The sequence below is a fragment of the Coffea eugenioides genome, chromosome 2, assembly GCF_003713205.1.
Source record: "Coffea eugenioides isolate CCC68of chromosome 2, Ceug_1.0, whole genome shotgun sequence".
NCBI lineage: Eukaryota > Viridiplantae > Streptophyta > Magnoliopsida > Gentianales > Rubiaceae > Coffea > Coffea eugenioides.
Genome location: NC_040036.1, coordinates 7,131,328 through 7,202,289, shown reverse-complemented (window position 1 = coordinate 7,202,289; position 70,962 = coordinate 7,131,328). Strand labels below are relative to the sequence as shown.

General features: G+C 37.2%; 9 protein-coding genes and 2 pseudogenes across 9 annotated transcripts; 4 read left to right on the top strand and 7 right to left on the bottom strand.

Annotated features, from left to right (window-relative positions):
• Positions 1 to 2,619: 2,619 nt before the first annotated feature.
• Positions 2,620 to 5,903, bottom strand: LOC113763652 (7-deoxyloganetic acid glucosyltransferase-like). The gene is made up of 2 exons (XM_027307533.1): positions 5,378 to 5,903; positions 2,620 to 3,835 (listed from the first exon to the last, which is right to left on the bottom strand). The coding sequence occupies exons 1-2, from the start codon at positions 5,901 to 5,903 to the stop codon at positions 2,880 to 2,882; spliced, it is 1,482 nt and encodes a 493-aa protein (XP_027163334.1). The 3' UTR covers positions 2,620 to 2,879.
• A 6,426-nt stretch (positions 5,904 to 12,329) lies between these two features.
• Positions 12,330 to 13,293, bottom strand: LOC113755492 (annotated as a pseudogene).
• Positions 13,294 to 15,768: 2,475 nt separating this feature from the next.
• LOC113756194 (7-deoxyloganetic acid glucosyltransferase-like) lies at positions 15,769 to 17,417 on the bottom strand. Its single transcript, XM_027299962.1, has 2 exons — positions 16,895 to 17,417; positions 15,769 to 16,703 (listed from the first exon to the last, which is right to left on the bottom strand). Exons 1-2 carry the CDS (start codon positions 17,415 to 17,417, stop codon positions 15,769 to 15,771), a joined length of 1,458 nt encoding a protein of 485 aa, XP_027155763.1.
• A 919-nt stretch (positions 17,418 to 18,336) lies between these two features.
• Positions 18,337 to 19,034, top strand: LOC113760823 (17.4 kDa class I heat shock protein-like). The gene has a single exon (XM_027303557.1). The coding sequence runs from the start codon at positions 18,435 to 18,437 to the stop codon at positions 18,915 to 18,917; it is 483 nt and encodes a 160-aa protein (XP_027159358.1). The 5' UTR covers positions 18,337 to 18,434; the 3' UTR covers positions 18,918 to 19,034.
• A 90-nt stretch (positions 19,035 to 19,124) lies between these two features.
• Positions 19,125 to 21,201, top strand: LOC113760824 (18.2 kDa class I heat shock protein-like). Its single transcript, XM_027303558.1, has one exon. The coding sequence runs from the start codon at positions 20,499 to 20,501 to the stop codon at positions 20,970 to 20,972; it is 474 nt and encodes a 157-aa protein (XP_027159359.1). The 5' UTR covers positions 19,125 to 20,498; the 3' UTR covers positions 20,973 to 21,201.
• An 889-nt stretch (positions 21,202 to 22,090) lies between these two features.
• LOC113762782 lies at positions 22,091 to 22,786 on the top strand (annotated as a pseudogene).
• A 943-nt stretch (positions 22,787 to 23,729) lies between these two features.
• Positions 23,730 to 24,690, bottom strand: LOC113762635 (18.1 kDa class I heat shock protein-like). The gene has a single exon (XM_027306176.1). The coding sequence runs from the start codon at positions 24,641 to 24,643 to the stop codon at positions 24,047 to 24,049; it is 597 nt and encodes a 198-aa protein (XP_027161977.1). The 5' UTR covers positions 24,644 to 24,690; the 3' UTR covers positions 23,730 to 24,046.
• A 1,145-nt stretch (positions 24,691 to 25,835) lies between these two features.
• On the bottom strand, positions 25,836 to 28,766 carry LOC113762919. Its single transcript, XM_027306555.1, is given in 4 exon segments — positions 25,836 to 26,725; positions 27,136 to 27,145; positions 27,791 to 28,150; positions 28,289 to 28,766. Coding segments are annotated over 4 exon segments (1,335 nt in total). The 5' UTR covers positions 28,568 to 28,766; the 3' UTR covers positions 25,836 to 26,039.
• A 5,745-nt stretch (positions 28,767 to 34,511) lies between these two features.
• LOC113762113 lies at positions 34,512 to 38,402 on the bottom strand. Its single transcript, XM_027305393.1, has 2 exons — positions 37,392 to 38,402; positions 34,512 to 35,099 (listed from the first exon to the last, which is right to left on the bottom strand). The coding sequence occupies exons 1-2, from the start codon at positions 37,853 to 37,855 to the stop codon at positions 34,868 to 34,870; spliced, it is 696 nt and encodes a 231-aa protein (XP_027161194.1). The 5' UTR covers positions 37,856 to 38,402; the 3' UTR covers positions 34,512 to 34,867.
• Positions 38,403 to 43,730: 5,328 nt separating this feature from the next.
• On the bottom strand, positions 43,731 to 46,555 carry LOC113762449 (transcription factor MYB1-like). Its single transcript, XM_027305904.1, has 2 exons — positions 46,205 to 46,555; positions 43,731 to 44,921 (listed from the first exon to the last, which is right to left on the bottom strand). The coding sequence occupies exons 1-2, from the start codon at positions 46,533 to 46,535 to the stop codon at positions 43,993 to 43,995; spliced, it is 1,260 nt and encodes a 419-aa protein (XP_027161705.1). The 5' UTR covers positions 46,536 to 46,555; the 3' UTR covers positions 43,731 to 43,992.
• A 19,218-nt stretch (positions 46,556 to 65,773) lies between these two features.
• Positions 65,774 to 67,197, top strand: LOC113760608 (L-type lectin-domain containing receptor kinase VIII.1-like). The gene has a single exon (XM_027303257.1). The coding sequence runs from the start codon at positions 65,960 to 65,962 to the stop codon at positions 67,004 to 67,006; it is 1,047 nt and encodes a 348-aa protein (XP_027159058.1). The 5' UTR covers positions 65,774 to 65,959; the 3' UTR covers positions 67,007 to 67,197.
• Positions 67,198 to 70,962: the final 3,765 nt, after the last annotated feature.

Genomic DNA, 70,962 nt, shown 5'->3' with positions numbered 1-70,962 from the left:
GTGCTTGGAGGGGGGCTTCCCTAGGATTCGAACCCTGGTCCTTTGGGGTAAGGGTCTTGGGGTTGAAGTCCTGGTACCACTTGACCCTTACCCCAAAGGACCAGGGTTCGAATCCTAGGGAAGCCCCCCTCCAAGCACCTGTTGTTGAGGCGGACAAATATACAATTGGTCTCCACAGATATCATCATTAATTTTAGAGCATTGACATATGTGATCGAGAGTAATTCCCGACCACTTTATAACTTGGTCTGCATTCATAACGAAAACGTATATATTCAATACCCCTGTCCTTTCAAAAGTTGCAAGTAAGAATCCTGGAGAGGCCCCCTCCAAGTAGGGATGGCAATGGGGGCGGGTGCCCGCGGGTGCCCGGGCCCGCGGGGGGCTCTCGGGGCGCCCGCGGGTGCCCGCCCCGCGGGGGGCTCTCGGGCGGGGGGTGGGGCGGGGGCGGGGGGAATTTTTCGCCCCGCTTAGAAACGGGGCGAGGGGCGGGGGAGTATACCCCCGCCCCATCCCCCGCCCCGCCCCCCGCAAAACAAAAAAAAGTATATATATAATTATATATAACATGTAAGTTAATTAGTTATAAACTTATGATAATGATATTATTAGTTAGATGTATTATATAATGTATATTAGTTTATGTAATATAATTGATATTATCAATTATATGAATAATTCTACATGTCTACTAATAGAATTTATTAATTAGTTATACTAAATTTACTAATACATTTATACTAAATTTCTAATTACACTTAATAGAATAACACTTTTTTCTCAAAAAAGAGCACAAACACAATAATGAATTAGTGATTGCATTTGTACTAAAAATGAAAACTTGACTATTTTAGTTATATTTATTTCATCATATTGGATTGTATTCAAATAACTTATGTTTGATTGTTTTTATGAGTTTCAATTGTAAAATTACAATGAATAATAATTTGGTGATGTGTTGATATTTTAGTACTTGATTATTTATTAAAATTTAATTATAATAAAATTATATAATAAAATTTTATTAACCCCGCGGGGGCACCCGCGGGGGAAGCGGGGCAAGGCGGGGCGGGGGGAGCAGGAGGCGGGGGACGGGGCGGGGGACGGGGGGAACTAATAGGCAACGGGGCGGGGGACGGGGGAGGGGTCCCCCGCCCCAACCCCGCCCCGTTGCCATCCCTACCTCCAAGCACCCGTTGCTGAGGCGGACAAATACACAATTGGCCTCCACAGATATCATCATTAATTTTACAGCATTGACATATGTGATCGAGAGTAATTCCCGACCACTTTATAACTTGGCCTGCATTCATAACGAAAACGTATATATTCAATACCTCTGTCCTTTCAAAAGTTGCAAGTATAATCTTAGAAAACAGGAATCGTAACATAAGATCAGCCTCAGCATTGAAACCAATGTGACACTTTTGCGATCTAAAATATTCGCTATGTTTTTATTGGAAAACTGCTCAATTTGGTCCCTCACATTTTTTGAGAAAAGAAAAAAAAAATCTTTTTTTAGTTTATCACATTCAAAATCGGCCAAAATAATCACTCAAATATAAAAATCTTGCGGGTTTGGTATTAGAACTCATTTTAATTTGCTTTGTTTTCGGACAAAAAACCGCACACCTACCTCATGTGCCCATAATTGCAAGGGCAAAATGGAAATAAAATTTGTTTTCCCTTACCTAAAGAAAGGAAAAAAAGACCACTCCCTCCCCTCAAATTTTCAGCTACCAAATCCCAATTCCCAACAACAAAACTTTAGCAAATGCACATTAACAAAAGGTGATGAAGAAAAAGACATAGGAATCAAATTAGAAAAGGGTACCAATGATCGAGAAGCACTGGTGGATCATCAGACATGATAACTTTACAAAGATGACTGAGAAAGAAGGAAAGTAGAGCTTAAATCCATCTGATTACGGTGAGTGATTCCACCACTTTGATACCGTTTTGATAATAAAGGGACGATTGTGTAAAAGATTGTCTAAATAACATAATATTGTAATTTATTGCATATAATAGAATATTATAATGCTATATGTGTTATTTGTGAACTTGTTGAAAGTTTTGTTACTCGGAATTGGGATTTGGTGGTTGAGAATTAGAAATAGAGTTTGGTGTTTGAAAATTAGGGGAGAGGAGAGGAAGAGAGGTATTTCTTTTAGAAAGAGAAATGAATTTTGTTCCCATTTCACCCTTGAAATTATAGGCACACGAGATGGCGCAAGTATTTTGGTCAGAAAACTGCACAAAAATGAGCTCTGGAATCAAATGGACAAAACTTTTATAGCTGAGGAACTAGTTTGACTAATTTTGAATGTGAGTGACAAAAATTTTCTTCGAACGCGCAAGGGAGCAATTTGACAATTTTCCCTTTTAATAAAGAACTTTGATCTCTTTGACTTCTATCAGAAAAATATATGTTTCTTGAGTTGAGCTGAATATATATGTGTAATAAAGGATATTGCATGCTAACAAATGTTCTTTTTAGTTTTCATTTCTTTGAGTTTTTCAATACAAGTTATGTTTTCATAGAATAAGACATGTATAAAAATAAAATGAGAGAGAGAGAGAGAGAGAAAACAAGAGAAGGCATTTTATTGATACACGCAGCAACACAATTATTTGTTACCAGGACAGGACTCAGGAGGGGGCACGAGAAAACAATAACACCAAGAGAAAACAAAAAAGGAAAATGATCCCACGATTTCAAGAGCTTGATATCCTAACCTACACTACGAAATTTTTTTTTTTTTTTTTTTTTTGGGTGGTTACAGGGAGGGGGAACCAGAAAGCAAAAGAACAATGGTACATCATTAGTCCAAAACAAAAGCACCAAGAGAAAGATAAGTGGTAAACGTTGTACGTAGTCACCAAAGTGGCTTTTTCAGGCTCATCAGCTTGATATCCTCAATTAGACGGTTCAAAGCATTGTACGAAGATCCCCCATTGCTCACACTTGCTTTAGCCAATCTAGCCATATGATCGACCTTTTTCGAGAATTCATCCTTCCTCTCCTCCATAAGATCCCTAACCATCATCTCAACAATATCCCTATCACAAGTATCTTTCATGTCCAACCCCAGCTTCCAAACTTCCCCCACATACCTACTATTGATCTGTTGGTCAGCAAAGTATGGGCAACAAATCATAGGCACTCCCTCAACTATACTTTCCAAAGTCGAGTTCCAGCCGCTGTGAGTTAAGAAGCCACCAACCGCAGGATGGGCTAAAACCTCTTCTTGCGGAGCCCAACTCACGATGCACCCTCTCTCTGTAGTAGCTCGACACAATTTCAAAGGAATCCCAGCATCATTTTCCTCGTCTAACCCGGTAATGGACCCTGGCCTTTGAACCCACAGGAATCGCACTCCACTGTTGGCCAAACCGTGCCAGATCTCCAGGAGCTGCTTTTTTCCCATGAGGGCAAGACTCCCAATGCTGACATAGATAACAGATTTTGCAGGTTGGTTGTCAAGCCAAGAAATGCAGCTGTTGTTTTCTTTCCACAGGCTATTTGTGGAGCTGCGATCATTTTTTGACCCTCTTTCTGAAGCAAGCCTAGTCTCTTTGTGGGTGTGGAGGGGTCCGATGGTGTAGACGCTTGGAACAAGAGTTTTGAGTTGAGAAAGTATTGGACCCTCGAGATCTTCAAATGAATTGAAAATCAGGCCCTGGCATCTCTTCATTTGTCGCTCCTCCTTTAACACGCGCTGGATTATTGGGTCATTTTGGTCAGGTATGCGAAAAAAGCTTGGAAGATCTCGACGCCTCAAGAAACCTTCCATTCCTGGAATGCTGGTTACCGGTGCATCCAAGTCATCATCTGTTTAAAGTGATTGCGACAGTCAAAACTCAAAAACTGCGTGCGAGGGTTATGATTTTTTATATGAACAACCTTCCATTGAAGATATGCATGGCTTTTAACGGTGAAATTGATCGTAGGTTTCATGCACTGATTAATCCGTAGTCCATGTGATGCATTTTAGGCTCAATCTTTCAACAAACTTGCATGTAATACAAGATTATTACGTCTCTGACTGTACAAGGAACCTTCCTACTTGAACTAAGCATACACAACGAAAAAAGGTTTAGCTTTATAATACTTGATTTCGCAGCCAAAAACTTCCAATGTACGGTCTACATGTTACTGAGGGGGGAAAGAAATAGTAGTAGACCTTTTCCTATCTACAACTGTAGCCTAAATATACAAGTACGAAGAGGTTTCGAATCATAAGTAGATCTTTTTCCGTGCATATATGCAAACTGTGTTAAACTCTTAATCTTTTGTTGAGTCAAATTAATAGTTCAATAATGCAACTTTTTTCTAATTAACAGCCAGTTTACATGTGGTTATCCTCTTAATGTAGAATCCTAAACTAATCTGAACTGATAAAACTTTACTAATAGGCTTTTATTTAAGAAATTGATCATTCAAGAAGCATCACAGTTTTTAGCATAACTATTATATATCTTTCTAGAGCGTTACTTGATTATGTAAGACACGTGTTTCAGAGCTTAAAGCTAATCATAATGGTTGAAATATCAAAGACCAAACGCAAATCTTGAGGCAAACTGATTAAAACATGTTGCGGGTTGCACAAATATGAGTATCTTGATATTTCGTTTAGCAATAATTTTGGTGACGTTTGCTTATAGGGGAAGAGAAAAAGGTCTTATAAGAAGTGTTTTCATTGCAACAGTTAGCAGTTGCAGCAGTTTCTCTTGCAAACAATTTGAATTGCATGCAATATAATATAATCAAGTCTTTTGGTATAAAATCTTCTTTTCCTTAATTTAAGTGTTTTGGATGTTTACCCTTTTAAGTTTTCCTGAAATAGAATTGCTCTTAGCCAAACAAGCAAAAAAAATACTATACGAAAAGAATTTCAAGATTCTGATGCCTTATAATATATACATAACGAAGAAGTTCTAATTGTAGTTATAGATGTAGTTAAAAAGAAGCAGCTTCATAATTCGGAAGAATCTAAACATAGTTACATAGTTTAGTGATAAAAGGAAGACAATATCATTAATTTGAAAGAAGATTTAAGCGTCGCAGATTTCAATCAAATGTTTTGCCAGAGAATGAACAACCCCATTATGCCGTCTAACAGCCAAATATCTTCGCTGCACCGGAAGGATGCCGGAGGCCAGGAGCCATTCTCATCAACAAAATTGACGTAATGACTTTTCGTTAACAGTCAAATTCGTAAACATGCGGAAGCATTTTGACAATATGATTTTTTGGATAGCAAGTCTGGTGTTGAATTTTAAGACTACTGATCTCCAAAAATCGATTGTTAGGATAGCATGCAACACATTATACTCTTCTGGTAATACATAGCATGGAGAATAAACAACTGACCTTTAAAAGGAAAATCTCCAGCTTGAATAAGCCTGTTTGCAGATAAGATTGACCAGAGACCACAAGGACTGATGGTATCAAAATACATGAGTGCAACTCCAAATTCTGCAGCAATATCAACTGCAAATCCGAAAGCCCCATCTGCTATAATACAAGTCAAGGGATTTTGAGCATCATCAGAAAGAAGCACGCTAGACCTTACAATCTCCCTGAAGAGTGGTAAGCTCACAGCTTCCATGGAATCCAACAACTCCCCTATCTGTTCTCCGGTCAGCGTCTTATCTTCCGGGAGGCCATCGGGTACCGTCTCAAACCGGAAATGGCCAGCATAACGGTTAAAACGGCTAGAAACGTCGGTGCAACTCAGCAAGCGACGCTGGATGTGGTCGGTGTTAAGGAAGGTGACTTGAAGATGACTGGAGCAGAAAAGCTCGGCCAGTTTCAGCATGCAATTTACGGGACCTTGAAGGGGCAAAGGGAAAAGCAGTACATGAGGAGCACTTGACGGCTTTTGATGACTATCCATGGCAAGTAACGCTGTCTCCCACTGCCTCCTTATACTAAATTGTTTTTTCGATTGGATTGGGTCCTAACCTTTTGGAACACTCAATTGGCTGTTGCAATAAAACCAATTTGTTTGGATATCTAGATTTTGAAGTGCATCTAACTAGTCACGATGGAAGTACAATTTACGACATGCATAGGCCGTCTTTTTATACCGGCAAGGTGGGATTGCGGGCCATGCAATTTTTAATTTTTTAGGAAGGCTCCAAACAATTGAAGCTTTTTGGGGGGCCTAGAGATGTAGACGATGGGCTCTTTTGGATTTGTACGTGCATATTTAGAAATCTTACCACTTCCCTCGTAAGGTTACCTGTTCAACTTTGAACTTATCCGTTTATACGACACCACTTTTATTACCACACTTCCACCAAATTACTTATAACACTCTAGTAATTTGGTGTGAGTACTGTATAAAGGTGTTTGTACGTTAAAAGTAGAACGACTAGTAGCATTAGGAATAGGGTTTGTCTAATAAGTGTACAATGAGTATTCGTTAAAATATATTTCAGGTGTCAAATTTATAAAAAAATAAGACAAATTAGAAAAATTATATAAATGCGAGATAAAGTAACAATTATTACAATATATATATATATATATATATAATAGATTACGTGGAATGTAGGTATGTTAACGAGCGTTGAGTAGGCATCCGTCAAAAAAATCCTTGGAAATACAAGAACATAGCTCATAGCTCAGGAATGCCGAATTTGGAGCTTAACGACTTTTTGATCTTAAGTATTATTTCATTCATCATCATCATCATCATCATTATCATCACTGGTTTTGTTTTGTTCCTTTGTATGATGAGTGTTGTGTTAGTATCAATGAGATACAATCGAACAACTTGCATTAGGATAGTTTTCAGTTAACTCTTAATTACTAGTGTCTCATCTCACACACAAAAATGCTGTCAGAATCACAACTCACAAGTTGCTCAATTTAATTAGTACTTAATTACTGACCATATTGTACGAACTTTTCCAGTTGGACGGCGCAACTACTTTTGTTAGCGTTTAATTAAAATAGTTGGGGACTTATTTTGGCAAGGTTGCGGAGAAGGCATTAAATGTGTGTTTGTTTATGGTTTTATCTTAAGGTGTGGATATGGTTTCCAATCAGGTTGGTGATATAATAGCCGTCGAATGTGTATGATAACACTATAACACGGGGACAGGAAGTTAATAACAAGTGGCGATTCTCTTTTATTTTAACTCTTGAGATGGTGAATTCTTGGGATAGGTCAATGTCATAATACTATTTAGCTGGAAGAGAAGTTAGATCATTACTCATAGTCTATTCGACGATGTTCTCAATATCGGAGGTGGCAAGTGGCCTCCCGGCCCTCCCCAACTTGATCTACACCCGTCTCTAGTCCACTTGAAGCCACGAGGAAAAGAGCTGCGAATAAACCACAATCATGCTTGCACAATTTCAATGAGTTTTGAATACCTTCAAGACTTCAACCATTATTTCTACACCAAAGATATGTGTAAATTAACAGCTTCTAGATATAATTGCATAATTCTATTAAAACCCCCCCAATTAAGTCCAATTAACAACCTCAATTGGTTGAGCAGTGCAGAATAACCCTAAAAAGATGTTGTATGGTTGAGAAACGGGCTAAGATGGCCATGGCTTTGTGTTACTTATATAAGGTTCTGTCTATCAAATATTCATTAAGTGCTCGTTAAAATGTACTTCAACGTTAAATTTTTTAAAAATTAAGATCAATTTAAATGTATATATATATATATATACACACGCACAGGATAGGTTATGTAAAATTTAGATAGGTATATCACTTAGTTAGCACACAGTGAATCCCATTAGAAAAGCCCTTACTCGTGCATGAGTAATTATTAATGTACATGTGTAAAGTTCAGTCTAGTTTGAATCCTAAAATAGCGTGGTCCTGAATCCATCACACCATGTTGGACATGTTCATCGAACGGGGACGTGGAAGACCACATGGTTGATAAGGAAATATGCGCAATAGTTCTTTGTTTTGTTCCGTTGCTACGTGGGCAAATATTTCTTTGGATTCTGCATCCATAGATATGATTCCCGTTTTTGATCATTAATTACTCCAGCATATCTACAGATTTGATTCTACGTGGTTGTAGTTGTAGTTGAGAAGCCAAGGAAATATGAACCTTCACATCTGTTGTGACTTCACGAAATCGAGCCATTACTTTCTTTTCAATTTTCATTCGTGACTTTTACTAGGTCTCATTGTTTTCATTTGACGAAACCAGCATGTGATCCAAATGGTATCCAGTTTTCTCGCTTTTAATAATTGTCAAACTGGTGCATAATTGGGGATGAGATTAGTTTTTAACAAGTTGATTGTGACTGACTCAGGGACATTGTCCAAGTACTTTTAATTCTAACCTTACTTTATAGTCATGCCAAAATCTTCATAGAATCTACAGAAATTTTGTGCAGATATCCTCCGATTCTCGTCCAGTCTTTCTAACACCAAATTCAAGAAAACAAAATTATTTGTCTGCCACAGGGTGGTCGGAACCTGGATCAGCATTCAATGTATAATACAGCTACTGTTCTTCTACAGATGGAAGCGCAAATACCAACTCCCCACTTTTCAAGTGATCATAACAGCTTGATTACATCCTACAGATGGAAAAATGGCGCAACATACACTTTGTATTTTTTTTTTATTTTTTTTTAAAAAAATACATCTCTTGATTGTGTTTTGACATCAGCCAGTCTTTGCTTCCACTTTAGAGATCACAAATATTTTGGTTTTAGTTGACTGCATCTAAAGTTGTTCCAGCTTTTATCGGCAGCTTTTTAGCTGGTACGCAAATTGAAAAGTCTGCCAACTGAATTTAAACAATATTTTAAGGACAATAATTTTTATCAATTTAACTTGTCATTAGTTGTAATTTTTAGTAAACATACAAGTGAATTTTTAAAGCATAAATAATATTTGTGCTCTTAAATAGTCCTCCCACGTTCCACCCTTCTTCACATGATAAAGTATTAGAGTGAAGTGCCATAAGCTATTTTTGGATTGCAAATATCACTTATCCTTTTAAAATTTGATGGGTTAGAGCTTTCAGACAATGTTTTGAAAATCGGACACTTGTCGGTTTGATCGGTTGAACTGCGAATCAGCCATACCTTCGATTCGATTAAATTAAAAAACTAAAGAATTAATTGAATCGATCAAGAATCTGTTGAACCGATAAAAATCGGGAGGTTTAATCAGTTTTTATTAAGTTTCTATTTTCTAAAATATGTATTGTAGTTTTATTCAAAATTCGTAATACTAAAATGAATAAAAAATTATTAAATCTTTGAACCGGATTCGAATCGGTTGAACCGAAAGATTTTCCGGTTGGCTCTCTAGTTTGGGTTTAAAAACATTGCTTTTAGGTTAAACCACTATCTTTTTTTTTTTTTTTTCCTAAGACAGATTAAACTGTCATGTTAGTACAACTTATTGTAGTATACTTCTTTTTCCCTTTTATTCATGTGGGTAGCATATGTCTGACTGAATGTTGATCTTGAAGATTAAATTGAGAAAAATCATCTCTTTCAGCTTTTTCTGTCAAGGCATGTGTTTTCTTTTGCTTTTCTAGAAGTCAATGGTAATTTCATCCGCCAACGCACACCCAAAAAAAAAAAAAGAACCCACAAAATAAAATCGTTAATGATACTAGGTATTTTCTGTTCCCATGCGTAAAAGGTATTACCACGAAAATCCCAAAAATGAAACATGTTTCACAGTGATTCTTGTTTCATATGAAAACGGACGGAAACTATTTTTTACTTTGACTTCAATCTTGAGTTTTGTCTTTCATTTTCGTTCTAGATGTCAATAGCTCACTTCAGTCACGAAACACAGACAGCCGATTTGGTCAGCAACAGGATAAAGGATAGCAGATTCGGTAGATTTGGTCGTGTTTCCGTTTTGCAAAAAACTATAATAGGGTTCATTACATGACAGATGACACCATCGAGAAGATTTGGCACAAAGTCACAAATTAGCCAGCTGCAATTTACCAAAAGACCTAAATTGAAACAGAATTTCCAGGTGGAAGAAAATTTAATTAGACAAAGTCATGCACTACTCAGATTATTAAGACATAAAAGTGGAGACATATGTAGTTTTTTCTTTAAAAAGGAAAAAATAAAAAAGAGGAACAGTACTATATAAAATAAAAAGAGACAAAGTTATAGTTTAGGAATAATTTCGAAAACCTCTTTTGACATTTTTTATGATATTACTTAGCATCTTTGAAATTTCAAAAACATCACTGACCTTCATTGTAAGTGAAATGTGACCAAAAATCACTTTTTACAGGCCACGAATTGGCTAAATTAACCACTCCTATAACAAATTTTCACTCAAACTATTTTGGATGCAAAATAGCCATTTTGCGCCATATCTCAATATAGGGCGCGGTTCTAACAAGGCTAACGCAATGCATTATAAGGCATTCTTCTTTTCAGGTATCTATAATGCTCTTCTTCTCTGGAACAATAGGAAGAGCTTCAGCCGAAAGAATGAAATCTCTTTCATCTAGTTGTGGTTTCTTGCAAGGAGTAAAATTTGCCATATTGGATTGCTTTGCATCATTTTAGGTTGATTTTTTTTTTTTTTTGGTGGGTGAAACTAAATCGTCTTTCGAGGAAAATAAACCAATGGTGAATGCCAATGAAGCTACTGCCTGACACTGAAATTTGATGAAACTCAACTGTATTTTGCTGTTAATGTTATTTATTCTTAATCAAATGTGGACAATAGAACTATGCTAAATATGTACTTCGTTATTGCAACGATCTTCTAGCTATTGCTATGGTCTTCTACATGACTTCTACTTCTTCCTTTGTTATTACACTTACATGCCTACACTTGCATGCTATATATCTAAGCTTGTATTAATATTTAATCTGAAACAAAATTTATAATTGGGGTAACAAAAGGGCAATGATGGAATAAAATTTTCAATCTCTTTCATTGAAAATCTTGAGGAAATAATAAAAGAGGAGAGGTGAAAAATTAAAATTGTTTAAAAAAGAAACATATAGAAAAACGCTTTTTAAAAAATAAAGAAAGAAAGAAATAGATAGAAAACTGTTTCATATAAACACTGCGCGATGTATCCGGAAATCTCAGGGATCACTTCAAGAAGGAATATTTTGATTCAATTCATTTACTTTACTTATTTATCATTCAAAAGTTGCTTGGCGTACGAATCGGGGAAAGATCAATTTTTTTTTCAATTAATTTGAATGTATCTAGAGAGCTTTTTTCTTGCTTTATTAAATAATTACGTTGAATTTTTCCAGAGAATTGATCATGATACAAGAATAGAACGATAGATTGATGTGATGGTGGATTCCTTGGAGTTTCAACCACTGGAAAAATAATTGTTTTGCGATTGCCGTCCATATAGTTAAGGGCCTTAAGGCGATGCACGCATCTCATTTAACACCCCCCCAAAACACCCCAAAAAAAAAAGAAAAAGATACAATGCATGAAATTATTTTTCTACCATCGATCTTTGTGGCCTATGGTTTTTAATCAGTGAATTGGTCTTGGGATCTCAATTCCCTTGTCAGCCTCTTTTAATTTCTGCAGTCTACACCAGTTAAAGCATTATCTTACACATCAAGGAATATGGCTGCTTTTTCTAAATATGCATCACTGTTAGATATCCATGATCTTTGTGTGTTCTTTTGGATAAGCATCCTTCTTGTCTCTCCAGTGTTTTGCTTTTGGATAAAATCTCCGATGACTGACATGTATGGTGCTTGCAACTAGCTCAAATGTACAGTATATACTATATGGTGCTTTGTTTTACAAAATTATATATAATACTAAGACAAAAGAAATTCTACGCCTGGCTAAGGAATTGAAACAGAATATAAACAGGCACAACATCGCATATATTCTATTCTAGATAAACAGCCTAAAAACCAATTGGTTGAATGCAGGTCGGTACTTGTTGGCAAGCGCCTAATCGATTAGAATGAAAAATACCCTCTTGTTTACGACCATACGATTCATTACACAATCTTGCTAACCAGTAGCGTGCACCATCCTCTTAAAGATGTCAACTCAAGAGTGGATTTTGCAACTTAGTTTAAAGATGACATGCTCATAGGCTAGCTTTCGAAATGTTTTTATTTTTGTCCCATATTCATCTTCTCGAAGCATAGGAAATAAAGAAGAAGAAACTCCAGACTCGTCCAAGTCCACCTTCATAGGCTGAATCTCTGTATTATTTGCAAAACGGTTAGGCGCAAGCATTATCATAATAATGATCCATCTCTGCAGTACCTTGTTCAAGATTGGCTTGTTTCGTGTCAAACTTTAGTCCTGACATCATATTTCAGCAATGCTAAAAATAGTTTATGCCTTCAACTGCATCAATCTGATGTCCTCAATCAGATTGCCCAAGTCATCGTCTGAAGATCCGCCTTCGCTCATACCCTCGCTCATACTTGATTTGGCCATTTTTGCCATTTCATTTGCTGTTAGCAAGAATTCATCCTTTCTCAACTCCATAACATCTCGGACCATCTTCTCAACAATGATCCGATCACACGTATCTTTCACGTCCAATCCAAGTTTCCAAACCTCTGATAGATACCTACTGTTAACTTGTTGGTCAACACAGTACGGCCACCCTATCATTTGGAACTCCCTCCACAACACTCTCCAGCGTTGTTGAGTTCCAACCGCTGTGAGTCAAAAACCCACCAATTCCAGCATGGCCCAAAAACCTCTTCCTTAGGAGCCCAACCCACAATATAACTTCTTTCCTCGGTTGCTTTAACCAATTCCTCAGGAATCTCATCCCCCTCGGCCTCTACTACTGATACAGCTATAGACCCCGGTATCTGAATCCACAACAACCTCGCCCCACTGTTGACTAAATTATACCGAGTCTCCATCAGCTGATCCTTGGTCATGGTCGCAAGACTTCCTATGCTGACATGAATCACAGACTTGAACGGTTATTTCATGTAAAAACAACCAGCGGACCAAAGGTTAACATCTCCCTGAAAATTGGCTGGCTCACAACTTTCAAAGACTCCAGTAACTTAAAAATTTGATCACCCGTACGAGGACTATCTTCGGGAAGGCCATCCGGGATTGTATGAAACCTGAAATTGGGATAACGCTCGAACCGTGATTCAACATCCCTGCAACTTCTCAGTCGGTCCTGGCTGTGGTCAGTGTTGACGAAGGTAACATGCAAGTCACCAAGGCACAACAGTTCAGCTAGCTTGAGCGTACAATTCACAGGACCCTGAAGTGGTAAAGGGAATAGTAGTGCATGGGGAGTGGAGAATTGTATCTGGTGATCCATCTCTACGCTTCGTTGTTTTCTGGCCCTGTGAAGTTGGTGATAATAGTGTCCTCGGCTTAGTTGGCTTCAGTTGGTACGATATCTAGTTGCCAGTTGCCATCAATTGGATATAAACAGTGGGAAATGTACAAGCAGAATTCTTAGTTTAACTGATGCTTTTTACTAGTAGACGAAAATTAATTTATGTGATAAGGTGAGATTAGAGTAAGAGATGGATGAGATTAGGTGGGTAATAGGCAAATTGACTTAGTCGATGCAGATGGAACATCTTGCGTTCGATAGACATGAAAAGATCTTCTAATTAGTGTTGTTACCGTTGTATTGGATTTAGTGCTGGAGCAATAGGTTGGTGAGTCGCTGATCTCATTTTGTACCTCTACCATATCTCCATAAACAAATCCTTGCACAGAACGGGAGAGGCAGAGGTGGACAAATCTCTCTTTCCAGTTCTTGTGTCCTTCTATTTTCATTGTGAAATAACGTTAGGGATGGAAGCTTTGTCTAAAATATCATAATGTGCGATCCAACATTTAATGGTGAGGAAGAACACTTTATTTTGTCGACTTTCTTGTCAATAGGATACAGATATCTACTCGTATAAAGTAACAATTATGTCAAAATCCTTCTTGTTACATGAAACAAACGTAATTAAGTACTGGTTCTTTGACAAAAGATTTTGAAAAGCAATCTCCAGCAGCTCTGTCTCGTTCACAATTGGTAGTCCATCAACTACCAACATGGCACCGAGCGAGGTACACGATGGTTGCTCCTTGGACATGATAGGCGGAGATGCAAATAATTGATATTTGATAGCAATATCACCTGTCCAAAAATTGGACAATGGTTTACAATTAATTGAAGATCTGTTCTTCTTGTTGCGTTTTTGGGCATTAATTGTGCAAAATATTACTCCAATAACAAAATGGCTTAGATGGAACCAGCTAGCTGTTTGGTTGGGAATACAAATAAGTATAATTTAATAGGCTATAAATATAGCTTAATGACTATCAAAGTCTATACCAGCCAAGTTGGTGAGAGTGATCCAATTATTGAATTTGATACCAAAAAGGAAATAGAAAAGGCAGCTATCATGCCAAACTCCACCTATCATTGAAGTTCCCCTCTTTTTCTTCCTTCCTTTCCTGTTCTTTTTTCCTCCCTTTTCTCCACTCTCTTCACCAATCCTATTTACTTTCTCTTTTCACTTTCCCCTTCTTCCATAGTAGCAAATTGCGACAGTGCTGGTGGATTCATCGTTGGTCGGTATGGTAGCTTGCATGAAGCTCTTTTCCATTCCTTTGTGATTTTGACAACACTCTTTTGTAAATATAAAATCATTAAAATCGTAGAAGAGCTTTGACAAGGACACAGCGCAGTTTGCAAGCAAAAATTAACAAGTAAATTTGGGGTCTTCGATAACATTTTTATTTTTCAGCAACTTTTTTTCTCATAAAATTTATTGCTTATATCATAAACACGTTTTATTATCATCTTTTCATTTTTTTCAATTACCTTTTTTTTTTTATTTCATTTACATCCCATCATAAAAAATTGTTTTAATACAATTATTTCGCAATACGGTCTTGATTTGGTTGGAGGAGCAGCGGAGCTGCCATGCTTGGTAGTGGTGTTTGAGGGTTGAAGCAAAGGATGGGAGACAGAAAAAGGTCAAAAAAAAAAAAAAAAGAAAGATGATGAAACACAATGAATTACAATATAGACGTTTCGCGGATATTATCCATGCAGTGAGTCAATTATCCAGCCTAAAAATCCCTCAGCATTTAATTGTTTATCATCTTTTACGACAATTGAACCTAAACATGGATGGCTGTGGCAAATTTGGGTGTAATGGTACACTTTAGATCTCAACTAAGGACATCATCGATCCAAATGTTGGAGTAGAAGTCTATGTAAAGGTTTATTTAGCAAAATAAATCTTCCTCCAACAAGACGGATACTCACAAATTTAGGACCCAGTGTGATTTTAACCCTTTCCTCCAAAATTCAGAGGGGAAATAAAGAAGGGGAAAAGGAAGACACGAGGTCCACGTAATCCATTATATGGTCAAAGTGATTGACAATAACATTTGATTGAAATCACTGATACAGACAAATTGGGCATTTTCCCCCTTAGAAATAAATAACAGAGACAACGAAGACATGCGCCAATTAAACGCTACGACGCATCATTAACAAGTGCCTTAGATCTTCTTTGAGCAGCGTCACATTGACTAGCAACAAGGGATGAAATATCTTCGTTTCTCCTCAACATAACATCAAGTTGCATACTCAACCCCCAAAACTCTATTCCTAAAATCTCTAATCTCTTAATGGCAAGAACGAAATTATCAATCTCCAATATAAACCATAAGGCAGTTTTGGTTTAGAAAACCACAATTATTGGTGACAACATTTTAATTTTCGGGAAAATAAGAAGAAATTAAACAAGAAAAACACATCAAAGCCATGTCCTTTTCATATAATAGTAGATTTAATAAACTCAACGAGGCTGTCCAAGTTATCATACGAAGTACCACCTTGAGTAACAGCCTTTCTTGCCAATTTTGCCATGGCATCTGCCCTTCTCAAGAATTCATCCTTCCTCACGTGCATGAGTTCTGCCACCATTTTCTGGATGATGACTCTGTCGCATGTATCTTTCATGTCCAATCCAATCTTCCAAATTTCACTCACGAACCTGCTATTGATCGTTTGGTCGGCAAAATATGGCCAACATAACATTGGCACACCGACCGCCATACTCTCCAGAGTCGAATTCCAACCACCATGGGTCAAAAATCCTCCAACAGAAGGATGATTCAGGACTTCTAGCTGCGGGGCCCAACCCACCATATAACCCCTTGCTTTTGTAGCCGTTTCTAGCTCGGCTGGAATCTTACCTCCGCCGCCTTCTCCCATAATGGAATCAGGTCTGACGACCCACAAGAACCTCTGCCCACTATTCACCAGTCCGTACCAAAATTCCAGGAGTTGCTCTCTTCTCACAACCGTAATGCTCCCGAAGCTGACGTAAATTACCGATTTTGGAGGCTGTGAATCAAGCCAGTCCAAGCAGCTCCTGTCTTCTTCCCATATACTGGCCGAAGAAATTAAAGTTTCAGTCTCTGTTGCTTTTGCTCCCAGCCTGGCCGTTAGGTGGAAATGATTTGGTCCGATTGTGTATAATCTAGGCATGTGTTTACGAATGTGAGATAATATTGGTCCCTCTAAGTCTTCAAATGTGTTCAGTATCACCGCCTGGGCTCGCGGGGTTTGCTGAGTCTCCGTTTTGATTATTTGGAAAGTAGTGTCGTCCAGATCGTTGACACGATAAAAACCAGGCAGGTCCCGACGCCGAAGAATATTTTCCATTCCTGGGACGCTTTTGACTGCCAGGTCCATTCCATGTCCTGCATATTTGGGTGTGCCGTCAACCTCTTGGGTGTGATAATAAGGGGTATACAGACACCAAATTAATTTATGCTAAAACTTGCTGCACCTGATAAATCTGTCAATATAGATATATCAACGACAATAGACTCAATGAATGACACACTTTGATGTAAAAATCGACGCGTGATCAAATTTTGTACTCCACTACCTTTAAGGGGTATTTCTCCAGCTTCAATGACTTGAGGTATACAAAAGCAGGCCCAAAATGAGCAGGCGCTAACGGTGCGAAAATAGATGAGGGCAATTCCGTTCTCTTCAGCAAAATCACCGGCAAAACTCAAGACTCCATCAGCTATGATGCAAGTAACAGGCCTTCGGATACCAGAAGAAGCAAAGCAACTTTTCTCGATCATCATCCGCTTAAATAGCGGCCCTGTCACCATTTTTATAGCCGGCATGATATCCACAAATCCCTTACCTGCTCTGGGGTGGTCATCTGGAAGCCCATCGGATATGGGTTGGAAAGAAAAGCCAGGATAGCGAGCAAAACGCGACGACACGTTAGTGTGCTTGAGGAGGCGATTATGGCAAAAGTCGGAGACAATGTAAGTTACGTCTAATCCAGCGAGACAAAGAAGTTCCGCCAGCCTGAGCATGGAGTTGACATGGCCCTGGATTGGCAAGGGAAATATGAGAACATGAGGTGGTAAGTTTGCTTTTTGGGAACCCATTTGCAACTTCAGTTTCTCTTAGCACAGATGATCCTAGTCGTTGAACGGTTAAACAACTCATACTCAGATGATTTTGATCATAAAACGATCGAAGTCAACCCTCCTTGATTATGCTAATAAAATACTAGGAGATCTCATTGGTCGGTTGGTGGATCAGAGGCCTCTCGAGAGGTGTGATGTCATGAAGTCTCTTATCAGTAAGTTATTGCCATTAACAACTACGTCCTGTTTTTCCAATTTATTTATTTATTTTTTGGGAAGAAACTATCAACCAGTCATCATCGGTGTTTTTTTATTTGGAGAAATGAACAAGTGACATGCCCCGGTGGTTTCTCATTTCTGGGCATAAGAGTTGATACTGTCGAAATTTAACACTAATACATGTTGATTTTAACCGCCGCTATACAATAGAATAGTATATTCAAAGTAACAACTACGTCCAGTTTTTGCAGCTTCAAGTCGTGGCAGTAGTTGCTCACAATAACTAGTCCTCTCCTCTTTTAGGAGCCTCAGTACACTAGGATCTGAAAGGATACTTCAGGCAGGCATAATTGATTTGATTTTACTACTAAATAAGTGGATCCACGATGCTTCACAGCTTATGTCGGGCTTATGCTGCTTCCATCGACAATCCAGTGGGCCTCTTCTAATTAAGTGGTCGCCGCTCGACGATAAACCATAAGCCCAAAAATTTTTGAGATACACAATCAACAGATATCTCCGGAGACACGTGGACCGCTCGAGTGGACACCGCTCTGGTGGAGTGTGAAACCAAAATCTCGAAGCTCGTGGAAGTTTGTGGAAAGTGACGAGACTTTTTCCATTTTTTTGGTGCGATAAGAATATTCTAGACAATACCGGATATATATAACCGTCATCATCTGCCCCTTGTATATGTAGCTCTTGTTCGTGCCTTCCACCCTCAGACAGAATTAGTCATTGCCTTAGAGAATTCCGTAAATCCACTCAAGTCCTCAAACCAAATAGTCCAGAGCACAATTCTCTTGCAAAATTCTGATGGCTTTGGTTCCGAGCATCTTCGGCGGCCGGCGAAGCAATATCTTCGATCCTTTCTCTCTCGACATATGGGATCCGTTTGAGGGCTTTCCGTTCTCGAGGACTCTAGCCAACTTCCCCAGCGGCACTGATCGTGAACCGGCTGTTTTTACTAACGCCAGGGTTGACTGGAGGGAGACCCCAGAAGCCCACATCGTTCAGGCTGATCTTCCTGGGCTTAAGAAAGAGGAGGTCAAAGTCGAGGTGGAAGATGGTAGAATCCTGAAGATCAGCGGAGAGAGGAGCAGGGAGCAGGAGGAGAAGACTGACACTTGGCATCGTGTGGAAAGGAGCAGCGGCAAGTTTATCCGAAGCTTCAGGATGCCGGAGAATGCAAAGACAGAGGAAATTAAGGCGAGCATGGAGAATGGCGTGCTGACCGTTACTGTGCCTAAAGTGGAGGAGAAGAAGCCTGAAGTTAAGGCCATCAACATTTCTGGTTAAAAACTTTGATGCATATGTACATCGGCATGGCACCGTGAGTTGTTTTCATGTGGATACTACTGTATCTTTTATCATAAGAAAAAATCAGATAAACGTCAACTAAATTTAACAAGTGAATTTTAACCCTCTATACAAATTAATTAACACAAAAAATTTAAGATACAAATTTAGAATGAGAACAATTCACAAATTAATAATCATCAAAAGATTTTCTAAATCACAAAATTAAAATAGGTGTAACTGTTGGAATAATTAATAATTATGAATTAAAATATAAAAGAAATGTAAAGAAAAATTTAGACTTGAAAAAGGTGAAGCTTCGTGAAGAATGGATATTTGAAACGAGTTGAACCAATTTGGGAATGAATGGATAGTTGCTTTGCTTGATTTTTAGATCGTTGGTTTAGGTGCTGGCTTTTGATTAATACCTCAACAAGCATGTATGAATAGAATGATTGAATTTCCTTTTATTTGTCAATTGTTTCCAATTTGTATAGTATTTTCCTTACCTTTACTAATGTATGTATATGCGCTAAATGCATTGAAGTTATAACAATAATATTTTAATAGAAGGAAACTAGGACGAGTTATTATAGGATGCGTTTTAAAAAGAGAAATTAAAGAAGACAAATATGTTAAACTTGTTGGAGGAGAAATTAAAGATTTTCAATTGTTTGACTTAATATACAAATTCACTTCTTTATTTGGCAGGTGTACCATATATGAGAAAAAAATATACATCAGAAAAGGGGAAAAAAACTCGGCTCCAACCCAAAAGTCCAGCATGCCTTTTGGGTTGGGTCGTGGGTTTAGTTTATATCCGGTGTGTGTGTGTGTTTCTTAACTAAGGTAAGGGAGGAATACAACAAAAGGCGAGGTGTGTAGGTGTGTGGTGTGGGTTCTTCCTTAAGGCTCTAAGCCATCCCCGTCCCCTTTCCCTCAGTTTTCTATCCCACATCGATAGAAAGAGAGATGTGTGTGTTGGATATAAGCTCCTCGGCTCCAACCCAAAAGTCCAGCATGCCTTTTGGGTTGGGTCGTGGGTTTAGTTTATATCCGGTGTGTGTGTTTCTTAACTAAGGTAAGGGAGAAAAGGGGAAAAAAATGTACCGCTTTACCGGTTTAAAAAGTACAAAATGTGTGTCACCATTTTTTGTTTCTGGTTTTTTTTTTCCCAAGAATTTTGCTTGCATGATTTCGTTGCTTCAAATTCTAAAAAGTCTCGATAAACCCAGAAAGTCCATAACAAAACAGCCCAAGAATACACTGGGCCTCAATTCCCACAATTTTGAATTTGGAGATGTCCGGAGTTCTCCAGACGCTAAAAGGGGTGATTGTAGAAAGTTCGTAGAAAAAGCAAAAGACTTGCCCCTCGGATAGTGTGACAGCGGCAAGAAACTTCAGGAAAACTCCAGACGTCTGGTCTCCGGCTCTCCCCTCCCCTCCTCTAAACTATAAATGCCAAGCTTCCTCCCCTGTTTTGTCATCGCAGAATATTCATCCCGACTCAGCACAATTCAGTTATCTTGAAAACCTATTCGTCGTCAAATCTCCCATTATCTCGGAAAAAACAAAAAAAGAATGTCGCTCGTACCAAGCATCTTCGGCGGCCGACGAAGCAACGTTTTCGACCCATTTTCTCTTGACATTTGGGATTCCTTTCCTTTCTCAGACGCCAGTCTGGCCAACGTCCCAAATACGGCAAGGGAGACATCAGCATTTGCAAGCGCCCGCATAGATTGGAAAGAGACCCCAGAAGCCCATGTCTTCAAAGCCGATCTTCCAGGGCTGAAGAAAGAGGAAGTGAAGGTGGAAGTTGAAGACGGGCGGGTGTTGCAGATTAGCGGAGAGAGGAGCCGCGAGCAAGAGGAGAAGAACGACAAGTGGCATAGGATAGAGAGGAGCAGCGGCAAGTTCCTGCGCAGGTTCAGGCTGCCAGAGAATGCCAAGTTGGATCAGGTGAAGGCTGGTCTGGAGAATGGCGTGCTCACCATCACTGTACCGAAAGAGCAAGTGAAGAAGCCTGGGGTTAAGGCCACTGAGATCTCCGGTTAAATAGTTTCGGGTTCTGAGCCTTGTGGAGGACAGGGTAATTTTGTGTGAAATGTTTCTTTAATGTTGGAAAACATTTGGACAGTGAAAAAAAAAGATTAAAAAATGTAAATTGGATGAGGTGCTTGTATGAACATCTATCTGTTTGCTGCTGTCGTGATTATAATTTGTGTCTGAGAAGTGAACAGACTTTTGTTTTGTTCTGCAATCTATCCCTTTTTTTTTTGGGTTTAATTCTAGTCTTCTAGCCATTTCAACCTAATGTTTAGTTGCTCTATTTGCTGAATATCTTATCCTCAATTTAAATTTTCAACTAATGTAAAAATTTGTTTTATTCGATGTTTCGTTAGGTTCCTTTTGATACTGTACTTTAGATGGGTCATAATTGACAGTAACTGGTAAATTGATAGTAAAAATTTTGGGCTTAGTGGTTGTTGCGTGTATTTTCAACCCGCTTAATTTGGCCATTTGTGGGATATCGTGGAGTACTTTTGAAATGAATGCATGAATTGTGTCCTTATGTGAACAAATACGCTTTCACTTTTGTGCTGATCAGGTACAATATTTTGACTTACTCGTACATTCCTGATGAACTAGCCAAGTACAAGTTTATATAATTTTTGCGGGGATTTACATGTTTGTTGGATTGATTTTGAGCATAGTCTTTTTTTAGGGTAAAAAACAAAAAAATTCCTGTGATAAATCAAATACACAGAAAAGCCTTTCATAATTTCAAAATATACAACACGATATTTCATATTTTGAATTAAATTGTAAAGATGACGGAATCCATTAAATTTAACGGAAATGAACTTTCCAAAATTGTTTACTTTGACTTACACCAAAAAAGAAAAAAATTGTTTTGTTGAAAAACTTTCTTCGCCTTCTAGGCAGAAAATGATAATGGTGGCAACAAAATTTGGGAAATGCAACGATAGTAATAGGGTTTTGGGAATTGTAACAAAGTTGTGTAAATAAAGAAAATTCAAAAAAAAAAGAAAGAAGAGGAAGCTAAAGCCTTTTTTTTTTTTTTTATATGCCACATCAACAACAACAGATGTAAAACAAGCAAAATTATGCATTGAATAGAAAGGTGAGACATAAAATATTGGACAGAGGATCCTGTGAAAACTCCAGGCTCTGCCTCTCCTCTTTGATATAAATATGAACCTCCTCCACCGGCTTCGTCTTCGATAAGAATTGATCGAAGCTCTCAGTACAATCAGCTCTCTTCTTCAAAAGCCGTGATACATAAAAAAACAGCAGCGTCGTCATCAATTTTCCTCAAAAACATCCGAAATGTCGCTCATTCCAAGCCTCTTCGGTGGCCGACGGGGCAACGTGTTCGACCCATATTCCCTGGACGTTTGGGATCCCTTTGTAGGCTTGGCTTTCCCAGACGCTAGTCCGGCCAACGTCCCAAATACAGCAAGCGAGACATATGCATTTGCTAGGCCCCGCATTGATTGGAAAGAGACCCCGGAAGCCCACGTCTACAAAGCCGATCTTTCGGGGCTGAGGAAGTGAAGGTGGAAGTTGAGGAATGCCGGGTGTTGCAGATTAGCGGAGAGAGGAGGCGGGAGCAAGAGGAGAAGAATGACAAGTGGCATATGGTAGAGAGGAGGAGCGGGAGATTCGGGCGCAGGTTCAGGCTGCCGGAGAATGCCAAGGCGGATCAGGTGAGGGCTAGCATGGAGAATGGTGTGCTCACCGTCACTGTGCCGAAAGAGGAAGCGAAGAAGCGTGAGGTTAAGGCCATTGAGATCTCTCGCTAAATGCTTTTAGGTGGCTAAGCCTAGTGGAAGTTTGTCTCTGTCTTGAAATGGTTGAGATGACTGTGGTTGCTGTATGGATGATGATGAATTTTGTTTAATGAGTCGCAAGTGAGTAGGCTTTGGTTTGTTTTGAAATGAAGCATCGATAAATACTCAATTCTTGCCACCGTCTTCTAATGAGTAAGCTAAATGAACTCAACTTGGAATGGATTCTACCTGCAGCCAAAAGAATGGAGTGATTGTGATGCTGAATTAGGAATTTAAAGGAGGAGGTTCTTGACATTTTAAACCTTCTTCTCAAGATCTGCAAGTGTTTGTAGCAGCGATTGATTTCAGAATTTTCACAACACAGAAACAATTGACAGGATGAATTACGGCTTCCTCCTAGCCAAGACGTTGTCATCGTAGATTGCGTGAATTGCTTTCCTCCGTAAACAATCAATTCGAGAGTCAGACTGAACACTCAAGCCCATATTTTCTCTATTATCCAACGGTAATTTGATGCTCTGTTCTCGGCGAGTTCATTTAGCTGCCAGCCAATTGGCTAATCTCTTTCACCTGCTTCTTTAGAGCATGAATGACGGTATTATAGCAGAATAAATCAATTGTAGGTGAAAGAAATTCAGGGCGCCGCAAGTACATTTGCTGATTACCCCGCCATCAATCATTCTGTTTCTTCTTCACATCCCGTCTTGTCAATCAATAGCAGGGTAGAGATGCAAATACACTCTCCCTCTTTTACGCCAACTCCAAATTTTTCTCGTAGAAAGTCTTGCTACCAGAATATGCTGTCAAAACTATCGTAAACAGTTTTGTCAATGGCCACACAATTTTTATTCATCTTTCGGCCGGTATAAATCCAAAGTCCAAAACCCAACATCAAAATCAATTTTTTTTAAAAAAAATAATAATCAATTATTAACAAATTAGACGATCCAATTTGCTAGCTAGTTACTGCGTTGTAACATTATCCAGTTTCCAAAGATACCTGAAACTTAGATGCAAAGTCACTAATCTCACAAGAAACTAGTCCAAAAAAGGCTAGAATGTGATACTACCAAATTATAACCCGTAGTTCGAGTCATACTCTGATTGCCATTAGAAAGTAGTAATACACCACCCGCTTCCCCTACCACTAACAGAAGCGATCGCATCCACATCCATTCCACTGACGGAATTCGCCAATTGGACCCTAAAAACTTACTACTATGGACATATGCACTAGTACGACGGGAAAAAAATGAAAAGAAAGAAAGACAAGGACGCAGACATAAGTACATAACAGAAACGACGACTCGGAAATCAGCCAGAAATTTCAATGGACTTGACATCAGGCTTCCTGATTTCTGCTTTAGGGACAGTGACGGTCAGAACCCCATTCTCCATCGATGCCTTGACTTGTTCCACTTTAGCATTTTCAGGGAGCCTGAACCTCCTCATGAATTTCCCGCTGCTCCTCTCCACCTTGTGCCACGTGTGGCCCTTGTCCTCGATTTCCCTCTTCCTCTCCCCACTGATCTGCAAGATCCTGTCGTCCTCCACCTCCACCTTGACCTCCTCCTTCCTCAGCCCCGGCACGTCCGCCTTGAACACGTGGGCATTTGGGGTCTCTTTCCAGTCGATGCTGGCGTGGGCAAACGAGGCAGTCTCAGATGAGGAGGACGGGAAGGTGGTGCGGAGCTGACCGGAGAATGGGCTAAAGTCGGAGTTGAAAGGCCAGCCCTGAAATGGGTCCCAAATTTCATCGGGAGTATTGGATCGGCGGCCGAAGAAGCTTGGAACCATCGACATTTTTTTCCTCTCACTCTTAGGAGTGTTTACGGGTTGTTCTCTTAGCGAAATCTGCAGTGCAAAATCAACGGGTTGATCGAGAAGGTAAGAGGCAGACTTGGCCACCATTTATATGGTGTTTTGGATAAAATTTGTGCGAGTTGCAGAAAGTTCTCGAACAAGTTGTCTCGCATCTTTTCATTTTCCCTTTTTCATTATCGGTTTAATTGCTAATAGTTTTTTTTTTTTTGGCCGAGATTACTCGAGTGCCCATTCAAAAATGTTTATGGTTCAAGTAAATGGGGTAGTATTTTCAATTTTGGGGACAGAGCATAAAAAATTTGAAATTTTCTGGTACCTAATGAATTTATCACACTAAACTTTTCTGAAAATCGGATTTTCACTTTCTAATGCATAGTAAGTAGGGGTTCGACTTTCGTCATACTTCGTAATGATGTCGCCAAGTGGTGCCCTACCGACTAATACTAAAATAGTTTAAATATCTGCATTGTTAAAAAATAATAAAAATAAATAAATCTGGCAAATATTTTTGTTAAAGAAAATACCAAATTCGTTTCACTTAGCTCGTAAACATTGACCTATCAATCAAATTGGGGTGCAAGTTAAAACAAACGCACATTGATTACTTTCTAGCAGTAGAGCAATAGATTTTTAACGCACATTTCTTTTTGTTAATGTGATAAGACTCCCTCCACTTAGTGTAACTCTTTCTTATTAATGTTCTATATTCGGGTGTATCAGTGCTATCGAATATTCTAATTATTAAGTGATAAAAATAAAATAAAGGATGCCCAAATAATCGAGTTACCGTGTTGGTGCACGAGAAGCATTGAATTATCTCAAAGATACATATATATATATATATACATATAGATGAAACAACTTTAGAACAAAAAAATACTTGTGATGTTCAATCCTTGAATTCTAAATCATGTATGGACACATCTAGGACTGATGCTAAACTGAGTAGCTTGACCGAGCTCGCAAGCTACTTGATCAGCAGCTCGGCTCGAGCTCGTTTTGACCAAGCTTGAGCTCGAGCTCGAATTGCTTGATAGAAGCAATGAGTCGAGTTCGAGTTTCAACATTTTGCACTCGAAAATTCAACGAGTCTAATTGACCTTTTTATAATATATATTTTAATTTTTATTATTGTGAAATATCAATAATATCCTTTATTCAAAATTATATAAAAAATATTAATTTTTATTACGTGAGTTTGATTAGGCTTGATTGAGTTCGAATAGGCTCGATTGAGTTTGATTTGAATTGATTACATTTAATTAAACTTGAGCTCGAGTAACGTAAATTGATATCGAGTTTGAGTTCGAGCTCGAATTCTAAAAGCTCGACGAGCTCGAGCTTGATCTCGAGTTTAGTTATTTTACCTCGAGCACTACTCAAACTCGACTCAACTCGAACGCACCCTAGGCACATCTATAATAATGTCATACAGTGTACTGTACCGTGGTTCTGTATGTACAAAAATAACCACAGGCTAAATTTACAATTCCTCGTCGTCATCTTCGATTGTTTCTAGATCATCCTCATCGATGGCCGCAACTTTTGCAGCACTCTTTGCTGCTGCACTGACTCTAGAAGAAGCATTTGGTCGAACCTTGAAGGGCGATTTTGCATTTCGTGATACCCTGCTGCTAGGAACAATGCCACAGCCTTCATCTTCTTTCTTCAAGTCGGCTGGAGGCAGAAAGCAATCAATGCTGAGTCCCTTTATGTTGAAATCAACTTCTTCAATCGTCCAAACCTCTTCCATCCGCGTCCTGGTGTGGCTTTCAGAGTTTCCTCCGAACCTCAACAGCGATACGCATGTTCTTCCAGCATGGGCTACATTAACACCATCAATAGTCCGATAATCTTGTATCGTGGATTCCATTGTTGTCTCCCATAAAACGTCGTTTCCAGGGGCTTTTATTCTCAGGAGATGAGAGTCTTCCAGCTGGACTAGCAGGCCTGTTCTTTGGCTGAAGTAGCCCCAAACACTATGTCTGATTATTTCCACATTGCTGCTGCTTCTGGCTCTGAGTGTTGAAGGATCTGCCTCGAGTTTTAGTACAAAGCAATCCTCATCATAGACAGTCTTCTCACCAGTGCAGATGGAATTGGAGAATAAGTTGGCCGTGGACCTTGGATCAAGACCCTGTTGGAGGATGATTCAATAGAATCGATTAGCTCAATTTCTTCAATAGTAATTAACCCACAGAATAGTTTATCTTCAATAGTAATTATATCTTGAAAATTAGCTTAATTTTCAAGAGATTCCATCCAGCACCAAGAAAAACAATTAAGTCAAATGGATTTGCCAGCTTAAGACAGTGCAAGATCCACGAAATGGGCCTGAACCAGTGAAGTCCTCCGCCTGATTAGCTAATTGCATTTCAGCAGGGGGAGGACCACTTGATCCAATTTGATGTGCACCAATTAATTGACGCTTTACCAGACCGTGTAAATGCAATTCTTACAATTTTTGCTTGGACCAAATGAAGGAGCTTTCATACCGGAATAAAATGGGCATAGACCAATTGATGACGATGATTGTACTCCAGCGGAAAGCGGAAAGAATTATTTTAAGCTAGTCCAACTTGGAATTGGGTCCACTAGAAGATAGACTTGGAAAAGATTGGAATTGAATTAGTTTATTGGGTGGTTAAGAACGTGGATAGTGGAACTCAAACCGATAGACTTGGAGCCGGACCTTTTTAAAGTCCTCATTAAAGTCAGCATCCAATTGGGTTTTGTTGTAGGTTCCAGTTTTCCAGATAGATGAAAGCGATGCTGTGCCTTCCTCCTCTGAAGATAACAAAAAACGGAGGAACTGTCCATTTTGAGAAAAAAAATTTCAAACATCCAATGCATATTTTCCCATTCACACCTAACTTTTGTTAGGTTCATTCCTCGTCCAAGGACATGATACTCAGCTGTGAGCGTGAAGAAAACCTCACTTCTTGAACTAGTTTTTAGGGGTGGAGAATTCAACAGCACTCAATATTATTATCGAGTTCCGTCACAACTAACTCCTCTCGATAAAGATTTGAGAATGAAGATATGATCCAACCTAAGGTCGATGTGTGAGACAGAAATTGTTAGGTTTATCTCACATTGGTTTGGCTGCAGTAAGAGGGTCCAATAGTACCCAACAATTTTGATGAAGAGTGACCTCAATTTCGTTGTTCAAGACAAAGGAGTGACCTACTTCTCAATCTTGCCGGTTAGTTCAATTCTTGCTACTCAAATAATTGGACCGCGAGATGCATGGGAATGATGCCATGGGGTCTGCCTCCAAGCCACCTTGCCATCACTACCAGCACTGATCTTACAACCAGACACCACTAATTCCAGGCTCCATAAATCGGGCCTTTTCTGCCACAACACAAATCCTCCCACTTCCCCTGGTCCACTTTTCGTGCTCTTGAGCTTCGAAGCCTTACCGTTGCTCGTGTTGTTACAGCTCATACTCAGACCTTCCCCGGCAACAACTTCTGTTGTGGCCAGCTTGACTTTTCCCATCGCGTACATGCTATGGATTGAGTTTAAAGCATTTTCTCCTCCCGCAGCTGCCATGTACTGTTGCACTATGTATTTAGCCATTGAAGTCTCCTGCAAGGATAACAGAAATATAAGTCTCGTCATACGTGACAAGGAATCGGTACTGTGTAATGGAGAAATTATCGCTGATTCTATTTCTGACTCTGGTAGAAAACCAAACACAGGTTTAGTGGTAGTAAAAGGACTTACAATGGGGTGGTTTTTGATGCTTTTGCTAAAAGAATAGCGATCAGAGCAGATGGGCAGGGGGACTAAAGGAGCGCCAACGACACCGAGCAGGAGCTGAATCTCCGTGTTTCTGCCACCAAAGAGGGAAACAGGTGACCTTTCAGTATGGGACTTCATCCAGGATTTCACGTTTTGCCAGGACCTGTTCTTGGTGGAAGCAAAAATCTCTTCCGGGATGGGAACTTCAAGCACCGTTTCCAGTGCATCTTCTCTATCCAAGTTGGGGCACAGCGTCCTCATGTCCAATTGTGTTTGGGAAGCCAATTAAGAAAGAGTAAGATGTGAAGAGGAGTCTGGAACGAACAGGTTGGGAAGTTAAATTGGGTCTTTCTTTCTGTTTTTTTTCTTGCGTTTGGTACTGGGAGAAATGGGAAGAAGGAAGGAAGTAAAGAGGGAAGAAATGTTGTCTTTGATTGAAAGGGAGGGTACGTATGGGGGATTGTTTGGGGGGGTGGCAGCTGTTGAATACTAAGTACTGACTAGAGTAGCGAAGGACGACCAACCGACCGTGGGCCGCCTCCAACCAACGTGTTCGTCAGCGTCGTGACCGCACGCTCACACACACATTCTCATCTCTTTTTCTTCCCCACTGAAACTCAAACAATCTTTTACTGTTTGGGGTAATTCATTTTTTGTGTGGAATCCAGAAGGGGAAATTGGCGACATGTATTTTGATTGATTTTAATGTCTTGATAAAGACACAGTAGTGTGTGATAACTGATATGATCTCTCGCTGCAGAATTGGCCTATACAGATACAATCAATAGACTTCCTGATGATATTTTCAACTAAGTCCCTTTTTTTTTTTTTTGGACAACCTGGACACATGCACAAGGCCAGACTTCCACTCGATTATGGTTTTCAATTTTTCAACGTACACATAATTCTTTTTTGGTATTTGTTTTGACTTGTAAGTTGTGTTTTTGCATGCACGCCAGTTAAGCAACGAATTTGATTAATCACCTATACCTTACCTATCTTTTCTGAGAGAAAAAAGCGATAAATTTAGAGGAGCAGCAGCAGCATTAATATGCTCAATATTTTTATAACAAATTTGAACCCCTTAATTACTCACAATTTTTTGTTTTCGTTTTGAATCTTTCACGTTATCCCTGATTGCGGTTGAATTATTGGCAACTGGGGAAATGGTTTCTTGTAAAGGATAAGGCAACAAGGAGGAGAGAAAGAAGGCACCCCAAGAACGTACCCCCCAAAATGCAAAGGATTGATTAGCGGATGGATATATGGTTTGCCAACTGAATCGAGGTCGTATGCCCAGCACAGAGCATCAAGAAACGGATAGGTAATACAACAAAACATCTCTGGACATTATTAAGAATAAATTTTGTCTGCCGGAAGCATCGCAATGCATATGCATCGCGACCGACCACTACTTGTATGGACAAGGGGCACAAACGGTTGCAGGTGCAACCGTTTGTGCCGATTGTATTCATTTTCTACAGCGCGTAACTTCCATTGCACACGATGTAACTTACTTTGCACACGACATAATTTTACAACACTTTTTTTTGGGCCCTACACATGACCTGAAAATCGAGTTACATGCTGTAATCTGAGCCGTACAAATTTTTGAGGTCACATCGTGGCCGTGAACCTTCAGGAACGATTGTCACTAACAACCGTTCCTGCCCCATTTCCCTACTTGTATATATGCTGTTGGATCATATCATAGAAATTGCAGTATACAATTAATATTATTAACATGCAGCAGGTTTTTTTGGGTAATGAGGCGACACTCAATCCAATATTCCAATTAGCTTTTGCTGGAATTAATTGTACGTGTATCTGCAGGCATACATATTCATGTCTGATTCCTAATTCTTGTATCGTCGTAGGTTATAAAGTCGGATGCAGCTTGTTTCTTTCGTGACACGTATGCTGCTGGACGTCTTTCGAAAGTTGCTTCAAATTAAAAAGTCTTCAATCATGCCACGCACGTTTCATCATCATAAAAGTCCAAAACATCGATCCTCCATTAATTGAGCCATTAGCTTTTGTCAATGGTTGTTAATACGTGATCCATCATCAGAATATCATGAAGTTAATTGAATATCATGATTAAGCTTAATCTAGCTAGTACTACCATTGTTTTCCTATTGAGGCGGATCTTGTGTTCTCTGAAAATGAAATCGATAACCTTTCTAAGTGAGGCAAAAAGTAGGTAATTTGCCTGGATCAGTTTTTTTTTTTTTTTTTTTTTACAAGAGATATAGATCATGGAATTTAAAAACAATTCTCTGAACATTGGTTGCTTGTACATTGTAATCGTTCAACGAATTGAATTGGGTATGCTTCAAAAAAAAAAAAAAAACGAATTGAATTGGGAAAATATCACGCATACGTCAACATCAAGCTGTGACTTGTACACTATCGAGAATTATGCGTGGTATGTCTTGTGGATTGGGCGACTGAATAAGATATATCTACGGGATCAAGCTGTGACTTGCACACTACTGAGAATTATGCACGGTGGTATGTCTTGGGTGATTGAATAAGATACGGACATATCTACAGGATTATACGACATGCAGCTGCAATTCCTCCTTCGTCATTGAACAATTTTCATTTTTTTCAATGTTATGCCAAGAACCATATATAATTCTGTGACTCCTTTTCAGTGGTTGGGAATTCGATTCCTATTCCTGTCAAAATTGCAAATTTTATTGTAACTTGACAGGCAAGCAAGCAAGTACAGTACAAGAGCAGCAATAGGTAACCTCTTGTAATAAAATAGGATTTTTCCTTCCCCAACACTTCGCACACTCTTGCATGACAATCTTAACCATGCGTACAAGTATTTTTTATTTTCATTTTTTATAATTACAAGTAACTCACCAACAAAAAAAGAAAAGAAAAGAATTCTCTTACCCCTTTCTTGCTTCTTAAGTCCCACCCTCGCTTGTTTAAAGTTAAAAAAAAAAAAAAAGTAACTCACAAAAGAATAACAGACGTGGAGGCAAGTTCTTGTAATATATGCATGAATAACTTAGCTTATACGCAGTATAAAAGCATATTTATGCGTAAATTAAAAAAAAAACACCACAACCAGAAAATGTGGTAACAAGAACAAATTCAATTTCAACTATACTTTTGGGACAGATAACTTATAGCTGAATAGAAAATGGTAGGCAGCACCAGTTGGGATCCTCTATACCACTATTTGGTACCAAATTCAGTGTCAATCCCATTTATCACGTGATGGTAGAAGAAATTTAAATAAATAGCACATGACAAATTAAATAAACATGACACTTGGCATAAATATAGAAGTAGCACTGAATTGTCACTGGAGTAGTGACACTGAGGATCCCGTGTGAGGCAGCATGTGAATCCTTAGTCATTAGTGGACAATAAAGCCAGTTACATTAGTCATTAGTGGATAATAAAAGCCAAGTACATGCTTAATCTCGGACTTTGGATTAGTAACATTCACTCACTATTTAGTGGGTAGGGTGGGTTACTACTTTTGATAGCCATGACTCCACTCGGACTCTCCCCTTCTGGTGTAAATCCTCACAAATATTTTTCCTTCCTTTGAAAAAGGAATTGATCATAAAGTAGCAAATAGGGATCCCCCCACTTAGCCAAATTAGTCAAAATTAAGTTCAACGATATCACACAAAGGAAAGACGATCACTTCTATTGCAATAAATAATTTGCCATTCCATTCTAGCAATCAAGCGGTAAGATTTACTAAATCTTTAATTGGAAAAGGTATTGATTTAATGCATTTATTATGTTCTAAAGCAAAATCCCATTTCTTTAGCAGTATCATCTTCTTCTTCTTTTTTTGGGTAGATGTTAATACTAGTTGCTTATGAGATTTGGAAACACATCTATGCTGCATTCCCAACAAAATAACTAGGCACTAGAACAATAAGGATAGTGAATTTATTTAAAATGCTGGTTACCTCACAAAGATTTTTCCAATAGCTATTCTTTTTTTTTTTTAATCAATTGTCTGACCTCTAAATAAAAAAAAAAAGTATATATTACCGCACACTCTTTGGATTTTACTGTAGATGCAGATATTTGAATCCTAATCCTTGGCCTGCACGAAAACTTGCACCTTATGTTTTACCTAATGGTCAACTCATTTACGTGAAGCTGATTCTAATAGATATCCAGTGATCACTTGTTAGTATACTTCAATTATATCTAATTTATTCTATGAATATATACAACCATAATTATTGTACCCTTTGTATTCAGAAAATTTTCCAAATGACACCAACCGATGTAATAAATAGACACTTGAGGGGGAAGGCACCAAATCCAGTTGACTGCATTCCGGTTGCGTGTTATGTGAATCTAATCTAATTTAAAATCGCAACATTTCCGCAATATACGGCGGGAAATATGAATTGAACTTCCCTGACCCGCCCCATCGGACCGGATCTTCTGCTCAATTCAATTCAAGCATGAACTTTTATGATCATGAGGCCCAATCACGGCAATCTGCGTTCATACGAGAAAAGGCAAAAGTATAATGCATCATCCGGAAGGTCGTCGGATCCGTTTCTCTTGACCTCAGGTTGCGGTAGTTAAACACTACTGAATAGTACGTGCAGAAAGAATCATCTTTTTTTTTTTTCTTTTTGGTTGATGCTAATGGAATTTAAATCTTTCACACGGCAATGAAGTTTTTCACACGTACAGGAATCGATTACTATCCCGCATATATTGAATTTTAGTATACGCCGAAATTGGCTGATCACTTTCCTTTGAAAAATTCGATATTAAAAGTCAAACGTCTGCGAACCTGTAAAGTAAAGATCAAGACAGATTTTATCTGTAATTAGGAATTAAGAACACCTCCAATTTTTCCTCCTCATAGATAGTAATCTCTGCATTTGACTATGATTTTTTTTTCGCTCTGTCTAACGAATATTATCAAGATGTATTTTAGGTGTTAAATTTTGAGAAATATAATATTAATTAAGAAAAGCGTATAAATGAAATGTAAGGGAATTAATTATATAAAGTGTATAAATGCAAGGAAAATTAATAGTAATTATTACTATATATATATATATATATATATATATGATAGGTTTGATAGAATATAAGTGTCTTAACGAGCCCCTCTATTGAGCATCCGTTAAAAAATCCCTTAGTATTGGGTATTTGTCATGACTATTTAATTGCACCATTGTACCACGTCGGAACCATTGTCTCCTTAAACCTTCGATCTATGGCAACAATTGCTTGCTCTAATGAAGAGACAAATGTTTTGAGAGAGTAGTTAAATTGGACTCAACTTGATAAGCATTTGTAGCCAATAGACTTCTGAATTTGATTTTGAGCATAGGCGACATAGAATAGGCGAAGCTGACACCATTGACTAAATAGCGTTATATGGATTGTAATTGCAAGTTTTGAGCTTTTTTACGTCCACGCGCACAACCATTGCCGATTTGCTGTCCATGGGTACCAAGTACAAACTCAAGTGAATTGTACATATAACTTGAACTCTAAGCTATCTTAGTTGCCTTCTCAATTTTAACACTAGAGTCTAGAAGCCCCAAAAAAACATAAAAAGAGTTAAATGCAAAAAACCTTTTTGTAGTTAGGTGATTGTACAAGTTAACTCCTCATCTTTTGAAAATCTACAATTAAACCCCTACAATTTGCATCAAAGTGAAACCGTTGGTTTTTTCCGTTAAATTTAACAGTCAAATTATTTCAATGAAACAATGATGAAATTATTATAAATTTAAATTTAGAATTATGTGTCATATATTTAACGATGAAAAGTGTATATACTGCCAGTGTATAGAAGATTAATTCTATATATTTTATTGTATAATAATCAAATAACTATTTTAACCTGTTGGCTGTCAAATCTAACAAGAAAACTAACCGTTTCACTTTAATTCAAACCATAGAGATTAAATTGTAAGTTTTCAAACTATAAAGGGTTAACATGTGCTGCGATTGGCTAAACTAGAAGGGGAAAAAAAAAGGATGATAACAAGGGACCAATTTTCTTCCTCATATCCACCCACGGGATCGAAAATATATTCAGTTTAGGATTCTATTTGGTCGAACCAGCCACAAAATCTTTGAATGAGTAGAAAATGTCAACTCTGTCTTAAACATGTAAACCACCATAACTAAAAATATCCTGAAATCAAATGATCAAATAGTAACCGGCTGTATCTGTAAAGATAAACACAGAGAACTTAATTCCACATGTAATTTAAGTGTACAACTTCTTTGTTCAAAACCAAGAGAAAATGTCAACAGACTATGGCACGATACATTCAAATGCCCGCAGCAGAATAGTTTACTAGGAACTAAAAAATATATTCTTCAAGACGAGATATAAAAGCATCATACTACAAGATAAAACACAAAATCTGCTCTAGTTCTCTTACTAGCTATTATAAACAACAGGAGCAAAGAATATGCTTACTTCGTTCCGTCCATGATATTAGGCGCGTAAAGTTCAGATGCTACTAGATCCGATAGTAGTTCGGGTACCCTGCTTCACAATCCTGGCCTCGCTCTCATCGTTCATGAGGGCACATTGAAGTGAAACAGCCAGGAGATGACAAATGCAAAAACCATACAGGCCAGCAAGAAATTCAGAAATCGATGACCCTGCCAGAAATTTCGAGACTCTGATGGAGGTGCTGGTGCTGCAGCTGCACTGGGAGCCTCGCTTGGTTCATTCCACTGCTCCAACAACTCTGCTTCATTTGCACCGGCAACATTTTGTGCAATTGATCCACATATCTCACAGGTTCTGGACAGGAGGAGTTTTGATAACCAAAAATGCAAAACTATACACCAAAGAATTATCTAGCTTAAAGCTCCTAATGTCCAACACTACATATTGGCAGGAATGGACCCTGTTAAAAAAATTCAGACTCGAATTGAAAAAGGGAGGGAATGGGGGAAGGGGTTGTTCGTCAACATTATCTCTTGAATTCAACTTGAACGCTCAACACCAATGACTCCTTTTGAGGTTGCTACCAGACAAATCATACGCCTGGAGATGCATAGCCTTGGTGAAGTGGGCTCAAAGAACGTTTATATTTGCTTGAGGTAGACAGGGCATAAGATTCATAATCAAAAGTTTCATATTTCCTAGTGAGGTACTTCTGAAGTAAGCAAACACGCTACTTGTGACTTAATCAAATGACATAATTAAGATAACGATGGAACGCTAACAAATTTCATTCTTCCCCTTATTCTCTCATGTTGAAAGGGAAGAAAACAAAGCAGAGAATAACAAGAACTCGGGAAGAATTACACTCCCTGACAGCCTTTTGGACATTTTGAACTAGCATTGACTTAAAAAGCTTACGAGAAATGTAGTACATAGAGTACCATGGTTAAAGAAGTTAATCCCAATTCGTGGCCTCTTAATCCATACTCCATAAGATTAAAATATCAATTAGTTACAAAAACTATATGAACCAACGTCATTCACAATCTCAAAATTAGCATTTTACAATATTCTTCCGAATTATGTTTACAAATTTCTCCAGGGCTTATTACTTGTTGTACATACTGTCCTCTTTGTTTTAGCATTTAACATAATCTTGAGAAGGAAAAGAGCCGTTAAAGCAATAGCTATGTAAAACCTACTAGATTCCACAAAAATATGCTATAACCTAGATCAGATTTTCACTTTAATATCAGTGAAGATTTCTTGAGCATGAAGTATGCCAAAGAATGGAAGGAAATATAAAAGGGGTAGGATGAGAATCCACTACTCTGACAAAGAAGTTAAAGTAGACGACTATAATGGAAAAAATGGGTATGGACTAAGAGAGAGTGACAACACGGTGTGTACCATTACAAGATATTATCCAAAAGACGGCTATGCTTTGTGTGGCAAAAACACATGACAATAAAGTTCAGGGCTCCACATTTACAATGATAAGGTAAAGGAAAACAAATGTTTGGCAAATCATAAGTAGAGTAGGCTCATAACAAAACCAAGTGGAAAAGCTATCTCCGTTTGCCATCTTATTACAGCTTCACATGTTCTGATTTTCTTTAAGCAAATTGTTGGACTTGCTCCAAGGCCAACCATTGCAGAGGCACCAGAAGACCAAAATGTGTAACTGTTTGATACTTCAAACTCTCTTTACAGCATCCTAAACTGCCACAAAAATACTAACCCCAACCTAAAGGAGAACTTAACAGAATCTAAAAGCGGACCTCCTCTCTTATAGAGAAGAATGAAATGACTCAACAACTCATTGACAAGTTTCCCACCTCACCTATAGCCTACACAAGAAAGTAGAAAATGTTGAGTCCAAATATTTATCAAAGTCCAACAAACTGGAAGAAATGAAGAATTTCTCTTTCATTCTTTGGTATTCCATCTAAGTAACAGACTTGACAAACTCAAACCTGAAGGAATATGACATTTCAGCACTTAGTGAAAAAGATTGTATGCAGTCCATGCCTTGTACATAAAGCTTAGGAGATTCGAGGCATGAATCCAAGTAAAAGGCGGATATGAATAGAGGAATCACAGTACAAGCTAAGTGGTAGATTTCCCTCTCAAGAAGAAATCATGATGTAGTCGGACTCCAAAGTGCTTACATTTTTTCCTTATTATTATTACTTTTTAAATTTCTTTACATTAACGCGGTCTGTTTTGCAGTATCCCCCCACCCCAACTTTCTTTTCCTTTTCCCACATCACATATTCCATAAGCCTCTAACTTCATGTAAAAAGCAAAGTCTACCACTATCTTTTTTGACTTTTCCCCTGGATTTTTTTGCTATAGCTGATAGTCCTTCGACAGCATCTAAGAATACCCAGGAATTTTCAAAGTTATATCATATAAAACATAATTACACTAGTTCAATACTCGGACAGAGACTTGTAAACACAATCACCAAGAAATTCCACACACTACTGAAAAGAGGGGGAAGAAGAAAAACTCTGCGTTGCAACTGTAACCTTAAAAATCTAAAACTACACAAGTAGACAGAAATACTAACAATGAGAGAAGCAAAATTCATAGAAATATAGATCCACAGATAAAAGAAAAATACTTGGCAGGGTGACTTACTTGTTCCCCTTGATCTTGAACCAAGCCTCAGCACATTGTTTGTGAGCAGCAGCCAAATCATCCTTACAAGAACAACCTAAATCAATAGGAAGCCCAGATTCTCGATTGGCAGCATCTAAGCTGAGGTGGCAAATCCTGCAATCCCTCTCACTTCCGGGGAAATGTACCTTGGTCTCTTGACCCCCAGCTTCCAGATCCACCACGACTGAACACTCTGAAACGGAGGATTCTCCCCTTTTATGTTTGTTGTCCAACACCCCAACAATCTCAGTCCCAGATATACTGGAAGAGACCTTTTTCTCCTCATTCGATGACTTATCATTCACATCAGAAAAGCACAAAGAACTACTGCTACCTCCTCCATTCTCAACAGGGGAATGGCGGCTGCGACCTTCAAAGCCGCCATCATCGCCAGCACCATGACCAGATTCCAAATCAACACCGGACTGGTGCAAAGTTGCCATATTTGCAAACGCCCAGATGGAGAATCCTCATGTAAGCGCGATATAAAACCAAGATCATGAATGTAAAGCAAAGATTGAAGCTTTCTTTCCCTCTCAATCAGTGTTCTTCTTTCAGTTTCTGAACAGGTAAACGTGGTGAGGCTAAAAAGTGGGCTCTTCCCTCTTTTGTCTATCAGCCCACGGACAATAGTACTGGGAAGGTAGCCAGAGATAGCTCCAAAAGAGATCACGGCAGAAAAAATACACTTCAAAAGAAAAAGGATTGATGCCTTTGAAAACTGGAACAGACAACTACTGAGAAGCCTATAATTCACTGTTTGCTTGCTTCCTTGCTATTCCTAGCAGCAAACTATTTTGCTATTGATTATCTTGACAACTAACATTGGTGACTTTTCGATGCACTTTGCACAGGTCACGTTATTTGCTTACGCGGGAGGTAAATATCAACTTTAAGGCTTCGAATGCAGGTTGATGGTGCGACATTAATTGCACCCAACATAAATAGTAAGTAGTAGTAGTAATAAATAAGGAAAGAAGAGATTTTAGCGGAGAGTTTGTGCAAAAGAATTGGCTGAATTAGAGAAGAAACGCCTATAAAAATGGGGGTTATGCTTCTATACTCTTTGCCCGCATGGGATCGCGGGCTGAGGCATACAGCATTTCGGCCTGTGTAAGCTGCTTAAAATGTAAAGAAAATGAAAAAAAAAAGAGAGGGTGTCATTGTATGAATTTGTTTTATACAGAAATCTTCTAATTTGCCTAATTGGAATTCTCCTATTTTATTAAAAAAGAAAGCCCTCTGCGGGAATAAGAAAATAAAAAGGGGACTATGACTAGTAATTTTGTTTTGTCCCTTTCTTGGAATTTTCACCACACCAAACTAGCTGTGTTTAGTAATCAGTAGTACTGCTTGAATTACGTTACCGACTATGAAAAGATGGTTTATCTGTTGTGTGCTCAAGTCTCAATTCACCGATCCAGTAATGGTAAATTTGTCCTGACGCAGCAAAATTAGATGTGAGTGCTAGTTCAGAATTTTTTGGGCAATTAGTCCAATCTGATTTGTTTTTCGAGGCGAATCTAATGATTTTGTTGCGTCTTTCTCTACCTTTTGATACTTTTTCTCTTTTTCTCTTTTCTTTTTTTTTTTGGTTGGGACTTGGGAGATTTCTTCATTTTGTTTGTTATTTACGAGTATCGCATGAAAATCCTAAAGACCGAAGGGGCGTGTAAGAAAATTTCTGATGTTGATTGAGTGAGGTAGGGATAATTTTTCTTTCAAAAAGGTGAATTTCGAGTTTGTTTGGACAAAGAGATTTTGGAAAAAAAAATTTTGCCTCACAAATCTCAATCACCTTTTTATCTTCCCAACCACCTTTTTATCTCACATACATCACATCACAAAAAGTGCTACAGTAAATATCTCAAATAAATCATCCAAATAAACTCTTATCCAACATGTCTGGCTGTTCAGAACTTGGAAATACACAGTTGGATCCTTTAAGGCCATGCTTGGATTGCTTGTTTCCGTCGGAAAATATTGTCGTTTTCCATAATCACATTTCCCTATCACCTTTTTCCCTCACATATATCAAATCGCTACAGTAATTTTTCCATGAAAAATGACGGAAAATGCAATCCAAACACAACCTAAAACTATGTCATGATTTCACACTTATCATTACGAGTGATCAATTGTATCAATTTGTTCGCTTAAACTTTTAAATTTGCAAGATTAGTTGTTGACAGAAATATCACTTTTTTTAAATTAAAAAAAAAGAAAAAAAAAGGATTGCAGACTGCCATAAGTACACAACTTGCTTATTTTCAAATCTTCTATAATATGAACATGGAAAATCGAGTAATTGACCATTGCGTATTCAAATCGTGGGACTAGGACCCTTTTCTTTATCACGTTAAAAAAGGTTAGAACTTTTTTTTTTTTTTTTTTTTTTTGGGGTCAGACAAAAATTTAGAAATATTTAACTACTACTAGGATTAGGACTACCGTCATTTCCATGTGAAAGGAGATGCTCTAAATATTGTGAAGAAAATAAACAGCGCAGATCACTTCCATTGTATCAGGTCCAAGCTAGCTGAATTTGGCTTTATTAAAGCCTCGCGTGTGAAAAAATCAAACAATGTACCTGCACATTTGTGGTCTAAAAACGTCGGTATCAGTCGAGGGAAGTAGGAGTAGGGCTGCAAACGAGCCAAGCCGAATCGAGCTTTGAGCTAATCGAGCCGAGCATCGACTAAATTTACCAAGCTCGAGCTCGAGCTCGACGAGCCGGCAAATTTCGAGCTCGAGCTCGACTCGAATCAAGTCGAGCCGAACTCGAGCTCGAGGTCGAGCTCGAAAAAAAATAAAAAATAATTATTTAATTTTTTAAAAAATAAATAAAATAATATTTTTTCTTAATAAATAATAAAATATTAAGGATATATACGTAATTTTATTATAAAAATAAAAAATAAAAAAATATATATATAATATACGTAATTTTATTATTAAATAAAAATAAAAATAAAAAAAATATATATATATACCCAAGCTCGCGAGCCGGCTCGCGAGCTAACGAGTTTAATATTCTGAGCTCAAGCTCGATTCGTTTACAGCCCTAAGTAGGAGTTTGTTTTGTAAACTTCCCATGGCTGTAATCAACTCTATGACACTGCTGATCCAAGTTGAACAAAAGCATGGTTTTTCTTTTTAAAAATGGGATAATTTCTTCAAATTTACAGGTATCTAACAATTTCACTGAACTCTCTTGAAATTTAAAAAATTACACGTACTTCCTCTAATTGACACTTTATAGCCAAACTTTAGATTCGTTGAAAAATTTAAATGAATACCCTGAAATACCCCCATTTTATAAAGTTCAATACTTTCTAAAGCAATAACAATATATTTAGCACACATATAAGAAAAGATTGTCAAGTTCTCAATGCCAATAAAAATTTATTGTTTGATAAGCAATTATGACAATAGTTCTATTACTGTGATAAAATATTTATCACTACCAAAATTATTCTTTCTAAATTGGAGAAGAAAGTGTCATCATGATGCCTTAGAGTTAATAGATTTTTGGTTTCATGAAACTATCAGTTTGATGCCAGTTTTGTGCTCGTTTTTTTAGTCAGTATTGCTTTTAATACAAAAAAAATGTAAAAAAAAAAAAAAAAAGATTGACAAGAAAAAATTTGGATAACGTTAAGAGTTCTCAAAAAGAAAGTCACTAGTTTAACATTTAGGGTTAGTGTTTACAGTTACATAGGATTATTGGCAAAAAATATAAAAAAGGAGGAATAAGAAGAGAAAAGGAAAAAAAATAATTATAAATCCCATTATTTGTGCATGCATACCCAATAAGGGAGTTTTATTAAAATGTTGAGGTTAGTATTGTTATTTTAAGAGGACAAGAGAAGTAAGTATAATTTTTAAAATATCATAAGATCTAAGTAAAATTATCAGAAATCTCAAGGGAGGCATATGAAATTATCACTTTGAAAAAAAAAAGGAAAAGGATTAGGACTACCGTCTTTGACTAGCTGACGGATGATACAAATGCAGAAGAATTTTTTGGACGGACCAAAAGCAAAAGTAGGAGGCGTAGGAGTAGCCGAGTAGGAGTAGTCCTACCAGATTCCTTGCAAGGGTATCAGCGGGGGATACCGAGGAGAGTCAGGACTGAATCTTTTTTCCTCTGGACATTGATAGTGGTTGATACCAATACCAGGGCAAGGGCCAAGCCGCCAAGGGGTTGGCGTGATTGGCCTATGCAATAATCAACTGCCGTTCATGGATAATGCTCATTTACCCACTTGTCCACACTCCAGTCGTTCAATTTCAAGAGGGGGATCGGTGGCACAGTGGCAGTTGTGTCCCTTTGAAGTTTCAACGTATTTGGTAAATATTTGGCAAAGTCTATATCGCATTTATTTTTGCTAATTAGGGTAGCGGTTGCAATTGTGCTCCAATGACTAAAAATTAGAAGTGACATTTCAAAAGACTCTCTGAACCAACCAATTGAGAAAGACTCCCACTTTCTTTTTCCCTCAAGGAAACCCGTGGGGCTTGTTTAGATTGCATTTTTCCACTAAAAAATTTATACATTTCAGGTCAACATATTTTCAATCACTTATAAAAACTTCTTAAAATAGTAATCTAAATGGATTCTTAAATTTTTGGTAACTGTCAAACATCTTTTCTTTTCTATATATAAAGCATGAGGCTTCTTTTTAGTGTTAAAATTTTTTTATCATTATTTAATATTCCAATTTTATCATTAAATAAGAAAGGATATATATATATATATAACCACAATAATTAAACTAAGAATACTTATTCAATTAGAAAATCATTCAAAATGTTTATCACATTTCGTCAAATGAATTTTTTTTTTGTCCCTCACTTTTAAATGCTGACTTTACATCCCTTATAAAATCAGATCATCTAATTTTAGTCCTAACTTAAGTTTTAAACTATTTTTTAACATGAATCCACTATATGACCCAAGTCATTTTTGTAGGAGCAAAAATGAATGCAGGTGGGGTAATTGTTTACTGTAAATCTTTTTTAGGGGCAAAAAATGAATGTGGGATGGATAATTTTTTTTTAACTACAAATGACCACATGCAGGTCGTTTTTAACTACAAATGCGGGTTGGATAATTTTTTTTGTAACTACAAATCTTTGACTTTTTTGCACTTAAAAGATGACCATACGTAGGTCAAATGGTGATTCAATTTGAGAAATGGTCTGAAACTTAAGTTGGAACCAAAATTGGCTAACTTGATCTTGTAAGGGATATAAAATCAAAATTTTAAAAGTGAATGACGAAAAAATTCATTTGATGAAATGTGAGGGATTTTTTGAACAAATTTTCCCTATTTAATTTCAACAACTTATTATAACTTCTTTTATTGTGACTTCTAATAACTTCCTTTCAAAATAAATTTTGAACAGCTTTTTTTTTTTGCAATTCTAACTTCTAATAATTTCACCCTTTTGTAAAAATAAAATTGAAAAAAAACTCCTACCCTTTTATTGTGAAAAAACTTTGTTTTTAATTTGCGCACCCATAGGACGTGTCTTTCCCTCAAATTTGTACTATATGGTTTTGTGAAATAGTAGTGGGCTCACAACCGGAGCTAAATAGTACTAGTGTCTTTGTTGCCCCTTTACGGCATAGATGCCTTATAGGGTTAATGCACTAAACTCTCATAAATTTTATTTTCAGTTGCACTTTATCCTCTCCTGAGCGGTTTGTCCCCTACTACTATTCTATTTTTTCTCTTCGTTTATTCATTCCTTTGTTTGTTTTTTCCCATTACTTTCTTTTCCTTTTTATGTTATTCTACTTTCATGTCACTAGTTCTTTCACTTTCCTATAATATTACTAATTGTATGCTTATTACAAAATTGTAATTTTCTTTTACTTATAATTTCATTCTTATCATAATGTCCTTTAACTTTGATCTCAAATGCAAATTCATCGTGTTATCTTATCCCAAAAAACGAGAGTAAGAAATGAGTACCGGAACTTGCAAATATTGCACATTTAAAAAAAAAAAAAACAACAATGACCATCAAAATGAATCGCCTTAAACGTATCAGACAATTCTCTGCTAAAACGCATAGCAGCATCTACCCAAAAAGTTAAGAAAGCACAACTACCTAGCAACTTAAGCAAGGTGCTAGCCATTGAATAGAAGTTTCAAACCATCGCTAACCTTAGAAATCAAGTTTCTATGGAAGAAGCCAATATATTATCAAGTTTCTATGGAAGAAGCCAATATATTCCCCTGGCATAAGACAAGAATAAATCAAGAAGAATGCCACCTCGGTGGCAGCTAAAAAGAAACACAAGACTCAGAAAAACTGAGGTAAAAGGAACCTCAGCAGGTCAATTTTCAGAAAAGCAATAAAGCATCAGGAATCCAATCTCAAGCAAGGACATGATCTCTTCTCCGAAAACAACATAGGCTCTATACAAGATTGTATAATCCTAGCCTGCCATAATCCAGCAGATGAACTTGTACTCAGTTTAATGAAGCTATTATCATTTCCACTTTAAATTTAAGAGAGAGAGAGAGAGAGAGAGAGCTTATAACATTAGCTCTAGCCTCCAAATTCAGCTTGAAAAAATACACGTTGGCAAAGGCATCTTGGCTGGAAACACATTTGTCATGATTCCTCTTGATTGGTGCTGTACCTTGTCAAAGTGCAAGGGCTGCAACGCATGTTCATGAGCATTCATTTGCACAGGGACAGTCCGAGGCACCATTGGGCCACTAGCTGTTTCTGGTACTCTCAATGAATTCTCAAGTCCACTTTTAATCCAGGCAATGTTGTTCAAGTCTGTGGCTATGGCAGCCAATTCATGACCTGAACAGGGGGGAAGTTCTTCATATTCAACAAATTCAGGTCCCAACAATGAGCTCTTCTTCAAAGAAGAGCCCATGCCAGAGGATCTGCAGCAACCATGGCTGCATTGCAAAGGGATCACAGGCTCATCTAATTCACCTTCCATATATGTGAAGAAGCCAAAATCAGGTGTGGAAGCTCGGATTAGAGGACCCTGCATAGGGGTTGTCCTTGGAAGAGCATAATCAGAACCAGATGGATTATAAATATTAAATGCACCTATTCTGGCAACTGGACGATGAATATTAGAAGAATTCTTTTCACCAATACAATGCTGATTCCTTTCAGAAACATTATATTGGCAATTGTCAGAATAAAACTGATCCCCATTCGTTTGATCTTTTCCTTCAGTCTGTCTGGGTATCTCTTCCACGGGGCTTATATACTCTTCTTTTGGGGAATTTAATGAGTTAATAAGTCCAGGTGACATGGTTTCCCCTGAGGATGCCACTAGTGTGTCAATGCTGCCATCTTGAATCATCTCATTTTGACTCATACTTGAAAACCGGCGCTTTAGTGTAGAATTCCAGTGGTTCTTAATAGCATTGTCTGTTCTACCTGATAGAAGCTTTGCAATTGAGGCCCATTTGTTTCCATGGATGGCATGGGCAGATATTATTATTTGATCCTCTTCATCTGCAAAAGTTTCCGCTCTTGAGATTCCACTAAGCAAACAACATATGGTCATACAATATAATAATCACATAGCCATTTTTTGGCAGTTTGGGGAATTGGAGAATAAATGACTGGAGATATACATAAAGAATGGTCATCTCAAATTTTGAACATGTGACCAAACAAATGTTAACACTCGCATGGAGAAAGAAAAAAGAAGAAAGAAGAGAAAAAAATTTAAACAGATGCATGCCCAAAAATAAGATGAGTCTACTTTTATGAATAGAATTGCATCCAAGTCAAGGAACTTCATTACCACTTCCTACAAATATCATGAAAATAAATAGATTAGACATGCCATAGTTTGTATCCATTATTTCAACAATCATTTCTTGAGTGCAGCATAAGCACTATTGAGATAGCCATAGTGTCTACAAGTAGAAGTTTAGCTTAAGATTGATTATCCTATGGGCCATGGCTGAGTACAACTAAAATCCAGTACAGAGCTCGATCACCTGGAAAAAAATTGGGTAATGAACTGTAGGAACAACTCAGTCAATGTAAAAGCCCACATTTTTGATTGATTCTACTTCTACAGTGTTTAAATTCATCTTTGGTGACAATCAAATGCTCAAACTACTATGAGGCAAAGCAATGGTCTTAACATAACAAGCCTTTGTTACTCAACATATGGAAGTAAACAATGGAACACAAATGATCTCAAGAACTAATTTTCGTATTGTCTCCCTTCCGACCGAAATGTACAAGTGTCCAATATTCTAGCCAATTTGCAATAAAGCCTCCATATAAATCCTTTCTTCCATATAAATTCGTCCAATATCCAACAAGGAAGCAGCCAAGGTAAAGGAATATCAAGAAACCAACATCAAGGGGGAAAGAAAAAGGCGGCTACCTAGCCAGTTCCACCACATGACTAACGAAAAATAAGTTCTTGGAATCCTTTATCGGAATCAAAAGCTGAAAATAAAATAGGACCGCATTATCTGCAGAATATAACTAAGTTTCTCATTAACTTAAACAACCACTTTCCGAAATTCTCCAGATATAACCACTGGACTAACAGATTGCAAAACGATGGAAAAGATGAATGAGAGAAAAAACAAATGTACAGAGTACAAACCCTCAGTTTCAAATTTATAACAGGAATGCAAAACCAAAACGGCTAACTATGCAGAGACTTCCAGAAAAAAATGAAAATGCCTACAAAGAGACAGAGAGAAAGGTATATGCAAAATAAGAATAATTAAATGCTGGAAAAAGGCAAAGGAGGAGGAGGAGGATACCGGTGAAAGGCTTGCGCTTAACGCCAGGGTCGAGCTGATTACACCAGCGAAGGCGGCAAGACTTTCCAGAACGACCAGGAATTCCTCGGGCAATCAATCCCCAATTCCTTGCCCCAAACTTACTCACTAATCGAGTCAGTACCGCATCTTCCTCCGGAGACCACGGCCCCCTCACTCTCCCACTTCTACCTCCACTTCCACTTGCGCCGCCTCCAGCATCGTCTGTTGTTCCTTCCATCGCATCTCCACAGCCATCAACAACAACCGCTTGATCGACATCAACGACGGCGCTATTTATTTTCAAACCGTTTTCCTCCGGCGCTGACGTCATCTGTCCTCGGTACTGACCAACTGCAGCAAATTGGTTGAGAGGGACAAAGGATTCGATTTATGAAGCAAGTATATCGTGAGCTGCGAATTGACGGTTTTGTCTGACAGTTATTTTTAAATGACGTGCGTGCCCTAATGCCCTTGGTGTTTAAAGTTTAAACCGTTAGAGATGCAATAGCGCTTCGGGGGGAGCCTGATAATTGCGTATCTAGGTTTTGGGTGTTTTAGTAAATTGGTGTGAACTACGCCGTGTAACTACCCGCCGGTTGTTATTTTTTCATTTATTCTTTTTAAATCTTTTCTAAAAAGTGAACGGACTAGTTTGAAAGCGGAAGAGAAAGTAGTTGACTCCATTTTGCCTTGGAACCGAAGAGGTCGCGGGTTTTGGACATACATATCCCGAATTTGATTTCTACAAATACAATAATTAATACATTTAGGATTGTGGATTATTTTCAAATTTTTATTATTGGCATCATTAATACATTTTTTAATTATTTTTCATCTCACATATATCATATCAAAAAGTATTACACGTATTTTTTTTTAAAAAATTATTTCAAAAGTGTTCCGTTCAACACTGCTGCTTTGCTTTTAAGTCTTTAGGAATCATAAAGATAATGATATAGTGCACAAAAATCAAAGTGACCAAGATTTTGAAAGAAACAAATTATCATAGAAATCAAAATTGTTAACTACCACTGCTGTATGCATTAGTTTTTGAACGAATAATCTTCATTTTGCTGAAACAGCAAGTGTAGAAAATTCACTCGATTCACTGCTATGTTATATCCCCGTTTGGAACCTGAGTTTTTTGAAAGTTTGTCTAAAACTTTACTGTGTAGCGTACCGTAAAAGATTTTGAAAAAATTTTTTAAAATGATATGTTAGTTGGAAACAACACGCGTAGAGAATTCACTCGACTCGTTGGTTTTATTCTAGTTATAAGTTGGTAGTAGATATATCTGAACAATGTCAAATAAATCGATGTGTACAAAACAGCATTTTATTAGTAAAACAAGTTATTTCTTTGTGAATAAACATCTTTCACAGTTTGAGATGAAACGAATGCTAAGGCAAATATAATAGACATCAAAGTCTGATAAATTACGTGTAACTTTGGACTGTATCACTGAACTTTACTTCAGTTTTGAAGCAAGAAAGTCTTAAACTAGTTACAACTTCTTTAAAACATATTTAGATGTTTAAGATATCAATTTTCCCCCCTTCTCTAGTACGAGTACAAAATTAGACCAGCCACAGCCAGCATCAAACCGTTATACAGCTTAATGGGAATTTAATTCCATTAGAAGCCCAAACTGGAAAGGCGGGACAGGGCACAGCTCTTCTCCTTGGGCTATTGTAATGGACATCATCTCTTTCACTTTTCTTTCTTTTTGCTTTTTGGGCCATTTTGGGCCGTTGTTGTCGGGTCATGCTCATGCAGTCATGCTTTAAGCTATCTGCGAGGTGCACCAACTATCCATCAAAACTCGTTTCTTCTTCTTCTTTTTGGTTGTTTCATGTTTGTTGACTGGCTCTGATAAGAAATTTGCGTGCAAGTCGAAAAAAAACCGCTTTGTTGTGTGCATAATAAGTTGACGTGACAATTTTGTTAGAGAGGCTACCTAACTAATCACATGATTAATTATGATCATTCTGGCTAAGCTTTTCAGTGTACTTGGGTGAAATTTATTGAGACACACGCTTGGAACAAATTGATCTTTGATAAATCATCTCGAAAACAAACCCAAACTATCCTAACACCACAACAGATGATAAAAGGTTAAGGGTCTGTTTGATAACATAAAAAGTGATGAAACTAAACCTTTTCAGACATTCAGATGTTTTGAATGTTTGATAAATGAAAATCTATCTGTTGAACTTGTTAAGCAGTGTTGAACTTGTGTGTATTTTTTTCAGCACAAGAATCCTAACTGAATGCTTAATTCTGATAAGAATCAATGGAATTATTTCAACTACCTTATCTTATTAACCAAATTTACCCTTGTTTGTTAATTATGTTCAAAATTCTTATCTAATTAAATAACCCGATATTCTCTATCTAATGGTTTTCAGTTTATCTTTTCTCCCTTTTTAATGACTTTCACATCTTCTCCGTACTCCTCATATAATATATTTCATCTTTTATATTAATTTGATTTAAAAATAAATATTGTCATTTTTATACCTAACTATTTTAAACTAATTAAATCATAGGTTCTATTTTTTTTTGGAATGAAAAGATATAAGGGTAAAATTGTCAAATTAAACTTATTAAGCATTCAGTTATAAAAATTTATCAAACGGTATAAATAAGTTTAGCATTAAAATTCAGACATTCATATATTTCTTTTCAGTGCTAAAAATTCAGCAAATTAATTGTTTCAATATTCAGATTTCAGAATTCAAACTTCAAAATTCAGATTCAATTTTATCAAACGGATCCTAAAGCTCTCTGGATTGCACAAATTAAGGTATTATACAAATGAAAGCTACTACTAGGAAAAATACAAGCGCATCTGATTTAGGTCACCCTCTTCTTCGTTTGGTTCAAGTTTCGGCTCAAAATAATTGTTTTACAAAATTTCACGTGCTAGATCATCCATACAATTGAGCCCACACTTGTACAGACGGTTGCAGAAAACAATCGTTCTAGTAGGTTGATAGCCAAGAGTCAATTATAAAAAAAATGTAAGGTTCATATTGCATCTTGTACATACATCTTTTTTCACACCATATATGGAGCTGACAAAATTTTAGTGTGTTTGGATTGTAAGTTATTTGCCCAAATATTTTTGCTTACATCACCATTACAATTTCCAATACACCTTTTTATCTTCCCAATTAACTTTTTATCTCACATACATCACATCACAAAAAGTGCTACAGTAAAAATATCTCAAATAACTTACAATCCAAACACACTAGTGAATTTTATATTGTTATATAGTTATACATTATTGAAAGTGAATTATATCGTGTACGTGTGTATATAAAATTAAGCCACGTGCATTTTGCATAAAATCAATCTGAACGATTTTTCTTATGACTATTATTCGGGCTCCATGTCCCACCTGTACGTAGGCGCTACGCATGTGCCACATATTTCAAAGATGCCAAATCATTCATTCTTGTCTTTCAAATCGGCCCTGTTAGTAGAACGTACTTCCCTTTCCCGAGTTGCCCGACTTTTGGGGTTGGTCGATCAGATGCAGATGAGAGACGTGACGGGGGAAGCACCAAATGGAGACGCTACGCTTAATCAATGACGCAGAGGCGGAGCCCTAAATCACGGCCAAATTAATTGAAGTGCTGAATATTTAGTATGGGATGTTGGTAATTAGCTTACGCATGCAACGTGTACAAGAAGAGTGGAAAGTGGAAGTGTGCTCAAACCCATATTTCTTAATCACTGGTTTCGCTTTCTATCATTTTCAGGGAACAATACTGTTGTTTGTTGAATGCTACTGCGTAATTACTACTCTCTTATCTCCATCTTACTTTTAATGCGCATGGGACATCCAATGAGATAAGAGCCTTTCATCCACCGCCACCACCACGAGGGCAGGAAAAACAGGCCTGATTCTCGATAACCCGTGAAAATTCAATTAAAAGCAAGAAAGGAACAACGTCCTGTGATGGGAGAGATAGAGCGAGAGAGGGGCCAAAAAAAAAAAAGGACTGATCGATCGTGTGCATAGGTAAGCGGGAGTACTCTTCTTCTGTTCTTGATATTCTGATGTTCTCTAGTCTAGCATGGAATGGAAGGTTCTCGTGGTAGTTTGAGCTCCTGGAAACTGTCACCATCACTTTTTCCAATTTAAAATGCTAGTAAAAAAAAAAAAAAAACAAAGGACTCAATCCTTTCAACTGCGATGGTGGCAGGATTGCTTTTTAAGTTTTTGTGAATGCTTGTTACTCGATGCCAATTTTTAAATTGTTTTGCATAACTAATCCAATTAAAATACTTTTAACGCTAAACATATACCTTTTCTTAAATCAAAAGCAAAACATGAAAAGGAGCAAAGATAAAACGCTTTATTATTGTTGAACTACATACGGGCATGCAACAAGTGATTCCATTGCCCTCTTCGATTGCGGAATATGTACTCCCTCCCTCTCAATTGTTTTATCATGTTTCGAGAATTTAATTTTTTTTTTTAAAAAGTACTTTGATTGTGATATTTATACTTTTCTTTTCAATCTTACTCCTATAAATTCAAAATTTAAATTTGAATGGTAACGTATAGTATATGATTAAAAAAAAGAACTATATTGAAAGAAGAGATTAAAAATTATTTTAACTTTTTTAACATAACAAATATTTTGAAACGTTTCAAAATGAAAAGTATAGCACTTTCAATTGGACGGATGGAGTATGTGTTTGTGCGCGATACGAAGTTTCATAACCTTTTTACTTTGTAAATTTAAGAAACTATTGATTTTAGTTTCTAACTTTTTGTTTAATTTATTTGTCGATTTTGATTTGTTTATATGATCAACACATTTTTCAACTATCTTTTTTATCTCCTATACATTATATAAAAAAAAAATTCCAAATAATCTTCTATCCAAACACACTCATTGTTTTTGTCTTGGCTACTACAAACACATTTTTTTTATGTAACAACAGAAGATAAATTTTTGCTTGCATGATGTTGAACATAGAAGCAGTAGCTTTTTATCATACTTAAGAACGAAAAATGTCAATGAAATGTTTGAGACAAAAAAAAAAAGGTGATATTGATATTGCTTAAATCATTATCTCCGACCTGCACTATGATTATGCTTGTCATGGAAAGTTGCTCGATAAATTATTGCTAACCATTGCCATAAATCGTTTGACAGATAATTTATTGTTTTAAAACCATTCAATCATACCCCATTTTCTGTTGACTTTCGGTCATGCTTAACTAAAAGGAAAAAAAAAAAAGAAGAAGGATAAAGCGCTCCAAATCATGAAGACTATCATGATTAGAGGGTTCTCATTGATGTAATTTAATTGTCACCTCTCATGTAAAGTGAGCCCGGCTAACTAATGCAGAATCTACCTATTTGTTTAAGCAAAAAAATCAAGCTTACAATGTATGAAACATCGAGCACTATCTAGCATTATTAATTTGTTCCTAAGTGGTTGGCCATCGTTAGGAATGTCAGGATTGTTTGTTGTTCTCCAAAAAGTAAGCTAAAATTAACTAAAGTAATGACCAATAAAGTGGGGTTAAAGAACATAGGACTAGTACTTATGACTTAATTTGATGCGCGGATGACGTTAATTTTCTCTCAAGTGAATCATTTTCTTGGATTTGTGGGACATAAAACGAGCATGATTAGTGATAATTCTCGTTGGTTGGTCTTCACGGGTCAGCAAATGATTACCCTAACGATACAAACCACTAGACCAAAAAAGTAATTGTTCAAAAAAAAAAAAAAATCACCCTTCTCCCTCCCAAATTCTCAAATTCCTCCCCTGATATAAAATGTTTTTTTTGTTAAAAAATTAATCACAATTGAAACGGGGAGTTTCATCATTCATGTGCACACAGTAACTCAATAGCTTTTCAAATGAAAAGGAAAGAATAGCAATCCAGCAGACAAAGGAGTTCTCAATAGCTTCCATGACAGCTCCAAGTACGACAATTAGACAACGACATTGCTTAATACGGCGTTTACAACTTTTAACACCCCTCCCCCGATTACATCATTTTGGACAACCCACTAAACAATAATTATACAATATAGGATAGTGGATTGCAATTTTTTGAAGTTTCTATAGAAAATGTACAAGATAAAAAAATGTGATTGAAAATTGTTTTTACAAAAAAAGTAGAAATTTTTTGGTAAAAATTGGCTTTCCAAACAAGGATTAAGTCTAGGATTTTGATTATATGAAGCCCCCGTCCGGGAGTAAATCATGACAAGATTGATACCTAAAATTTAACATTTCTTCTTTGCCCCAACTCCACTTGCCTAGGGGTAAAAATAGAATGCAGACACATGGAATCATCACGCTCTAAGAAGAGAATAGACGCACTGGAAAATTTCGTTATCATGTACTGATTTTGTGTCCTGTGAAGCCAGTGATTTTTATGTTCTGTGGTTAAAAAAAAAATCTTTTTTTTTTTTTTTTGAAAAAGGGATAGTCTACCTGAAATCGCTTTCTTGATCTAAGGGTTTAAAAGAATCACAATTACTATTTTATGGTGATTAAGAAGGATTTAAATCAGTTTTTTTTGCAGATATGTAATGTAGTGGACAGGAGTTAAAGAAGACTACAACTAGTGATGATTTGAGTTTGGTAACACGGAAGGAAAGAAGGATGCGAACATTGGAAGAAAAATATGTGCTTCTCCCGCTGCTGCTTGCTTTTGCAACCAACCATAGTGGTGAGGCAAAGTCTATTGCAAACTTGTTTGGTTAAAAAGGAACCACAAAGATCACAGCGAGTGCTCTAAGAAAATGATGGCCTCATTTTTAGCAAACACAAAATCTCGAACGCAATCGTGAATCGTGATGGCCATGAGAGAGGCTTCTGTTGTGGAATCCGATCAATCTCTTATGACGTGACTGGAAAATGCTCAGAATCCACAACAATGGGAATTTTAGATGTCAACAGCCTAGCGAAATGTTACGCCATGTCAAAAGCTATATATTTTCTTTTATTCCTTCTTTCTTTTTTTTCTTTTTTTTTTTTTGTCCTTGGCTTAAAAGAAAATCGAATTTAAGGGCTTCGTTACCTCAGCTAGGTTAAGGACTTTGCTTCACCTTTACCTTTTATTTGACAATTAGGGGTGTTCGTCTAAGCACGATTATAGAAGTCCTTTTCATTTCACTATTTGGAGGGATTTTTTTTTTTTCCCCCTAACATCTTCTACACAAGTACTATATTAGAAGGTTGCAGTCGATTAATCAAACACAAATTCTGGTTCATGTTTTCCTTTGGAGTAAAGGGAGGGGGTCCAAAATAAGGGGCTGAAATCGTTATGGCTCAACAGGTAATATCAGGTGCTTTAAAGAGGAGGAGAGAAGGAGAGAAAGAGAGAGATCATGGAGAAAGTGAAACAAGACAATGGAAAAGGGATTTGAATCAAAGGTGAAACTTTAACACTGAGCTTGCTAAGTGTTATAGTAACTCTTTGAATCCTAATTCCTCGTCAGTGTGAGACACTCCATGGCCCAGCTCTGGTCTCCAACTGCAAATTATGGACTTATATGCCAACAAGTTGGCCATAGGAGAGGGGAAGGTGAGGCCGATCCACTGAGGTCATTGTCCTCTCGCACTAATTGAATTGTCCTTTATCCAAAAAATAAAAATAAAAAATAAAAAACCAACTTCCATTATTTTCCTCTTTCTTCCCTTTTTTCTTTAATTTTTTTTTTTAAAATTTTTCTCATCTTTTGAACACCTTCAAGAAGTTCTTAATTCATTGTACGTATTGGACATTGAGAGACCCTTTGCAATTGACATAACAACAGCCAACAGATACCTGTCCTTTCACACTACCTTTCCTACGATATTCTTGGCTCTGATCCCTGTTAACAATGACTAAGAAATATCTTTGACAGCAAGAACCATCTTTTCCAAGAGCAATGCATCCCTAAGTTAAATAAATTCTTTCTTTGTTCTTTTAGTCTTTGATCTTCGTTCAGAAAACAAAAAAAGTCGACCTAATCTAACATAGAGTAAGATGCATTCGACTTTCATTTTTTCAAAAAAAAAAAAAAAAACAAAATTTTGTGATGTTCAGGCGACCCAGGCCTCATCACCTCACTACTCTACTGATTGAAGACCAGGAAATTGCTGTGGAGGTGGATACGGAAACCAGTAATGCAAGGCAATTGTAGCTCAAATGCTCATTGACTATAAGCACCTGCAGTACTAGTACGTGGTCCAGCAGTTCTAATCATATCACATGGTAGAAGAAAACAATTTATGGCATCAGAATTTAAGTGACATCCAACTTCAATGGAGGGACAGATGACTTGTTATTATTTCAATTTTTCATCTACTGTACAAGAAGGCGCTGCTACAATGAGTAACTTGTGGTCCAGTTCTTAAAAACTTCCCGTTCGAAGACAGTGAAGAAAACCAACACTTGGATAGCCAATTTTAAATCTGTTGGCCGGCTGTTGTAACTCAATCCCCTTTTCACTTGTTGATAATAATAATAAAGTACTTTTCCCTACAATGAAAAACCTAATGTGATGGTAGCTGCAATAAAAGCTTGCAAAGGCCTACATATTTTTAGTTGATAGTGTAAATGAAACATAGAATCCAAACCAGCCTTAAGTAAATCGATTTAGACCAGCTAAACAAATTTCAGGACTAAATACGATTTGGAAATGACTTTGGCTTGATGATGAAGTCCAATTGCTTGAAGTTGACAAATATAGAATCCAAACCAGGCCATAATTGCTGGAACCGCGAGCACAAATCATTTGGTAGTTGGTTTCGTTCATTGCACTGGCCTGAGCTAAGCAATCTAGTTCCCATACTTGATACAGCATCATCAAAATAAATTAATCAAGTCCTAGGCTAGTTGGCAATATCATTGATCATTCCTATGTCCTAACGCTAAAATCATATCGTGAATATGGGATGATTATTCCATAGGTGGTATTATGATTTTGGCCCCGTTATACACATATATAACTAAAAATCTGCTAAATGTCAAAATACGTATAATATTACCTTTAAAAGTTCAGCGCCTATGTTAACAGACAGATGTACTATTATTTAAGAATTAATCTTTTCTACACTATCAGCGTTGGATGAATGACAACTATGTAAAATTTGAATTTGAAATTCAATTTTTATACACATGTCATGAATTAAGCGATGATAGTATATACACTATCAGTGTATATAAGATTTACTCATTATTTAAATTAACTCTTTTTTTTCATGATTTCTTAAATAGTAAGCTAAAAAACAAGTCTCTCTCTATATATACACACACATACATACATACATACATACATACATATTGCTGCAAGAACCAATCATCAATTTCTTGAATAATTATTGGCGCCTGTAACCCTGAATAAGAATACAGAACTTTTTAGAGCAAAACATGCATTTCAAACCAATCCTTTTCTTAGGCAGTGCATATATGGGGGACAAGACAAGAAAGAACTTGTGCAGTTATGCGTGGAAGTTGACACTGAATAAGTTCCTGGATGAGTAGGACGAAATAGGCACGCACTTGGATGGAGCATATGTATATATTTATAGCCAAAATACATAGGCAAACAAAATGGCAGGTTATTTCCAAGTCGTGCTGCTCTACCAGATGGGTGGCAAGGGTTGGGTGGGAGTTACATTCATGTACAATAAAGAAGAGACAAATGTACGTCTATGGGGATGAATTCTCTGCATCATCATAATCAACATATATAATTATTATAGCACAAAATACATAAAAGAATGGAAGAGAAATATATCTAAGCAACAGAAAATGTATATAGCCAAAAAAAAAAAACTCCTGTTTTCTCTTCCCATCCACAGTTCCTTTCACCCAACCACATTTACCCCACTTCTTCCACCATAAGAGTTAATATCGGGTTGGGGCCGGCAGAGCACCATAGAAAGCCTGCACTGTGTAAAAATTGTTTATGTGGACCATTCATGTTTCACTAGTGTGAACAAAATCTAACATACATATGTTACGCTCGATCATCGCTCTTCACTGCTCACCATGTCCACGGGGCAGATATCAACTCATCAATTTATTCTTCTACAAATAAAATCGTCCGTTTTCTTTCCTCTTATTATAAGTGGCCAATAGCATCAATCAATTCTTCTAACGCATTTTCAATATTTGTATTGATTTCTGTCCTCCGCTTCTGAGAAACCAAAGCTGATCAAGCATCGGAATAATGGCTATAAGCCCTATATCGGCTTTCAGAAAACGCTGTAGGCCAGCGAGCTCTAGGAAGTGCGTTGTCAGATATTGCTTTCCTTCAGCTGGATTGGGACTAGAGGGCCAACTAGCACTCTTTTTGCTTAAAATTGATCGACACTTGGTAAATTTTTGCACTCTTATAGGTGTCAACCAACAATTTGAATGAATCTTCCACGTCTAAATGTGTCTAGTCGAACGCTATATTGTCATCATTGACAAAGAAACGAAAGAGCTTGGTTCGAAAAATTCCCCATGCAAATTCAAGTAGCATATACTCTAGTACAAGAGTCAAATTAATAGAAAGGATAGAGGTTTCCAGTTCAAATTTTGTTTCTGAAGTTATTGAGAATGTTTTACGATTAATCTATCCACACTCGGCATTTTTTCGTTTTAGATATGAATCCCGACCTGTTTGTTAGGACACATGTAAAAAATTATAGGATTGAGGAGAAGGTAAAACCTTACCTCCTATTTGTTCACGCTCAGCATTTATAGAGTTGTTCATTTAATTTTCTTAAGCCTCTGAGGAATCTAATTTCTTCTCATCAGAGGTTGATGGTCACACGATAGGAACTGCATAGCTGTCTGTGGAAGGACTTTAACATCTTTTCAAAGAACAAGAGAAGAAAGTAAAAATTTGCTGCGAGTTGAAATGTATACTCTTAATTACATATAATGACAGATAATGTCTTGAGGCCCCTCATCATTATGACCATAACAATTTGCTCTCACGTTATCAATCTCGAATTGTCAATTGGAATGTCTGGGTGCCCTTAGACTTTCCTAATGGCGGGAAGATGCAACTAGAGGCTCTTGGTTTCTCCCAATTTTATTTTCATCCAAATATTTTTTTATTATCATTATTATTTTTTGGGAAGATAGTTCAAAACGTCCTTTACATTTTGCCTAATGAATTTTTTCACTATTCACTTTTAAAATGTTAACTTTAGGTCTTTTATAAATTCAAGTTAATAAATTTTGGTTCCAACCTAGGTTTTCGACCACTTTTTACCTTGAAATCACAATATGACTCATGTGCAGTTTTTTTATGTATAAAAATGTCAGATTCCGCTTTTTTAGTAGCAAAAATAAATACGAGTTGGAGGATCAGATCTCAATTTTTTAGGAAAAAGAACAAGATTTGAGTCAAATCCTACCTTTTAGAAACAAAAAATAATATGGATCGAGTCATAATTTTAAATACAAATGGGGTCTAACTTTTTTGCCTCCAAAAAAAATGACCATGTATGGGTTACATGGCGTATTTTAGGATAAAAAGTGGTCGAACACTTATGTAGTGATCAATTTTTACTGTCTTGACAGTGTAAGGAACATAAAATTGCCATTTTAAGATTGTAGGAAGAAAAAGTTCATTTGGCGAAATATGAGGAATATTTTGAATAATTTCCTCCCTTTGTTTTACCTTTTGTCATGGGGATGACAAAAAAAGATTAAAAATGATGGAGACAACTCTTTTTACTTTTGCTCTCGACTAACACGGAAAATGTAGACAAGAATGAACTCACTTTAGGGGAATTGACCAGCAAGTAAAATATAGAATGCAAATCCATAATAACACCTGCATTGAAATTCAAGAGGTGTATAATAGTGCACCCTTGTAGTTTAAAAACGGGTTCCTCTCCCTCTAACCCTCTTAGCCCATCAATTTGATCCTCTACCTAGTATGGGTATGGTTTAGAGTAGGAATGCTGCTGTATAGATATTGTTGATTGATAAAAAGAAAAGAAAAAGAAAAGAAAGTATTCAATTATGATCGAGCAAATACTTTGGATTTGAATTTTTCAAGCCTTTATTCATTAAAGGTTATTCAAAAAGAATCTGCAAATAAATTTTCTAATGCCTATTTATTACTTACACGCCTTGCTATAACAATATTTTTAAGTCTTATAATTTGCAATATCTCCCTCACTGAATGAGTAACTCAAGTACGTGGAACCCGTGACCTAAACTTCTGCGCATAGTTTCTAAATTTTTCTGTATTAGAACAAAGCGTTTGTCCAATCAATGGGAAAAAAAAAGGGGAAAATGCATCACTTTTTTCTTGACACCTCGAACTCGAAATTAATATTACTTTTCAATCTGGTAAATTAAGCGAAGCAGGGGCCGGGCTAATTTCAATGCATACATAAGATTAGAGTGGTGCTATACGATATCATATCATTACATCGTGCCATGTGTCTTTGACCATTTAAACAGGAAGCCGAAGACCAAACCTGTAAACCAGCGGTGCAAATTAATCCATCGGATATATTGCTATAATCTAATCAGGACACAAGATTAGCGAATATAAATATATTTTTTTAATTAACCACTAACCAGTGTGAGAAAAGATAGTTTTTCTCATTAAACAAGCGTATTAAATTTATTATTTATGGTAGAAGTTTGACGGAAAAGAAGATCTTGGAATGGGACCAGAGCTTGGAGCGCCAAACGAAAGTAATTATAGAAACAATAATGATATTTACCACCCACCCTCTACTCTAGGAGGAAATTTCTAAATAAAGGATAACTGACCCACCCATAATAAAAACCTTCGCCCATGTGCCTGCCTTTGTTTGAGAACGGGATGGGGTCTACTAATTCTTTTCTTTAAGATGAGGAACCAAAAAAAAACGTATATATTTTCCTTGTGATTCAACGATTTGAAACATTAATAAATGAGTAGCATTGGTAGCGTACAAGAATTGTGAATATATTAGTAGTTATATTGAGTCTTTGCTAGGGCACTTGCAGTCTCCTGATCTTTTATATTGAGAGTCCCTCAGACCACTTGCTTTTGTCTCTCTATCACTCCACTCTATCTAATCTCTCTTTCTCCCCCAAATCCTCTTTCTCCTCTTTGATTTTATTTCTTTCCTGCTTTTTTCTGGAGACAAAGTGGGGAATTCGAAATTCAAGCAGAAGTTGCTGCTATTTTTTCTTGTTTTTTTCCCTTCTCTCTCTTTATCTCTTTCTTTGTGGAGAGACAAGTGGAATTCTACATTAATCAACTGGAAGTTGCTGCAATTGTTTTCTTAACTGCAACTGAAGGAGCCATCCAAAGGGATCGCATTGATCCTAACTCTTTAATTTCTTGCCTTCAAAAAGAGTACACACATGTAGGGGAAGTATTTGTAATACTAGTTTCTTTTTAACTCCTAAACTGCATGTGATGTGAAGTGGGATCATGCTATCCCTTTGGATACCTCCTTTGGTAGCTAAGCTTCATCCAAAAAATGGAGATCCATCCATCCCTTTAGGACCTCAGGAGCATGCACTTGTTGTCACTTGTCCGAGTTGCAGATTCGCATTCGCATACAAGGGTTTGAGGCCGTAAGCCCTTGTGGAACAAACAAGTAAGCAAGCCGCTTCGATCTCTTCCGTTTTTCTTCATTCTTTCTTTCATTCACTGTCCTTTCTTTGCAAGCTCCTGCATCAACAGGTAGTTCTAGCATGGACCAATATCTTTGTTCATCGTTTCCTATTCAAGGAATACCACATACATACATAAATGAGGTATATCCAATCTGCATGAGAATTTCATAGTAATTTAAGCTTGAACATGCCCAATATGGACTTTGATTGTGCTTGCCTTTTCTTTTTCTTCTTTTTTTTTTTTTTGGATGCATCTTCTTTTTGAAATAAAGATCCACATCGAGCTTGTGTGTGTTTCAAACCCTTTTCTCAATTCCCTGTTGGCTCTAACTTTATTATAAACTTCTGAGCTTTACAACCTTTATGTTTGCTGTGGGGGTTGGGGAAGGGAAAGAAATTATGCTTCAGCTTTCTAAACCCGTATGAAATAATTAATTCATTTTTCTAAGAGCATAGATTTCCCTAGCCACTTATATGATGCCGTTTATCTTCTTAATTCATCTTTAGAGTTTTTCAGTACTCCTGTTTGACTTTTTATAAGATAGCTGAAAAATGAAACACCTGATTATTTTCAAAGATAATTATTAAATTAATTTTGAGAAGACAAAACCAAAAAAAAATTTAAAGAAAGAAGAAGAAGAAACATTTTGACTGGGAGCTGAATATTATTCACTTCTGATCAATTGAGAGTTGAAATTTTAGAAAAGCTTTCCAATGTTTTACGATCGTCGTCGTCATCGGCTATAAGTATCAAGCGCCAGGATAAATCCACTAAATGTATCTAAACACGTAGTATTTAAATATACCTAATCATTTGGGCAAAGTGCACATGACACCGATCATACTGACTGACATACCCCAAAATTTGGGTACTGTACAGTATGCACCAGACATTTATGTTTTCTAGCTATTCTTAAGCACCAATGACCAACAAGTAAGAATGAAACAGACACATTGGTTGAACCTTTGACCATTATTAGTACGTACCTGATAAAGTTTACTGTATAAATTTAGTGCCTAAAACAAAGAATTCATGTCAATTTACCTAGGTAAGGTGGAGAACTTTCTTTTTCTTTTTCTTTTTAATAATGGTTACATTCTTGCAAGTTGCCACAACTAATTAATCTAACTTTTAGAAAAGTTTATTTTGGCAAGAATGTTTTGACATTTGAACAACCTTCGAATGAATCAGAATGACAGTTTGTGTGATAAGAGACGTCCAACATCTTCAGCTGTATGACATCAAGGTACAAAGCTAGAAGCAGTCCAACAAGAAATGTCGTCATTTTTTAAGAACAAACTCGCAAGCATGACCATACCTGTGGCCCTGCGTTTCAAGAGTTGATATCACATGGTACGAAGACTTTATTTAGGATCCAAGGCAACGAAAGGTGATACTACTATACTAGTATATGTATATATATATATTTTTTTTTTAAGGGGGAGAGCTTCATTTCCTTCCCCCCCCGCGGGGGCACGGACATTGAAGCTTGCCCTTGAGTTTTCCAAAGGCAAAGGAATCGGCTGCCCACATGCGGTGAGGACCTTAGAAAAATTGCCCAAAAATTTAGATATATAAAGTCTCTCTCTTTATGATGATGATCCCCTCATCACATGACTCCCAACTTTCGACAACCTTGGTCTCCAGTGTGGAGTATGGAGCATGGACACACTTATCACATGATCAGCCCAACGCCTTTGAGCTATCCAAGACCGTAATAGTTGTATTGTACCGCTGCTACCATTAATATTGCATAGGATCTTGAATTTCGTTTCACATTATGGTACGTTGTTTGGTAAAGGGAAAGAAAACACATTTACTCACATTTAACGTTAATAGTAGTAATTCCTGGACACACAATTTTTTTGAACCAACTTCTGCAGGGGCTCAATTTCCAGCTTGGTTTTCTTCTGTCTTCCAAGTTTACCTCTTCAATTGATTCAAGAGCGGACTGTCATTTTAGCCCAACATCCCCTTGAATGGCAATGCACGGAAGTAAAACTACTGGTGTGGACTGTGGTCAGTGGAGTAGAAGAGACAGGTCATGTACTTTGGTATTCATTTCTAGCTTCGTATAATTCCCTCGACATTTCAGTGCCAGTGAGGGTGAATAAAAGGACATACATACAGCTCCATAAATGCTCAAAGTATAGGGCAAATGTGCTGGATTGTAGAGTTTTATCTTATGGTAAAAACGTATTAAGTTGCTAATACTGAACGTATATCTCTACAGGTTTTAGCAACACCTGGTTGGCTCCATTCTTTAGTTGTCTATATAAAAGTTTTAGTTTCTTTTACTGAAGTTTTCTTAATTCAGAGATAGATGATAACGTTTGAAATTACAATGGGTTCGCTCTTTCTGTTTTGTATATGCTTATCCTATACCCTTTAAGACACAGAATACCAAAAAGAAAATCTACCCAGAGAGGCGGCACAATTAGCAGCCAGTCACCTCGGGGGGCGTTGAATATTACTGCTCTTAAGTGAGCGTCATAGGCAAGTATTGAACGGTGATTTGGTCAAAGTAGGACTCAACCCTACTAATTGCAATGACCATTAAGTAGGTATTAGTATAAAGTATTCCGGATTTCAGATGCCTGACATGTAATCTGGGGTTAAAGGTGAGGAAATTGGCCCTCATGAAATACAAATTGTCGTGAAATGGGGAATGTGTAGGCCTAATGTCCCCCGGCTTGACTACAAGTTCTTAACCAGGACACGACTAGAAGACACGCAAATTTCCAAAGGGAAAAAAGTTTGAAATAATTCCTCATCATGCTCTCAGGATTCAACATCGGTTGGTGGCCCTAGCAAACCACAGCCAAAGGGGTCCTTGAACTGTCTCCAGATCATACTCTTTCAATTCAATCCCCAGTTCTGTCATCTTCCAAAAAGGAAGCAAAAAAAAAAAGAAGAAAGAGTGCAATTAAATTTGTGGACGCAGACACACACAGTGGGTAAAAGTGCACAGTGGGTCAGTATAATTCAAGTCTCGTTGCACGTTTTCTTCTCTACACTCCAGGGCATAATCAATCATAAAATCATCCCATCCCATCCCATCCCATGGATGGATGGAAGGAAATTATTGTTTAATCGTGGAATTCTAAATGGGAAACGACAAAGTTGAAGCTGCTCAAATGGGCCTAGCCATGAATGAATTCGTTGCAGAGACCAGACTCCACTCCAGAGAGAGAATGTGTGTCTGCTGGTGGTGTGTGTGCGTGTGTTTTTGCCTGGCCATTTCTCTTTTTCTACCCTCCAACCCAACCAGTCTGGTTTGGAGTCTGGACACGGGTGGCTTGGCTTGCCCATACATGACTTTATATTCCTTTACTATTTACCTGCGGACCGTTTTTTCGTCTTCTTCTTCCCTTTCTTTTTCCCCTCTTTCGTTCGATTCAAAACTGTACCATCTTTAGTTTTTCTTTTTTTTCTTTTTTTTTTTTATGTTCGTGGTGTAAAACTCAGAAGGCAAGTGGAATACCTCGTATCTCCGATGAAAATTACTTACCATCTTGACAGAGTAGACGGCAAAAAACATCTTATTCGCAAGGCAAAATCCCACTGTATTGCTCCAGCACCACCCTGACCATTTTTCAGTCATAACTCATAATAACCCTTGAGCAGACAAGCACAGCATGCCAGAATTTGAACTTGACCAATAACGGATCAGCATCGTTACGGGAAATTTATCCACTCCTCCTCTCTTTTGCCCATTGCTATGAATAACCCTCACAACTCCCAAGAACACACACCTCCGTGGTGTTTATTACTCTTTTTAGTAATTTGTTTTCATTCTGCACTAAGCGCTACTAAATTAAGCATCAAAAGTGTCTCGGGGGATCCTAGGTACGTATAACGGGACTCCTAGCCGTTCGTGTTTGAAGTCATAGGCCGGTGAGTTCCTCGCACGTATATAATGAGACACAATGCAATATCTGATCTATTTAGCATTAATTTTTAGGTTATCAAATAAGTCCTTAAAGGGATACGGATGAATTATGAATATACATAATTTGAATAGTGGAATTTGAGTTACCAAAATATATTAATATTTTCCTTTTTATTTTTTATTTTAGTTTATTTAAAAAAAAAATTTTCATGATATGGTGCTGTGTTTTTGGGTTCAAGAAGATCCTATGTGCTGGAAAGGACGAGGTGCACAGAAACGCTTGCGGGGCTAATATTCCTGGCCCGATCAAATGGTGGCTAGTTGAACGGAAAAATTCATCTTGAGATTGGGGCTTGCCGCTCGGCCGAGGAGTTTCTCTCCTGCTCAAATTGGGCTAATGAGCCCCCACATGAAGCCCAATTGCTGAGACTTGCAGCAATTGTTTCAATATCTATTTTGCATCTTTTTTGATAATTAGAGGGCAAATAGCGTAAATGATTGCTAAATTATTTAGAATGTTCGATTTTAGTCATCAATTTTTTCTTTAACCAAATGATTGCTAAATTATTTAGAATGTTTTTATCATTTAGATGAAAAAGCAAATAATATTGGATGCTTTTTTCGGGTCGCAGGCTTGGAAGTGTAAGCAAGAGTGAGGAAGAAACTCTCAAACCAATTAGCCGAGTTTGGGTTTGGGCTCCTCGAGAGTTAGATATACATAGGGACACATATATGCTGGCACTCATCCTACAATTTTGTCTTTGGGGACTAAGGAAGCGAAGAGGAGTGCCATCTCTCTACAAGGAAAACTAGCCTATATCCTTTTATATATATATATATATATACTGCATGTACGCATGTATGTATACATATACATAGGCTAATCCAAAAACTGGATGTAATTGATGATGTAGATATTCATGCTTAGGTCCACGTTATTAACAAATTGGATAGGTTATTATTTAAAATAATTATTGTAGCATGCAGAGGCCCCATCCTGGGTCTGCACACGTGGCAGCCCAGGGGCGACCTGAACTGGGCTTGCTCCCCAGGCCCACGAGAGACCAGCCCAGGGTGCGCGGCGGGTAGGGCTCCGGGAGGCTCCCGAGAGCTACCCCGCAGAGGGCGGGAAGAATCCCCCTCGGCGCGGGATGGGGAGCTATCCACGGCAAGTCCCGGGACGTACGGAGGTCGGACTTGTCAACAAGTATAAATGGTAACCCATACCTACGGTGCAAGGTACGCTCACTCCTGATGCTCAATATACTCTGACTACGTTACTTCCCGTGAACACTGCTCGCCGGAAAACTAACTTGACCGTCGGAGTGCCCTCGGGGACCACCTCGGGGCCCCCTTTGTGAGATCACTTCTTTCTGTTTTGCAGGCTTGGGACGAGCTCTTCCATCAGCACTCCGAGCTTATCAGGTCAGCTCGGTCAGGGAAAGTTCCGTGCTTCTTCATAGCATTTTTTATGACTTGATATATATATAAGATAAAAAAATAGTTGAAAATATAAAAATATAAATAAAAAATATATTTATGATGCAAGCAAAATAATATTTGAAATAATAGTTGGAGGCATATGCCACATCACCTCCTTTTCGCTTAGGGCTTAAAAAAGATTTTTTTTTTTTTTTTTTTTGTAAATTTGATTCAAGGCTTTAAATTTTGTAGATTTGGATTAGTGTAATGATTTAAGTGCAATCTTTCGCTCCAGTTGCTTTACCCAAAACGGATTAAATTCTAGAAATACCCAAAGTATATAGGTTTGCTATTGTTGAAGAGGTAAAATTAAGACCAAAAATAAATGGAAAAATCTTGAATGGCAACAATTTAAGGGACTGCTGGGTGCTTTAACAATTTTGGAATTCACACATCATCCAATCCAAACAAATTGAGCGAGCCCAATGGCAATAGAGGACAATCAGCATTTAATGGGCCCAGTTTGTTTTTTCCTTTCTGTTTCTGTTCTCCTCCGTCCCTCGGGCGACGCTGACATGGCTAGCATTTCAATAATAATAATACTAATAATTGTAATTTAATGGCTCCAATTCCCAAAGACTAACAGTGACGAAAAGGAAGTGACGAGCCCTGAGTTTCGTCAGTTCAATAAACAGCACTGGAAACTGTCGGCAACAGTAACTCTTTCCCATCCAAAATCCCAAACCCTAACGGACTCCTAACTGTAAAAGTGTAAACTACCAACCCCTAAATTCCATTCATCAAATCGCCCCTGAGCTCGATTCAAGATGGCTGCATTCTCAATTCTCAACTTCACCGTCGCCGTTCTACTCGTATTCCTTTCACGCACTTCCTCGACCCCACTCCCATACGCTCCGAAATTTGATCCCAACCTTCTGCTCATCGGCGACGCCCGGCTCATCAACTCTGCCTCATCTGTTCAGCTCACCGACCCTACGTCTTCTTCAAGCTCCGGCCTTCTTATTCGAAGCAAAACTTTTAAATTTCGTTCCTCTAACTCGAAGAAGCCCGCCATCAAGCCTGTGTCGTTTTCGACGGACTTCATATTCTCAATTTCACCCCACGACGGAGACGGCCTTGCCCTAATTATTGTCCCGGCTGATTTTTCCTCTAAGTTTTCGCGGGATGGTTTTGGGCTCTCTCGGCAAAGCAGGTTTTTCGCGGTTGAGTTTGATACTTCTAGAAATGAAAATGTAGGGGACGAGAATGCGAATCACGTTGGGATTGATGTGGCAAGTCTTCATTCTGTCCAAGTAAGCAATGTTTCTTCGATTGGATTGGTTTTAAATAGTGGGATTAAGCTGCACTCTTGGGTTGATTATGACTCTAGCTCTAAGAGATTAGAGGTTAGGTTATCTGGATTTGGTGGTCCTAGGCCTTATGCTCCTTTGTTAGCTTATCAAATTGATTTAGGGGAAATGTGGAAAGGGGAGGAGGTGTTGGTTGGATTGAGTTCGTCTCGTGGAAATTCAGTGCAGAAGACTTGTATTTATTCGTGGAAGTTTACGGTGAGGATTGCTCCCAACTGGCTGCATAGTCAGCCCGTAAATCCACAGGCGTTTTCCAGTAAACGTAGTGAGGATAAAGTGGCAGACAAGAAAAGCCTGTGTGCTTTGAGGTTGCTTTCTGGTTTGATTTTTGCAACTGGTTGTGGTCTATTGGCAGCATTTGTGGTGCTGTTTCTATGGGCTGTGTTTGCTAATAATGATCAGGTGGCAGTGATCCCAGTTAAGTGCTCAGCAAATCCAGGGGATTTCAGGTACGAAAAGATCCAAGTAGTTTTAGAGGACAGCTCAGATGCTGTTAAGAATTAGAGAATCCAATTTGTATCTGTATCTAGTTTGCTTAACTAATGTTTCTGATGTGGATTCTGATGTTTACTTACGGAGTATTAGAGGGTCAAGTTCTTGCGATGTATCTTGTAACTTGCCAAACTGTTGTTTCCAATGTGCCTGTGGCCTGTAATGTTACTGACAGTAGTATGATCTTGAGCTTCCATTTCTTACCTTTGGCTTTGCCTCTTGCTTCCTTCCTGTTATGCAGATACCAATACTTGAAGTGAGGGATCTGTAAATAAGCCACTTTGCATTTCATAAATCTTCTAGTCAAAAGTTCATGAACGCTTACAATTAACCGTTTAAAGATATAACTATACTTTGTAGTTCGACCCCCTAACCTGAGTCCTAGCATGCGAGGAACAAAAATTCATAAGAAATTTTCAGGACAAATTTATTACAGATCCATAACCACCATAAAGCATATTGTATTTCCTTTTTAAGTTATACTGTTGCTATATGTATACGCTTGAAATCATCCATATTTGATATTCTGTTTGTTGTGGCTTAATCCACTTTTACCACCTGTTATGGATGATTACATACATGATGACTGTTAAAGTCCGACTAATTGTGTTTCTGTGGAGCTAAATATACTTTTCTGTTAAGAGTAACTACATAACCTTAGACTTTAACATCATCCTGAACTGTTTCAAATTTATGAACAAAGGAAAATCAAAGATTTTTATACTTGCAATTCTCTTTTATTTTCCACAGAATATATCCATGCTATCATGGGTTTGCATCAATTGTTACCTATTTGTAAATTTGTCTAGTAAATTCAGCTTGCTTTTGCTGTTATGTGAGGATTATTGCATTTAGTTTCTTCCATGGCTTCATGGTTTGGCTTCTCCCTAAAGAAAGGGTTACAATTACTAAGTTTGGTTGATAGCCAACTGAATATCTCATAAAACCTGGCTCAAGCATTGAAAATCATGACAATGGCAGTGAAGCTAGTGCTCAAGGTTCATTCAAATTTGGGATTTGTGCCTCATGTTAACTGCAATATAAATAAGATATTTATTTCTCTCTCTTGAACACTTTAGATGGTGGGCTACTGAATTTAATATAAGATGTTAAATATGCAAGGATAAGGTATATCAACTTAATGCTAACTTGCAACTTGGATCACCTCAAAAAGAGCTTGAAATCAATGACAGCGGACTTGACCGTGCGGTCACTTGCTCTAGTTTGCAGGTCTATTTTTGAGCATGAGTTTCCCCCTTGAGACTGACGGTGCCTTGTATGTAATTAGTATCAGGGGCGGATCTACGGTGGGGCACTGGCGGCACGGGCCCTCATTATCCCCCTCAAATTTCTATAGTATCCATAGAATTTTGATATAATTTCAATTGTGTCCCTTAGAGTTTTGTGTATCCATTTGTTTATATGCTCCTAAAGTTAGCTTTGATTTTGCCTGTTGCTACAGTTATCATAGAAAGGGTTTTTCGATTATGAATATAGTAAAAAATCGGTTACGAAATAAAATGGGAGACACTTGGATGAATGATTGTTTAGTTACTTACACTAAGAAAAATATATTCCGTGAAGTTCAAAATGAGAAGGTTGTAAACCGTTATCAAAATACGAAAACTCGTCCTGAACAATTGTAAATGGTTTAGTTTGATTTTTGAAACAAAATTATTATTACATTAATAATTTTGAGTTTGTCTTTTTATGTTTTTCATGGAATATATGCATCATTTATACTTGTTGGTAAGTATTTTTTTCCTTAAAAAACTAGAAAAAAGAGTAGGTTAAAAATTTTAGATTTACTTTTGCCTTTTTTTTGGCTCCATCACTGATTAGTATGTTACATGTGCATTTTGGTTTGTCTTATAAGGTGCATATTTGTTGTTCCTATAAGGCTATAACCAGGATTAGCAGACTAGAATTGTTCCGTAAGTAAATTGATGGCAACTATAAGGTTGCTTTGAGATTGAGTTCTATGTTTTCTTGCACGTGCCTGGACCTATAACCAATATGCTTGATGCCCCTTGTTAAGGTCAAAGCAACTCCATCTTTTTTCCAAGGCACAGGTCAGCCTCGTAGAAAGCAAATGAGTAAGGTCTTGGTTGAGTATAATTTTCTCACCTGAATAGGCAATAGGCAGACTTTTGTGTCCAACCACTGTGAAAGTGATAGTGGTCTAATATATGATGATGGGCTCTCTGAGAAAGGTCAGCCCTAGTTTATTGTTACCTTTTTGTTGGTTTTTGCCTTCTTCTTCTTCTTCTTCTAGGAGCAGGATGAGATTTAAAAAATAAGGAGGAAAAATGAAACTCAGGATCTAAATGTTACGAAAATTCTAAGGATTGGTATGGTGGTTTGTACCAATGCATTGGTAAAGTGGTTTGATGGGGTACGGTTGTGATGGGAGCAAGAGGAAAAGCAAAATTGAAGGTTGTTTTTGGTGTGGGTTAAGGCTACCGAAACTTAAATGAATGTAGTGATGGTGGGCTCCTGATTGAAATGACCCAGGACAATTTGTCAGGCACATGGGTTCACCTCCACTATGGATTCACTCATCGTTAACCCATGTGAAAAGACCCAAGACATTATTAATAATTGTTTTCTAATTTATGAACAATAGACATAACGAAGAAAATGCAAAGTTAGATATACAACTGAAAAGAAATTAGAAAAATAAATAATATATGTATGTGCAGAATTAGATAAATTTTGATTCATTTAATTACATACATTGACAAAAGAGTAGATAATTTAAATATTTTGGAAGAAATTTTGGAATAATATGTATAATTAATTAAACCAATAATAGGAATTAATAGCTGTAAAGGAGTAAATGAATGGTTAATTAATTAGTTGAGATGGAATATTTGTAGGAGAAGTAATATGTTGTTTTATTATATGAGAAGAAATTAATATGATTTTTTTATTATATTTGCGGGTATAACATAAAGAAATGTTTTAAAAATGCATTTGTAATGGTATTAGTCCAAATTAATGAGAATGAATTGATGACATAATAACCGGAGTGCAAATAGGTGAAATTTAATTAGACCATACTTGTCACTTTTAAATTTTCAACATTATCATCATAATCACTTAATTATATTTTTATCATTTGATTAACATATTGTCTATGTATTGTCATCCAATAGCACAACTAACTTTCATCGATAACCAACCATAAACATTATAATTACCAAATTCATTAAAATAATTTTAAAAAATTTTGTTTATTAAAATTTTATACCAATTTCTTCCATATAAAAAGTGATTGTTTTAAATTACACATAGATTGAGTGTGCCCTTTATCACTAGTAATACTAATGGTATTTGTACTAATGTATATATGCTTGAAATCAAATATTCGTATTGATTAGACTATGTAGTGATGCAGTTAATAATATTTTTAATAGGTATAAATACAAAAATATAATTCCTCATTGTTTATTCTAAAAGTAGGACAACAAACAATCTTAACATTAAAAGTATTCCATATACTTTCATGGATAATATAATACAAGATGACATGCCTGAATTTACTAATGAATGAATAATTTTCTTTCAAATAACATAAAAAACTTTTTACAGTTGGTACTCCCGAACTTGAACATATTTTTAGGCAAAAGGAGATAAAAATTTATGAACATAAGTCTATTGTTGTTTGTTTTATCTCGAAATTTAAATATATCCAAACCTCATTCCTAATTTTCCTTATTGTATCTAAATGTTTTGGCCATGAATTCTCATATTACAATAAATTATGAAGAGTTAATAATACTTTAAGTGCTTCTTTTTGTGTAATAGGCTCCAAAGTTACTATATCATCTCTAACTTTCATCATTAGCATGATTTTCAGTAATGCCAACAATAACTCTTTTAAACTGGAGACCTCTAAACTTGTCTCGTTTTCATAATCTGGATAATGCAATAGGTAATTTACATATTTAGACTTTTAACATCTT

Bases quoted from the DNA above. Each gene is read 5' to 3' on its own strand.
- LOC113763652 (XM_027307533.1), bottom strand. From the start codon at position 5,903: ATGGATAGTCATCAAAAGCCGTCAAGTGCTCCTCATGTACTGCTTTTC. The intron at 3,836-5,377 runs GTCAGTTGTTTA...CACTTTAAACAG, and splicing joins TGGAGATTTTCCTTTTAAAG to ATGATGACTTGGATGCACCG.
- LOC113756194 (XM_027299962.1), bottom strand. From the start codon at position 17,417: ATGGGTTCCCAAAAAGCAAACTTACCACCTCATGTTCTCATATTTCCC. The intron at 16,704-16,894 runs GTAGTGGAGTAC...CCAAATATGCAG, and splicing joins TGGAGAAATACCCCTTAAAG to GACATGGAATGGACCTGGCA.
- LOC113760823 (XM_027303557.1), top strand. From the start codon at position 18,435: ATGGCTTTGGTTCCGAGCATCTTCGGCGGCCGGCGAAGCAATATCTTC.
- LOC113760824 (XM_027303558.1), top strand. From the start codon at position 20,499: ATGTCGCTCGTACCAAGCATCTTCGGCGGCCGACGAAGCAACGTTTTC.
- LOC113762635 (XM_027306176.1), bottom strand. From the start codon at position 24,643: ATGGTGGCCAAGTCTGCCTCTTACCTTCTCGATCAACCCGTTGATTTT.
- LOC113762113 (XM_027305393.1), bottom strand. From the start codon at position 37,855: ATGGCAACTTTGCACCAGTCCGGTGTTGATTTGGAATCTGGTCATGGT. The intron at 35,100-37,391 runs GTAAGTCACCCT...CCTCCTGTCCAG, and splicing joins TTCAAGATCAAGGGGAACAA to AACCTGTGAGATATGTGGAT.
- LOC113762449 (XM_027305904.1), bottom strand. From the start codon at position 46,535: ATGACGTCAGCGCCGGAGGAAAACGGTTTGAAAATAAATAGCGCCGTC. The intron at 44,922-46,204 runs GTATCCTCCTCC...AAACTTTTGCAG, and splicing joins TAAGCGCAAGCCTTTCACCG to ATGAAGAGGATCAAATAATA.
- LOC113760608 (XM_027303257.1), top strand. From the start codon at position 65,960: ATGGCTGCATTCTCAATTCTCAACTTCACCGTCGCCGTTCTACTCGTA.